General features: G+C 47.7%; 1 protein-coding gene and 1 pseudogene across 1 annotated transcript; both read right to left on the bottom strand.

Moving 5' to 3' along the window:
- Window positions 1-44565: 44565 nt before the first annotated feature.
- On the bottom strand, window positions 44566-49496 carry LOC148774612 (liprin-alpha-1-like; annotated as a pseudogene).
- A 269-nt stretch (window positions 49497-49765) lies between these two features.
- On the bottom strand, window positions 49766-60423 carry LOC148774611 (liprin-alpha-4-like). Its single transcript, XM_088828825.1, has 6 exons — window positions 60307-60423; window positions 58376-58540; window positions 57057-57278; window positions 54988-55134; window positions 51200-51270; window positions 49766-49964 (listed from the first exon to the last, which is right to left on the bottom strand). Exons 1-6 carry the CDS (start codon window positions 60421-60423, stop codon window positions 49766-49768), a joined length of 921 nt encoding a protein of 306 aa, XP_088684951.1.
- Window positions 60424-72089: the final 11666 nt, after the last annotated feature.

Raw genomic sequence — 72089 nt, 5'->3', positions numbered from 1 at the left:
TGCTGCATAATTTCAAGAGAAATTCCACATTCCCTCTTGAAAAGTAAAAGGGTACTTGACTCCCTTTAGCCAACTCAGCTTGTTGCTTAACATCCGTCTTAAGGAGAGGAGAACACACTTTATGCACTGAAATCGAGGAGAGGCAATATTCTCATTTAACGTCTCAAGAGTAATCCGGAGTTGCCCTTCCAACACAAAGTGGACTTGACTTCCCTGAAGCAACCTGAGCGAGTGCCTGAGGTCCCCGTTCTAACCCGAGAAGTACCCCCTGCTTTCAGCCGCAACTCGAGAAACACCACAAAATTATACTGTCAATGGTGGCTGAGGTAATTTTCCCTGCAAAATCTCAAGAGAAATCCCACATTCCCGCTTGAAAAGAAAAAGGTTACTTGACTCCCGTTATGCGACTCAGAATGTTCCCTAACATCCGTACTCAGTGGAGAGGAGAACACACTTTATCGACTTAAATCGAGAAGAGACAATATTCTCATTGAAAGGCTTGAGAGTAATCCGGAAGTTCCCCTTCCAGCAAAAACGGGGACTTGACTTCCCTGAAGCAACCCGAGCTAGTGCCTGAAGTCCTCTTCGCATCTCTAGAAGTACCCCCTGTTTCCGGCCGCAACTGGAGAAACACCACACAATTATCCCCTCAATGCGAAATGAGGTAATTTTGCTCTGCAGAATCTCATGAGAAATCCCACATTCCCGCTTGCAAAGTAAAAGGGTACTTGACACACCTTATGCCACTCACAAAGTTCCCTAACATCTGTCCCCATTGAAGAGGAGAAAACACTTTATGGAATCAACACTTGAAAACGCCCTATTTTAATTAAAGGGTTAGAGAGTAATCCGGAAGTTCCCCTTACACCACAAAAGGGGCCCTGAATTCCCTGAAGTAACTCAAGTGAGTTCCTGAGGTCCCGTCGTAATTCGAGAAGTACCCCCTGCTTTCCGACTCAACTGCAGAAAAACCACAAATTTATCCCCTCAAAGTGAGATGAGGAAATTTTGTGCTGCAGAATCTCAAGAAAAATCCCACATTCCCGCTTGAAAATGTAAAAGGTACTTGACTTCCTTTTGGCGACTCAAAATGTTCCCTAACATTCGTCCTTAAGGAGAGGAGAACACACTTTATGCACTGAAATCAAGAAGAGGCAATATTCTCATTTAATGGCTCGAGAGTAATCTGGAAATTCCCCTTCCAACACAAAAGGGGACTTGACTTCCCTGAAGCAACCCGAGCGAGTGCCTGAGGTCCCCGTCCAAATCGAGAAGTACCCCCTGTTTCCAGCCGCAAATGGAGAAACACCACGAAATTATCCTATCAATGGTGGCTGAGGTAATTTTCGCTGCAGAATCTCAAGAGAAATCAAACATTCCCGCTTGAAAAGAAAAAGGGTACTTGACTCCCTTTATGCGACTCAGAATGTTCCCTAACATCCGTCCTCAGTGGAGAGGAGAACACAATTTATGGACTCAAATCGAGAAGAGGCAATATTCCCATTTATCGGCTCGAGAGTAATTCGGAAATTCCCCTTCCAGCACAAAAGGGGACTTGAGTTTCCTGAAGCAACCTGAGCGAGTGCCTGATGTCCCGTCGCAACTCGAAAAGTAACCCCTGCTTCCCGCCGCAACTCAAGAAACACCACCAAATTATCCCCTCAATGCGAGTTGAGGTAATTTTCCACTGAAAAATCTCAAGAGAAATCCCACATTCCCCTTGAAAGGAAAAATGATACATGACTCCCTTTATGGGACTCAGAAAGTTCCCTAACATCCGTCCTCAGTGGAGAGGGGAACACATTTTATAGACCCAAATCGAGAAGAGGCAATATTCCCATTTAATGGCTCGAGATTAAACCAGAAGTTCCCCTTCCAACACAAAAGGGGACTTGACTTCCCTGAGGCAACCCAGACGAGTTCCTGAAATCCCTGACGCAACTCGAGAAGTATTCCTTGTTTCCCGACGCAAATCGAGAAACACCAAAAAATTATCCCCTCGATGCGAGATGAGGTAATTTTGCACTGCATAATCTCAAGAGAAATCCCACATTCCCACTTGAAATGGAAAAGGGTACTTGACTCACTTTATGCCACTCAGAATGTTCCCTAACCTCCATCCCCATTGGAGAGGAGAACACACTTTATGGACTCAAAACGAGAGGAGGCAATATTCCCATTAATGGCTCCAGAGTAACCCAGAAGTTCCCATTCCAACAAAAAAGGGGACTGGACTTCCCTGAAGTAACCCGAGGGAGTTGCTGAGGTTCCCGTCGCAAAAGGAGAAGTAACCCTGCTTCCCGCCGCAACTGGAGAAATACCACAAAATTATCCCCTCAATGTGAGATGAGGTAATTTTGCATTGCAGAATCTCAAGAGAAATCCCACATTCCCGCTTGAAAGGCAAAAGTGTACTTGACACACTTTATTTCACTCAGAAAGTTCCCTAACATCCGTCCCCATTGGAGAGGAGAACACACTTTATGGATTCAACACGTGAAGACGCCCTATTCCAATTAAAGGGCTAGAGAGTAACGCGGAAGTTCCCCTTCCAGCACAAAAGGGGACCTGACTTTCCTGAAGTAAATTGAGTGAGTTCCTGAGGTCGCATCGCAACTCGAGAATTATCCCCAGCTTCCCGCTGCAATTCGAGAAACACCACAAATTTATCCCCTCAATACGAGATGAGGAAATTTTGTGCTGCAGAATCTCAAGCGAAATCACACATTCCCGCTTGAAAGGCAATAGGGTACTTGACTCCCTTTATGCGACTCAGAATGGTCCCTAACATCCGTCCCCATTGGAGAGGAGAACACATTTTATGGACTCAACACAAAAAGAGGCCCTATTCCCTTAAAAGGCTCCAGAGTATTCCGGAAGTTCCCTTTCCAGCACAAAAGGGGACCTGATTATCTGGAATTAACCCTTGTGAGTTCCTCAGGTCGTCCTCGCACCTCGAGAAGTACCCCCAGGTTCCTGCCGCAATTCGAGAAACACCACAAAATTATCGCCTCAATGCGAAATGAGGAAGTTTGCCCTGCAGAATCTCAAGAAAAAACCCATATTACCGCTTGAAAGGCAAAAGAGTAATTGACTCACTTTATGCGACTCAGAATGTTCCTTAACATCCATCCTCATAGGAGAAGAGAACATTCCTTATGGACTCAAATCGAGAAGAGGCAATATTCCCATTTAACGGCTCCAGAGAAATCCAGACGTTCCCCTTCGAACACAAAAGGGGACCTGACTTCCCTGAAGCAACCCGATCGAGTTCCTGAGGTCCCCGTTGCAACTAGAGAAGCACCCCCTGCTTTCCGCCACAACTCAAGAAACAAAACAAAATTATCCCCGCAATGCGAGATGAGGTAAATTTGCGCTGCAGAATCTCCAGAGAAATCCCACATTCCCGCTTCAAAGACAAAAGGGTACTTGACACACTTTATGGTACTTAGAAAGTTCCCTAACATCCGTCCCCATTGGAGAGGAGAACACACTTTTGGACTCAACTCAGAAGAGGCCCTATTCCCATTAAAGGGCTCGAGAGTAATCCGGATGTTCCCCTTCCAGCACAAAAGGGGACCTGACTTAGCTAAAGTATCTGGAGTGAGTTTGTGAGGTCCCCATCGCAACTGTAGATGTACCCCCAGCTTCCCGCCGCAATAAGAGAAACACCTCAAAATTAACCATTCAGTGCGAGTTGAGGAAAATCTGCGCAGCAGAATCTCAAGAGAAATCCCACATTCCCGCTGGAAAGGCAAAAGGATATTTGACTCCCTTTAGGTGAATGAGAATGGTCCCTAACATCCGTCCTCAGTGGAAAGGAAAACACACTTTATGGACTCAAATCGAGAAGAGGCAATATTACCATTTAACGGCTCGAGAGCAATCCGGAAATTCCCCTTCCAACACAAAATGGGATATGACTTCCCTGAAGCAACCCGAGCGAGTTCCTGAGGTCCCCGTCGCAAGTCGAGAAGTACACCCAGCTTCCCGACACAATTCAAGAAACACCAAAAAATTATTCCCTCAATGCGAGATGAGGAAACTTTTGTGCCTCAGAATCTCAAGAGAAAACCCTAATTCCCGCTTGAAAGGTCAAAGGGTACTTAAAATACTTTATACCACTCTGAAAGTTCCCTAATATCCGTCAAAATTGGAGAGGAGATCACACTTTCTGGACTCAAATCGAGAAGAGGCACTATTCCGATTAAAGGGCTCGAGAGTAATCCGGAAGTTCCCCTTCCAGCACAAAAGGGCACCTGACTTCCCTGAAGTAACTCTAGTGAGTTCCTGAGGTCCCCGTCGCAATTGGAGAATTCCCCCCAGCTTCCCGCCACAATAAGAGAAACACCTCAAAATTATCCATTCAATGCGAGATAAGGAAAATTTGCACTGCAGAATCTCAAGAGATTTCCCACATTCACGGTTGAAAGGCAAAAGGCTACTTGACTCCCATTAGGCGAATCAGAATGGTCTCTAACATCCGTCCTCAGTGGAGAGGAGAACACACTTTATGGACTCAAATTGAGAAGAGTCAATATTCCCATTGAACGGCTCGACAGTAATCTGGAAGCTCCCGTCCCAAAACAAAAGGTGAGTTAACTTCCTGGAAGAAACCAAAGCGAGTTCCTGAGGTCCCCGTGGCAACTCGAGAAGTACCCCCTGCTTTTCGACGCAACACGAGAAACACGACAAAATTATCCCCACAATGCCAGATGAGGTAATTTTGCGCTGCAGAACCTCAAGAGAAATCCCACATCCCTGCTTGAAAATCAGAAGGGTACTTGACACACTTTATGCCACTCAGAAAGTTCCCTAACATCCGTCCCCATTGGAGAGGATTACACACTTTATGAACTCAACTCCGGAAGAGGCCCTATTCCCATAAAGGGCTGGAGAGTAATCCGGAAGTTCCCCATCCAGCACAAAAGGGGACCTGACTTCCCTGAAGTAACTCGAGTGAGTTCCTGAGGTCCCTGTCACAACTCGAGAAGTACCCCCAGCTTCCCGCCGTAATTCGATAAACACTACAAAATTATCCCCTCAATGCAAGATGAGGAAATTTTGCGCTGCAGAATCTCAAGGGAAATCCCACATTTCCGATTGAAAGGCAAAGGGTACTTGACTGCCTTTATGCGACTCAGAATGTTCCCTAACATCCATCCTCAGTAGAGAGCAGAACACACTTTATTGACTCAAATCGAGAAGACCCAATATTCGCATTTAACGGCTCGAGAGTAATCCGGAAGTTCCCCTTCCAACACAAATGGGGACTTGACTTCCCTGAAGCAACCTGAGTGAGTTCCTGATGTCCCCATTGCAACTCGAGAAGTAACCCCCCTCTTTCGGCCGCAACTCGAGAAACACCACAAAATTATTCCCTGAATGCGAGATGAGGAAATTTTGCACTGCAGAATCTGAAGGGAAAATCGACATTACCACTTGAAAGACAAAAGGGTACTTGACTCCCTTTATGTGACCCAGAAACTTCCCTCAAACAGACAACCCCATTGGAGAGGAGAACACATTTATGAACTCAACTCTAGAAGAGGCCCTATTCGCTTAACGGCTCGAGAGTAATCCAGAATATCCCCTTCCAACCAAAAGAGGGACCTGACTTCCCTCAAGCAACCCGAGCGAGTTCCTGAGGTCCCCGTCGCAACAGGAGAAGAACCCCCAGGTTCCCACTGCAAGTCATGAAACACTGCAACATTATCCCCTCAATGCGAGATGAGGAAATTTTGCACTGCACAATTGAAGAGAAATCCCACATTTCCCCTTGAAAGGCAAAAGTTTACTTGACACCATTTATGGGCCTCCGAAAGTTCCCCCAGCTGTCCCCATTGGAGAGGAGAACACACTTTACGGACTCAATTCGAGAAGAGGCCCTTTTCCCTATAACGGCTCGGAAGTAATCCCGAAGTGCCCCTTCCAACACGAAAGGGTTCCTTACTTCCCTGAAGCAACCCGAGCGAGTTCCTTAGGTACCCATGACCACTCGAGAAGCAATCCCCACTTTCCAGTTGCATCTCCAGAAACACCACAAAATTATCCCCTCAAGGCGAAATGAGGATATTTTGCACTGCACAATCAAGAGAAATTCCTCATTCCCGCCTGAAATTCAAAAGGGTACTTGACACACTTTATTCAGTTCAGTTCTGTTCTGTCGCTCAGTCATGTCCTACTCTCCACGACTCCATGAATCACTGTTCGCCAAGCCTCCCTGTCCATCACCAACTCCCGGAGTTCACTCAAACTCATGTCCACAGAGTCGGTGATTCTATCCAGCCATTTCATTCTCTGTCCTCCCCTTCTCCTCCTGCCCCCAACCTTTCCTAGCATCAGAATCTTTTCCAGTGAGTCAACTCATCGCCTGAAGTGGCCAAGTATTGCAGTTTCAGCTTTAGCATCAGTCCTTTCAATGAACACCCAGGATTGATCTCCCTTAGAATGGACTGGTTGGATCTTCCTGCAGTCCAAGGGAATCTCTAGAGTCTTCTCCAACACCACAGTTCGAAAGCATCAATTCTTCGGCGATCAGCTTTCTTCACAGTCCAACTCTCACATCCATACATGACCACGGGAAAAACCATAGCCTTGACTAGACGGACCTTGGTTGGCAAAGTAATGTCTCTGCTTTTTAATATACTATCACGGTTGGTCATAACTTTCCTTCATAGGAATAAGTGCCTTTTAATTTCATGGCTGCAATCAGCATCTGCAGTGATTTTGGAGCCCAGAAAAATAATGTCTGACACTGTTTCCACTGTTTTTCCATCTATTTCCAGTGAAGTGAAAGTGAAAGAGGAGAGTGAAAAGGTTGGCTTGAAGCTCAACATTCAGAAAACAAAGATCATGGCATCTGGTCCCATCACTTCATGGGAAATAGATGGAAAAACAGTGGAAACAGTATCAGACTTTATTTTTTTGGGCTCCAAAATCACTGCAGATGCTGATTGCAGCCATGAAATTAAAACACGTTTGCTCTTTGGAAGGAAAGTTATGACCAACATTGATAGTATATTAAAGAGCAGAGACATTACTTTGCCAACCAAGGTCCGTCTAGTCAAGGCGATGGTTTTTCCCGTGGTCATGTATGGATGTGAGAGTTGGACTGTGAAGAAAGCTCATTGCCGAAGAATCGATGCTTTTGAACTGTGGTGTTGGAGAAGACTCTTGAGAGTCCCTTAGACTGCAAGGAGATCCAACCAGTCCATTCTAAAGGAGATCAATCCTGGATGTTCATTGGAGGGACTGATGCTAAAGCTGAAACTACAGTACTTTGGCCACCTCATGCGACGAGTTGAATCACTGGAAAAGACTCTGATGCTGGCTAAGGTTGGGGGCGGGAGGAGAAGGGGACGACGGAGAATGAGATGGCTGGATGGAATCACGGACTCTGTGGACATGAGTTTGAGTGTACTCCGGGTGTTGGTGATGGACAGGAGGCCTGGCGTGCTGTGATTCATGGGGTCGCGGAGAGTCAGACACGACTGAGCGACTGAACTGAACTGATCGGTCCAGATTCAATGATCTTTGTTTTCTGAATGTTGAGCTTCAAGCCAACATTTTCACTCTCCTCTTTCACTTTCATCAAGAGGCTTTTGAGTTCCTCTTCAATTTCTGCCCTAAGAGTGATGTCATCTGCATATCTGAGGTTATTGACATCTCTCCCAGCAATCTTGATTCCAGCTTGTTCTTCTTCCAGCCCAGCATTTCTCATGATGTACTCTGCATATAAGTTAAATAAGCAAGGTGACAATATACAGCTTTGACGTACTCCTTTTCCTATTTGGAACCAGTCTGTTTTTCCATGTACAATTCTGATTGTTGCTTCCTGACCTGCATACAGGTTTCTCAAGAGGCAGGTCAGGTGGTCTGGAATTCCCATCTCTTTCAGAATCTTCCACAGTTTCTTGTGATCCACACCTTCAAAGGCTTTGACATAGTCAATGAAGCAGAAATAGATGTTTTTCTGGAACTCTCTTGCTCTCTCCATGATCCAGCGGATGTTGGCAATTTGATCTCTGCTGCCTCTGCCTTTTCTAAAACCTGCTTGAACATCTGGGAGTTCACGGATCACATATTGCTGAAGCCTGGCTTGGAGAATTTTGAGCATGACTTTACTAGCGTTTGAGATGAGTGCAATTGTGCGGTAGTTTGAGCATTCTTTGGCATTGCCTTTCTTTGGGATTGGAATGAAGACTGACCTTTTCCAGTCCTGTGGCCACTGCTGAGTTTTCCAAATTTGTTGGCATATTGAGTGCAGCACTTTCACAGCATCATCTTTCAAGATTTGAAAGAGCTCAACTGGAATTCCATCACTTCCACTAGCTTTGTTCGTAGTGTTGCTTTCTAAGGCCCACTTGACTTCACATTCCAAGATGTCTGGCTCTAGGTCAGTGATCACATTTTCGTGACTATCCTGGTCGTGAAGATCTTTTTTGTACAGTTCTTCTGTGTATTCTTGCCACCTCTTCTTAATATCTTCTGCTTCTGTTAGGTCCCTACCATTTCTGTCCTTTATCGAGCCCATCTTTGCATGAAATGTTCCCTTGGAATCTCTAATGTTCTTGAAGAGATCTCTTATTTTTCCTATTCTGTAGTTTCCCTCTATATTTCTTTTTATAGATCCCTGAGGAAGGCTTTCTTATCTCTCTTTGCTATTCTTTGGAACTCTGCATTCTAATGCTTATACCTTTTCCTTTCTCCTTTGCTTTTCGCTTCTCTTCCTTTCACAGCTATCTGTAAGACCACCTCAGACAGCCATTTTGCTATTTTTGCATTTCTTTTCCATGGGGATGCTCTTGGTCCCTGTCTCCTGTACAATGTCATGAACCTCCGTCCAGAGTTCAGCAGGCACTCTATCTATCAGATCTAGTCCCTTAAATCTATTTCTCACTTCCACTGTATAATCATAAGGGATTTGATTGAGGTCATATCTGAATGGTCTAGGGGTTTTCCCTACTTTCTTAAATTTAAGTCTGAATTTGGCAATAAGGAGTTCATGATCTGAGCCACAGTCAGTTCCTGGTCTTGTTTTTGCTAACTGTATACAGCTTCTCTGTCTTTGGCTGCAAAGATTATAATCAATCTAATTTTGGTGTTGACCATCTGGTGATGTCCACGTGTAGAGTCTTCTCTTGTGTTGTTGGAAGAGGGTGTTTGCTACGACCAGTGTGTTCTCTTGACAAAACTCTATTAGCCTTGGCCCTGCTTCATTCCGTGCTCCAAGGCCAAATTTGCCTTTTACTCCAGGTGTTTCTTGGCTTCCTACTTTTGCATTCCAGTCCCCTATAATGAAAAGGACATCTGTTTTCGGTGTTAGTTCCAAAAGGTCTTGTAGGTCTTCATAGAACCGTTCAACTTCGGCTTCTTCAGTGTTACTGGTTGGGGCATAGGCCTGGATTACTGTAATGTTGAATGGGTTGCCTTGGAAACGAACAGAAATCATTCTGTCGTTTTTAAGACTGCATCCAAGTACTGCATTTCGGACTCTTTTGTTGACCATGATGGCCACTCCATGTATTCTAAGGATTCCTGCCCACAGTAGTAGATATAATGGTCATCTGAGTTAAATTCACACATTCCAGTCCATTTTAATTCACTGATTCCTAGAATGTCTATGTTCACTCTTGCCATCTCCTGTTTGACCACTTCCAATTTGCCTTGATTCATGGACCTAACATTCCAGGTTCCTATGCAATATTGCTCTTTACAGCACCGGACCTTGCTTCTATCACCAGTCACATCCACAGCTTGACTGGTTTTGCTTTTGCTCTATCCCTTCATTCCTTCTAGAGTTATTTCTCCACTGATCTTCAGTAGCATACTGGGCACCTACCGACCTGGGGAATTCCTCATTCAGTATCCTGTCATTTTGCCCTAGATACTGTTCATGGGGTTCTCAAGACAAGTATACTGAAGTGGTTTGCCATTCCCTTCTCTAGTGGACCACATTCGGCTGTGGTCCATGTGATCAGATCGACTAGATTCCTGTGATTATGATTTCAGTGTGTCTGCCCTCTGATGCCCCCTGGCAATACCTACCATCTTATTTGAGTTTCTCTTACCTTGGGTGTGAGATATCTCTTCACAGCTGCTCCAAGAAAGCGCAGCTCCTGCACCTTACCGTGGATGAGGGGTATGTCCTCAAGGCTGCCCCTCCTGAGCTTGAACGTGAGTAGCTCCTCTAAGCCCTCCCCCGCACAGCCACCACCTATTGGACGTGGGGTACCTCCTCTTGCCACCTGCCCTGGCCTCAGGCGTGGGGTAAATTCTCATGGCCGTGCATCTTTGCATGGTCGGTTGCGCCAGGGCTGTCTTCTCTCGTTTCTGCGCGGGAGGGCCTGAAGCCTTTTCGGTCTTCGCGGGCAGGGCCGGGTTCTCTCGTGACTGCCCGGGCAGGTCCTGGGTCTCTCGCTTCTCAACAGGTAGGGAAGGCTTCTCTTGCTTCTGCGCAGGAGGGGATGGCATCTCTCGAGTCTGTGCCACCGGGTGAGACTCAAAAAATTCCCTCACACAGTCGTCCCCATTGGAGAGGAGAACACACTTTATGTACTTAACTCGAGAAGAGGCCCTATTATCATTTAACGGCTCGAGAGTAATTCCGAAATTCCCCTTCCAACACAAAAGAGGACCTTACTTCCCTGAAGCAACCAGAGTGAATTTCTGACGTCCTCTTCACTACTGCAGAAGTTCCACCATCTTCCCGCCGCAACTTGAGAAACACAACAAAATTTTCCTCTCAATGCGAGATCAGGAAATTATTCGCTACACAATTCAAGAGAAATCCCACGTTCCGGCTGGAAAGGCAAACTTGTGCTTGACACCGTTTATGCGACTAGGAAACTTCCCTCACACAGGTGTCCCCATTGGAGAGGAGAACAAAATTTATGGACTCAACTTGGGAAGAGGCCCTATTCCCATTTAACGGGTCGAGAATATTCAAATAAATTCCCCTTCCAGCACTAAAGGTTACCTAACTTCCCTGAAGCAACACGAGCGAATTCCTGAGGTCCCCGTCACAAATCGAGAGGTACCCCCAGCTTCCCGCCTCGAGAGGCGAAACACCACAGGATTATCCGCTCAATGCGAGATGAGGAAATTGTGCACTGCACAATTCAGGAGAAATTCCACATTACTGCCAGAAAATCAAAAGGGTACTTGACAACCTTTATGTGACTAATAAATTTCCCTCACAAAGCTGTCCCCATTGGACAGGAGAACACACTTTATGGACTCAATTCGAGATGAGCCCCTATTCCCATTTAATGGCTCGAGATTAATCCGGAAGTTCCCCTTCCAACACCAAAGGGGACCTAATTTCCCTGAAGCAACCCGAGCGTGTTCCTGAGGTCTCCGTCGCAACTCGAGAAGTACTCCCTGTTTCCCGCCGCAACTCGAGAAACACCACAAAATTAACCCCTCAATGCGAGATGAAGTAATTTTGCACTGCAGAATCTCAAGAGAAATCCCACATTCCCACTAGAAAAGTAAAAGGGTACTTGAATCCCTTTAGGCGACTCAGAATGTTCCCTAACTTCTGAAATATGTGGAGAGGGGAACACACTGTATTGACTCAAATAGAGAAGAGGCAATATTCCTATTGAATGGCTCGAGAAAAACCCGGAAGTGCCCCTTCCAACACAAAAGGGGACTTGACTTCCCTGAAGGAACCTAGGGAGTTCCTGACGTTCTCTTTGCAAAACCAGAAGTACTCCACGCTTCCCGGCGCAACTAAAGAAACACCACAATATTATCCCCTCACTGCGAGATGAGGAAATTTTGCGCTGCAGAATATCAAGGGAAATCCCACATTCCGCTTGAAAGGCCAAAGGGTACTTGACACACTTTATGCCACTCAGAAAGTTCCCTAACATACGTCCCCATTGGAGAGAAGAACACACTTTATGGATTCAACACCAGAAGAGGCCCTATTCCAATTAAAGGGCTACAGAGTAACCGGGAAGTTTGCCTTCCAGCACAAAACGTGACCTGACTTCTCTGAAATAACTTAAGTGATTTCTTGAGGTCCCCATCGCAACTTCAGTAGTACCCCCAGCTTCCCGCCACAATTCGAGAAATACCACAGTATTATGCCCTCAATGAGAGATGAGGAAATTTTGTGCTGCAGGATCTCAAGAGAAATCCTGAATTCCCGCTTGAAAGGCAAAAGGGTACTAGATACCCTTGATGCGACTCAGAATTTTCCCTAACATCCGTCCTCAGTGGAATGGAGAACACATTTTATGGACTCAAATCGAGAAGAGGCAATATTCCCATTTAACTGCTAGAGAGTAACCCAGAAGTTCCCCTTCCAACACAAAGGGCGACTTGACATCCTTGAGCAATTGGAGCGAGTTCCTGAGGTTCCGGACGTAAATCGAAAAGTACCCGCTGCTTCCCAACGCAACTGGAGAAACACCACAAAATTATCCCCTCAATGCGAGATGAGGTAATTTTGCACTGCAGAATCTCAAGAGAAATCCCACATTCCCGCCTGAAAGCAAAAGCGTACTTGACTCCCTTTATGCGACTCAGAATGTTCCCTAACATCCGTCCTCAGTGGAGAGGAGAACACACTTTATGGACTCAAACCAGAAGAGGCAATATTCCCATTTAGTGGCTCGAAGGTAATTCGGACATTTCCTTCCAGCACAAAAGGGGACTTGACTTCCACTAAGTAACTCGAGTGAGTTCCTCAGGTCCCTGTCTTATCTCGCGAAGTACCCCCTGCTTTCCACCGCAACTCCAGAAAAACCACAAAATTATCTCCTCAATGCGAGATGAGGTAATTTTGCGCTGCACAATCTCAAGAGAAATCCCCCATTCCCGTTTGAAAGGCAAAAGATTACTTGAGATACTTTATGCCACACAGATATTTCCCTAACATCTGTCCCCTTGGAGAGGAGAACACACTTTATGGACTCAACTCGAGAAGAGGCCCTATTCCCTTTAAAGGGCTCAAAAGTAATCCGGACGTTCCCTTTCCAGCACAAAAGGGGACCTGACTTCCCTGAAGCAACTCGAGTGAGTTCCTGAGGTCCCCGTCACACCTCGAATAGTAACCCAGCTTCCCGCCACAATTCGAGAAACACCACAAAATTATCCCCTCAATGCGGGATGAGGAAATTTTGCGCTGCAGAATCTCAAGAGAAATCCCACATTCCCGCTTGAAAGGCAAAAGGGTACTTGACTCTCTTTATGCGACTGAGAGTGTTCCCTAATATCCATCCTCAGTGGAATGGAGAACACACTTTATGGACTCAAATTTAGAAGAGGCAATATTCCGATTTAACATCTAGAGAATAACCCGGACATTCCCCTTCCAACACAAAAGGGTACTTGTCTTCCCTGAAGCAATTTGAGCAAGTTCCTGAGGTTCCCGACGCAAATCGAAAAGCCCCCGCTGCTTCCCGCCGCAACTCGAGAAACACCACAAAATTATCCCCTCAATGCGAGATGAGGTAATTTTGCGTTGCAGAATCTCAAGAGAATCCCACATTCCCGCTTGAAAGGCAAAAGGGTACTTTACACACTTTATCCTATTCAGAAAGATCCCTATCATCCGTCCCCATTGGAGAGGAGAACACATTTTATGGACTCAAATCGAGAAGAGGTCTATTCCCTTTAAAGGGCTCAAAAGTAATCCGGAAGTTCCCCTTCCAGCACAAAAGGGGACCTGACTTCCCTGAAGCAACTCGAGTGAGTCCCTGAGGTCTCCATCGCACCTCGATTAGTAACCCCAGCTTCCCGCCGCAATTCGAGAACAACCAGAATATTATCCCCTCAATGCGAGATGAGGAAAATTTGCGCTGCAGAATCTCAAGACATTTCCCATATTCCCGCTTGAAAGGGAAAAGGGTACTTGACAACCTTTAGGCGACTCATAATGTTCCCTAACATCCGTCCTCAGTGAAATGGAGAGCACACTTTATGAACACAAATCAAGAAGAGGCAATATTCCCATTTAATGGCTCGAGAGTAACCCGGAAGTTTCACTTCTAACACAAAAGTGGACTTGACTTCCCTGAAGCAACCAGAGAGACTTCGTGAGATCCCGGCGCAACTCCAGAAGTAACCCATGCTTCTCGACGCAACTCGAGAAACACCACAAAATTATCCACTCTATGCGAGACGAGGTAATTTTGCAATGCAGAATCTCAAGAGAAATCCCACCTTCCAGCTTGAAAGGCAAAAGGGTACTTGACACACTTTATGCCACTCACAAAGTTCCCTAACATCCGTCCCCATTGGAGAGGAGAACACACTTTATGTATTCAACACCAGAAGAGGCCCTATTCCAATCAAACGGCTAGAGAGTAACCCGGAAGTTCCCCTTCCAGCAGAAAAGGCGACCAGATTTCTCTGAAATAACTCAAGAGATTTCCTGACGTCCCCGTCGCAACTCAGGTAGTACTCCAAGCTCCCCACCACAATTAGAGAAATACCACAAATTTATACCCTCAATCCGAGATGAGGAAATTATGCGCTGCAGGATCTCAAGAGAAATCCCACATTCCCGCTTGAAAGGCCAAAGGGTACTTGACTCCATTTATGGGACTCAGAATGTTCCCTAACATCCGAACTCTGTGGAGAGGGGAACACACTGTATTGACTCAAATAGAGAAGAGGCAATATTCCCATTTAATGCCTCGAGAAAAACCCGGAAGTTCCCCTTCCAACACAAAGGGCGACTTGACATCCCTGAGCAATTGGAGCGAGTTCCTGAGATTCCCGACACAAATCGAAAAGTACCCGCTGCTTCCCAACGGAACTGAAGTAACACCACAAAATTATCCTCTCAATGTGAGATGAGGTAATTTTGCGCTGCAGAATCTCAAGAGAAATCCCACATTAAAGCTTGAAAGGAAAAAGCGTACTTGACTCCCTTTATGAGACTCAGAATGTTCCCTAACTTCCGTCCTCAGTGGAGAGGAAAACACAGTTTATGGACTGAAACCTAGAAGAGGCATTATAACCATTTAATGGCTCGAAGGTAATTCGGAAGTTTCCTTCCAGCACAAAAGGGGACCTTACTCAAACAAAGTAACTATAGTGAGTTCCTCAGGTCCCTGTCTTAACTGGCGAACTACCCCCTGCTTCCCGCCGCAACTCCAGAAACACCAAAAAATTATCCCCTCAATGCGAGACGAGGTAATTTTGCGCTGCACAATCTCAAGAGAAATCCCCCATTCCCATTTGAAAGGCAAATGGGTACTTGAGACACTTTATGGCACTCAGATATTTCCCTAACATCTGTCCCCTTGGAGAGGAGAACACACTTTGTGGACTCAATTTGAGAAGAGGCACTATTCTCTTTAAAGGGCTCAAAAGTAATCCGGACGTTCCCTTTCCAGCACAAAAGGGGACTTGACTTCCCTGAAGCAACTCGAGTGAGTTCCTGAGGTCCCCGTCGCACCTGGAATAGTACCCCAGCTTCCCGCCACAATTCAAGAAACACCACAAAATTATCCCCTCAATGCGAGATGAGAAAATTTTGCGCTGCAGAATCTCAAGAGAAATCCCACATTCCCGCTTAAAAGGCCAAAGGGTACTTGACTCCCTTTATGCGACTCAGAATGTTCCCTAACATCCGTCCTCAGTAGAGTGGAGAATACACGCTATGGACTCAAATTTAGAAGAGGCAATATTTCGAGTTAACATCCAGAGAGTAACCCGGACGTTACGCTTCCAACACAAAAGGGGACTTGACTTCCCTGGAGCAACCCGAGCAAGTTCCTGACGTTCCCTTCGTAAATCCAAAAGTACCCCCTGCTTCTCGCCGCAACTAAAGAAACATCAAAAAATTACCCCTCAATGCCAGATGAGGTAATTTTGCGCTGTAGAATCTCAAGAGAAATCCCACATTCAGGCTTTAAAGGCAAAAGGGTCGTTGACACACTTTATTCCACTCAGAAAGTTCCCTAACATCCGTCCCCATTGGAGAGGAGAACACAGTTTATGGATTCAACTCGAGAAGAGGCCCTATTCCCATGAAAGTTTTCGAGAGTAATCCGGAAGTTCCCCTTCCAGCACAAAAGCGGACCTGAATTCCTTGAAGTAACTCGAGTGAGATCATGAGGTCCCACTGGCAACTCGAGAAATATCCCCAGCTTCCAGCCACAATTCGAGAAACACCACAAAATTATCCCCTCAATGCGAGATGAGGAAATTTTGCGCTGCAGAATCCAAGAGAAATCCCACATTCCCGCTTGAAAGGCAAAAGGGTACTTGACTCTCTTTATGCTATTCAGAATGTTCCCTAACATCCGTCCTCAGTGGAGAGGAGAACACATTTTATGAACTCAAATCCAGAAGAGGCAATATTCCCATTTAAGGGCTCCAGAGTAATCCGGAAAATGCCCTTCCAACACAAAAGGGGACTTGTCTTCCCTTAAGCAACTCGAGCGAGGTTCTGAGGTCCCCCTCTCAACTCAAGAAGTAAGACCTGCATCCCACCGCAACTTGAGAAATACCACAAAATTACTCCTCAATGCGATATGAGGTAATTTTGCGCTGCAGAATCTCAAGAGAAATCCCACATTCCTGCTTGAAAGGCAAAAGGCTACTTTACACACTATATGCCACTCAGAAAGCTCCCTAACATCCGGCCTCATTGGACAGGAGAACATATGTTATGGACTCAACACGAGAAGAGGCCCTATTCCCATTAAAGGGCTCGAGGGTAATCCGGAAGTTCCCCTTCCAGCACAAAAGGGGACCTGACTTCCCTAAAGTAACTAGAGTGAGTTCCTGAGGTCCCCATCGCACCTCCAGATATACCCCCTGCTTCCCGCCGCAACTCCAGAAACACCACAAAACTATCCCTTCAATGCGAGATGAGGTAATTTTGCACTGCAGAATCTCAAGAGAAATCCCACATTCCCGCTTGAAAGGTAAAAAGGTAATTGACACACTTTATGCCACTCAGAAAGTTCCCTAATATCCATCCCCATTGCTGAGGAGAACAACTGTATGTATTCAACACGAGAAGAGGCCCTATTCCATTTAAAGGGCTCGGGAGTAATCCGGAAGTTAACCTTCCAGCACAAAAGGGGACTTGACTTCCGTGAAGTAACTCGAGTGAGTTTCTGAGATCTCCGTGGCACCTCGGGAAGTACACACAGCTTCCCGCTGCAATTCGTGAAACACCACAAAATTATCCCCTCAATTCGATTGAGGAAATTTTGCGCTGCAGAATCTCAAGAGAAATCCCACATTCCCCCTTGAAAGGCAAAAGGGTTCTTGACGCCCTTTATGCGCCTCAGAATGTTCCCTAACATCCGCCCTCAGTGGAGAGGAGAACACACTTTATGGATTCTAATCAAGAAGAGGCAATATTCCCATTTAACGGCTCGAGAGTAATCTGGAAGTTGTCCTTCAACAAAAAAGGGGATTGACTTCACTGAGGCAACCCGAGCGAGTTCCTGAGGTTCCCGTCATAACTCAAGAAGTACCCCCTGCTTCCCGCCGCAACTCAAGAAACACCACAAAATTAACCCCTCAATGCGATATGAGGTAATTTTGCGCTGCAGAATTTCAAGAGATATCCCACATTAACGCTTAAGAGGCAAAAGGATACTTGACAAACTTTATGCTGCTCAGAAAATTCCCTAACATCTGTCCCCAACGGAGAGGAGAACACACTATATGGACACAACTGGAGTAGAGGCCCTATTCCCATTAAAGGGTTAGAGCATAAGCCGGAAGTTCCCCTTCCAGCACAGAAGGGGACCTAACTCCAGTGAGTTCCTGAGGTCCCCTTCATAAATCGAGATGGACTCCCGGCTTCCCGCTGCAATTCAAGAAACATACAAAATTATTCCCTCAATGTGAGATGAGGTAGTTTTGCTCTGCATATTCTCAAGAGAAATCCCGCATTCTTTCTTGAAAGGCAAAATGGAACCTGACACCCATTACGCGACTCAGAATATTCCCTCACGCAGCCGTCACCAATGGACAGGAGAACACACTCTATGGACTCAATTAGAGATGAGCCCCTATTACATTTAACGGCTCGAAAGTAAACCGGAAGTTCCCCTTCCAACACCAAAGGGGACCTGACTTCCCTGAAGCAACCCGTGCGAGTTCCTGAGGTCCCCGTCGCAACTCAAGAGGGACACACAGCTTCCCGCCGCAACTCGAGAAACATCACAAAATTATCCCCTCAGTGCGAGATGAGGAAATTTTGTGCTGCAGAATCTCAAGAGAAATACCACATTCCTTCTACAAAGGCAAAAGGGTACTTGACTCCCTTTGAGCGACTCAGAAAGTTCCCTCACAAAGCCGTCCCCATTGGACAGGAGAACACACTTTAAGGACTGAAATCGAGCAGAGGCAATATTCCCATTTAAAGGCTCAAGAATAACAGGAAGTTCCCCTTTCAACACCAAAGGGGACCTGACTTGCCCGAAGTAACCCGAGCGAGTTCCTGAGGTCCGCGTCGCAACTTAAGAAGTACCCCCAGCTTCCCGCCGGAACTCGAGAAACACCACAAACTTATCCCCTCAATGCGAGATGAGGAAATTTTGCGGTTCAGAATCTCAAGGTAAATACCACGTTCCCTCTTGAAAGGCAAAAGGATACTTGACATCCTTTATGCGACTCAGAAAATTCACTAACATCAGTCCCCATTGGAAAGGAGAACACACTTTATGCACTCAATCCGAGATGAGCCCTTATTGCCATTTAACGGCTAAAGAGTAAACAGGTCGTTCCCCTTCCAACACCAAAAGGGACCTGACTTCCCTGAAGCAACCCGAGCGAGTTCCTGAGGTACCCGTGCAACTCGAGAAGTACCCCCAGCTTCAGGCCGCAACAAGAGAAACACCACAAAATTATCGCCTCAATGCGAGATGAGATAATTTTATGCTGCAGAATCTCAATAGAAATCCCACATTCCCTGTTGAAAGGCAAAAGGGTCCTTGACACACTTTATGCCACTCAGAAATTTCCCTAACATACGTCCCCATTGGAGAGGAGAACACACTTTATTGACTCAAATCGAGAAGAGGCAATTTTGCCATTTAATGGCTGGAGAGTAACCCGGAAGTTCCCCTTCCAACACAAAAGGGGACTGGACTTCCCTGAAGCAACCCGAGTGAGTTCCTGAGGTTCAGGTCGCAAATGGAAAAGTAGCCCTGCTTCCCGACGCAACTCCAGATCACCACAAAATTATCCCCTCAATGCAAGATGAGGTAATTTCGCCCTGCAGAATCTCAAGAGAAATCCTACATTTCCACTTGATAGGCAGAAGGGTACTTGACACCCTTTTTGCCACTAAGAAAGTTCCCGAATATCCGTCCCCATTATAGAGGAGAACACACTATATGGACTCAAAGCGGGAAGATGCCCTATTCCCATTAAAGGGCTCGAGAGTAATCCGGAAGTTCCCCTTCCAGTACAAAAGGGCAACTGACTTCGATGAAGTAACTCGATTGAGTTCCTTAGGACCCCGTCACCACTCGAAAACTACTCCCAGCTTCCCGCCGCAAGTCTAGAAACACCACCAAATTATCCATTCAATGGGAGATGAGGTAATTTTAGGCTGCAGAATCTCAAGAGAAATCCTACATTCCTTCTTGAAAGGCAAAATAACACTTGACTCCCTTTATGCGATTCAGAATTATTCCTAACATCCGTCCTTAGTGGAGAGGAGAACAAATTTTATGGACACAATTCGAGAAGAGGCAATATTCACATTTAACGGCTCGAGAGAAATCCAGACGTTCCCCATCGAACACAAAAGGGGACCTGACTTCCCTGAAGCAACACGATCGAGTTCCTAAGGTCCCACTTGCAACTCGAGAAGTACCCCCTGCTTTCCGCTGCAACTCAAGGAACAAAACAAAATTATCCCCGCAATGCGAGATGAGGTAAATTTGCGCTGCAGAATCTCCAGAGAAATCCCACATTCCCGCTTCAAAGACAAAAGGGTACTTGACACACTTTATGATACTTAGAAAGTTCCCTAACATCCGTCCCCATTGGAGAGGAGAACACACTTTTGGACTCAACTCAGAAGAGGCCCTATTCCCATTAAAGGGCTCGAGAGTAATCCGGATGTTCCCCTTCCAGCACAAAAGGGGACCTGACTTAGCTAAAGTAACTCGAGTGAGTTTGTGAGGTCCCCGTCGCAACTGTAGAAGAACCCACAGCTTCCCGCCGCAATAAGAGAAACACCTCAAAATAAACCATTCAGTGCATGATGAGGAAAATCTGCGCTGCAGAATCTCAAGAGAAATCTCACATTCCCGCTGGAAAGGCAAAAGGATAGTTGTCTCTCATTAGGCGAATGAGAATGGTCCCTAACATCCGTCCTCAGTGGAAAGGAGAACACACTTTATGGACTCAAATCGAGAAGAGGCAATATTACCATTTAACGGCTCGAGAGCAATCCGGAAGTTCCCCTTCCAACACAAAATGGGATATGACTTACCTGAAGCAACCCGAGCGAGGTCCTGAGGTCCCCGTTGCAAGTCGAGAAGTACACCCAGCTTCCCGACATAATTCAAGAAACACCACAAAATTATTCCATCAATGCGAGATGAGGAAACTTTTGTGCCTCAGAATCTCAAGAGAAAACCCTAATTCCCGCTTGAAAGGCCAAAGGGTACTTGAAATACTTTATACCACTCTGAAAGTTCCCTAATATCCGTCCAAATTGGAGAGGAGAACACACTTTCTGGACGCAAATCGAGAAGAGGCACTATTCCGATTAAAGGGCTCCAGAGTAATCCGGAAGTTCCCCTTCCAGCACAAAAGGGCACCTGACTTCGCTGAAGTAACTCGAGTGAGTTCCTGAAGTCCCCGTCGCAACTGGAGAATTCCCCCCATCTTCCCGCCACAATAAGAGAAACACCTCAAAATTATCCATTCAATGCGAGATAAGAAAAATTTGCACTGCAGAATCTCAAGAGATTTCCCACATTCACGGTTGAAAGGCAAAAGGCTACTTGACTCCCATTAGGCGAATCAGAATGGTCTCTAACATCCGTCCTCAGTGGAGAGGAGAACACACTTTATGGACTCAAATCGAGAAGAGTCAATATTCACATTGAACGGCTCGACAGTAATCTGGAAGCTCCCCTCCCAAAACAAAAGGTGAGTTAACTTCCTGGAAGAAACCAAAGCGAGTTCCTGAGGTCCCGGTGGCAACTCGAGAAGTTTCCCCTGCTTCCCGCCGCAACTCGAGAAACACCACAAAATTATCCCCACAATGCCAGATGAGGTAATTTTGCGCTGCAGAACCTCAAGAGAAATCCCATATCCCTGCTTGAAAATCAGAAGGGTACTTGACACACTTTATGCCACTCAGAAAGTTCCCTAACATCCGTCCCCATTGGAGAGGATTACACACTTTATGGACTCAACTCCAGAAGAGGCCCTATTCCCATTAAAGGGCTGGAGAGTAATCCGGAAGTTCCCCATCCAGCACAAAAGGGGACCTGACTTCCCTGAAGTAACTCGAGTGAGTTCCTGAGGTCCCCGTCGCAACTCGAGAAGTACCCCCAGCTTCCCGCCGTAATTCGATAAACACTACAAAATTATCCCCTCAATGCAAGATGAGGAAATTTTGCGCTGCAGAATCTCAAGGGAAATCCCACATTTCCAATTGAAAGGCAAAGGGTACTTGACTGCCTTTATGCGACTCAGAATGTTCCCTAACATCCGTCCTCAGTAGAGAACAGAACACACTTTATGGACTCAAATCGAGAAGAGGCAATATTCGCATTTAACGGCTCGAGAGTAATCCGGAAGTTCCCCTTCCAACACAAATGGGGACTTGACTTCCCTGAAGCAACCTGAGCGAGTTCCTCATGTCCCCATTGTAACTCGAGAGGTACCCCCCAGCTTTCGGCCGCAATTCGAGAAACACCACAAAATTATTCCCTGAATGCAAGATGAGGACATTTTGCACTGCAGAATCTGAAGGGAAAATCCACATTCCCACTTGAAAGACAAAAGCGTACTTGACTCCCTTTATGCGACACAGAAACTTCCCTCAAAAAGACGACACCATTGGAGAGCAGAACATATTTATGAACTCAACTCAAGAAGAGGCCCAATTCACTTTAACGGCTCGAGAGTAATCCAGGATATCCCCTTCCAAGCAAAAGAGGGACCTGACTTCCCTCAAGCAAACCGAGCGAGTTCCTGAGGTCCCCGTCCCAACAGGAGAAGAACCCCCAGGTTCCCACTGCAAGCTCTGGGCAGTGACAAGATGGGGGCACAGGGATTTAGATCTGGGCTCTGGCCCCAGTTTAGTTCCAGACCTCTTTGTGAGATGTTGGCAGACCTCTGCCATTTGAGGCCCTCCATTTCCTCATCTAGGAAGTGGAGGTTTTACAGTATTGTTCCTGAGGCTGTTCTCGGTTGAAAGATACAAAACTAGAGGATTTGTGGTATTCTGGAGAAGAGTTAGGGGTACGTGTGCCATTGCCCCTAAAATCGATTCACATCACTTCTCCTGCAGCTAAGGCTGAGGGGTTATCTTATCATCTCTCCTTCCTTCCCGTCCAAGGGAAGGGACTCACCAAGGCCCGGGACTCACCTTACTCCCTAGCTCATGAAGTCCTTGTGTGGGCAGTACTGGTCGGTCCTTTCACCTCACTCCCTCTTTCACTCCTTCCTTTTCTCCACCCCTCGCATCCACCCCCCTCCCCCTGCCACCTTTCCATTCATTTCTACGTCTGTGACATGTAAAATTCTTCGGGGCTTCCCTGGTGGCTCAGTGGTTAAGAATCCACCTGCCAATGCAGGAAACACGGGTTCGATCCCTGGTCCAGGAAGATCCCACATGCTGTGTGACTACTAAGCCTTTGTGCCACAACTACTGAGCCTGTGCCCTACAGCCCAGGAGCCACAACTACTGAGCCCACGTGCCACAACTATTGAAGCCTGCGCGCCCTAGAGCCTGTGCTCCACAAGGGAAGCCACCGCAATGAGAAGCCTGTGCACTGCACCTTGAGGGCAGCCCCCGCCTGTGCAACCAGAGAAAAAAAGCCCTCACGGCAATGAAAATCCAGCACAGCCAAATATAAATAAAATAATAAAAAATAGAATTATTTGTTTATTAATGTAGAAAACAACTTAAGCAGGAGGGTATTGTACTGGGGGCCATGCTGAGTAGTTCACAGAGTGGACAGAGCATTGGAGAACCTGACTTGGAAAAAGGGCAAGTGAGAAACCAGGGCATCTGGGCGGCAGTGCTACTGGACGGTCTCATCAGGGTACCACTGTTGAACCAAATATACCCCAGCCATGTTTCCTATCCACGTCTCAATCTATTAAAGATTCATAGTCCTAGAAGAGGGAGGGTAAACAGCCAAGCTGGTGTCACTTGCTTGCTTCTTCGCTGGGAGAGGATAGAACTCTGGGCTTCGCAGTACCCCTGAGACTGTATACCCTGGAGGAGCAATAAGTCTGCAAAAGGATATCAAGATGATATTTGGAAGGGAGAATGGATACTGTGTAAGGAAGTTAAGAAACAAACACAGAAACATATTAAACCCATACTCCACCCAACCATCTACCCATTCATTTCTCCATCTGTCCGTTTATCTATCTATACGTTCGGCCAACCAAGAAACACACTTAAAAAAATAAGCCAAAACCTTTTATTTTGTATTGGGGTATAGCTGATTAACAATATTGTAACAGTTTCTGGTGAATGGTGAAGGGACTAGGCATACATATACATGTATCCCTTCTCCCTCAAACTCCCCTCCCATCCAGGCTGCCGGAAAACAGTGAGCAGTGTTCCCTGTGCTAGATCTGTACGTCCTTGTTGGTTATCTATTTTAAATATAGCAGAAGAAACACACTGAAAAAGCCCCCCCCTTTTTTTTTTTTTTTGGTCTGTGTGGCATGTAGGATCCTAGTTCCCTGACCAGGGATGGAACCCGTGCCCTCTGCATTGGAAGAGTGGAGTCTTAACCACTGGATCACCAGGGAAGTCCCTGAAGAAACATTTCTTATTCAGCACCGCTGGCTCAGTCGGTAAAGCGTCTGCCTGCAATGAGGGAGACCCAGGTTCGATCCCTGGGTTGGGAAGATCCCCTGGAGAAGGAAATGGCAACCCACTCCAGTACTCTTGCCTGGAAAATTCCACGGACTGAGGAGCCTGGCAGGCTATAGTCCATGGGGTCGCAAAGAGTCGGACACGACTGAGAGATTTCACTTTCCCTTTCGTGTTCCAGAGGCCATACCAGGTACTTGATAGAGTGCAAACGTATCCCTCAGAAATATCCCAAGAGTCTTCTTGGATGTACATACAAAGGATGTATTTATGGAACTGAAACAAAGATGAGGACCCAGAGAAAGGAATTCATGTCTATCCACGCACTGGAGGGCCTCTAACAACCTTTCTAGGGACAGAGTGACTCGCTTTGCATGCGGGCAGACAAGGGATGGTTTTTGTGGACGTGTATTGCAGGAGATTGCTCACCACAAGTGCACAACAGGATGTGGCCAGGATTTAACCTCTGAATCCTAGGCTCTGCCTCTAGTCTCTTTACCTCTCTAGCAGTAAGGAAGTCATAGTTCCTTTTTAACAGCTCTCAAACGGGGACTGTGAATATAAGAATCCCTGCCCGGCAGTGTTCTTGCCTGGAGAATCCCAGGGACGGGGGAGCCTGGTGGGCTTCCGTCTATGGGGTCACACAGAGTCGGACATGAAGGAAGTGACTTAGCAGCAGCAGCAGCAGCCCGGTATAACTCAGAGAAGTTCTGTGAAGTGGGGTGAGTTAGTGGGTGTGATGTACTTTCCAAGTACAAAGACAGAGAACTATTTTTGCCGTGCTTATTTCTGTCTCCAGAATGGCTAATGAGAACGAGTGGCTCACGTGTCCCTCTCACTTCTTTCCAGTCGTCACTGCCCTCCACCTAGCGGTCACCACGGAGAGGGTCTGGTGGGATTTTTGGTTCTTTAGGCTGGTGGATGAATGTCCAGGATAATCACTGCTACTCACCTTGTATCTGTGAATGGTCAGGGCTCTGTGGGCCCCATGCTGGTTGGAAACAGTCCCTGGGTGAGTGTGTGTGTGTGTGTGTGTGTGTGTGTGTGTGTGTGTGTATGTGTGTGTGTGAGCAGATCCCGGTTTCTTGTAGTTGTGAATACAGTGACTCAGAAAGCCCTGAAATACGTGGGTGGCTCAGCTTTCAGTTCACAGTAGAAAGGAGCTGGTTCTCCAAGTTTTTGCTAAGTCAGCGCAAGAGATCAGAGCTGAGATCAGAGGGTGAAACAGATATTGTCTGGAAATTGCCCCATGCTAACAGGGACCCAGGCCATGACCCTGGGTGAAGCTTGTCCATTCCCAGTGCCTGTTTTGTCATCTGTAAAACGGGTGGCTTGCCTGTTGGTGGTGTTGCCTAATCTTTGTCACTTTTCCTAGGATGAATGTCTGTCCACGCACAGGCCCCCAGCTCATCTCCTGCAGCTAACGGTCATTCCTCACATGGAAAGCACTCTCTGCGCTGCCTTTCATTGCTGGTGGTCTACACACACTGCCACCTCTCTGGAGGGTTGCTTGGCAAAATTCAGTCGAATTTTTAAAGCGCATATTGTATTTAATAAGCACTAGCAATTCTACTTCTAGGAATTGATCTTACATTCATATGCACAGGTGCACAAACTAATATCTACAAGATAGACATGGTCTGTAACAATGAACGCTGCAGACAGCCTCATTGTCCATCAGGAAGGGGTTGACTGGGGCTTCCCCCATGACTCAGTGGTAAAGAATCTGCCTATTGACATGCAGGAGCTGCAGGAGATGTTTGTTCGATTCCTGGGTCAACAAGAACCCCTGGAAGAGGGCATGGCAATCCACTCTGGTATTCTTGCCTGGAGAATTCCATGGACAGAAGAGCCTGGTGGGCTACAGTCCATAGGGTTGCAAAGAGTTGAAAACAACTGAAGGGCCTGAGCATGCAAGGGGCTGATTAATCTGGTGCTTCCATATAACGGAATTTTAGGCCGCTACTAAAAAGAATGATGTAGTTCTTTATGTGCAGTTATGAAATGATCTCTAAGATACAAGAGGTAAGAAACAGAGTAGCTTTTGAAGTGTGCTTCATGTGTGTGACAAAAGAAAACTCATCCATGCTTGTAAATATACAGATTCTCTTCTGGAGGCTCGTGGGAAACTAGTAATAATTACCTTTCCTTCCCATCAGAAAGGGCAATGCAAAGGAGGCCTGGGGGCATGGGTAAGTGGGGCAGTGCTTTTGTTCTTTTAAGCTTTCAGAAACTTAAAACATGAGTTTAGGGACTTCCCTGGCAGTCCAGTGGTTAAGACTCCAAGCTCTTAATGCAGCGGGTACGGGGTTCAATCCATGATAGGGGAACTAAGACCCTACATACTGCATGGCAGAGCCCAAAAGAAAAAGGTGAGGTTATTTAGGACAAAAGTACACTTTGAAACATTGACATGAGTCCTTCTTTTTTAATTTGTTATTATTATTATTTTTACTTTTTGGCCACGCTGCACAGCATGTGGGCTCTTAACTCCCTGATCAGGGGTTGCACCCAGGTTCCTGGCATTGGAAACACGGAGTATTAACCACTGGAGCACCAGGGAAGCCCCAACATGTATCATTTTAAACAGTTCAGTTCAGTTCAGTTCAGTCGCTTAGTCTTGTCCGACCCTTTGCGACCCCATGAACCACAGCACGCCAGGCCTCCCTGTCCATCACCAACTCCCGGAATTCACTCAACTCATGTCCATCGAGTCGGTGATGCCATCCAGCCATCTCATTCTCTGTCGTCCCCGTCTCCTCCCACCCCCAATCCCTCCTAGCATCAGACTCTTTTCCAGTGAGGCAACTCATCCCATGAGGTGGCCAAAGTACAGTAAAACCATTCAAAATTATTATAGTATTTATTTTCAGTTTCTGGTAAAAAAAAAATAACCTTTTTTACATGACTCCTTCGCCCAACTTGCTTGATCTTTTTTCTAAAATTTTAATTTTATATCGGGGTGCCACTTTGCTGACAAACGTCTGTATATTCAAAGCAATGGTTTCTCCAGTAGTTATTTATGGATTTGAGAGTTGTACCATAAAGAAGGCTGAATGCCTAAGAATTGATACTTTTGAACTGTGGTGTTGGAGAAGACTCTTGAGAGTCCCTTGGATTGCAGGGAAATCAAACTAGTCAACCAAACGAAAAGCAGCCCTGAATATTCACTGGAAGGGCTGACGCTGACGCTGAAGCTCCAATCCTTTGGCCACCTGATGCGAAGAACTGACTCATTGGAAAAGACCCTGATGCTGGGAAAGATTGAAGGCAGGAGGAGAAGGGGATGACAGAGGATGAGACGGTTGGATGGCATCAATGGACATGAGTTTGAGCAAGCTCCAGGAGAGAGTGAAGGACAGGGAAGCCTACTGTGCTGCAGTCGCAAAGAGAAGGACATGACTTAGCGACTGAACGACAACAGTTGATTAACGATGTTGTGTTTCATGTGTTCAAGAAAGTGATTCAGTTAAACATATGCATGTATCTGTTCTTTTCAAAATCTTTTCCCATTTAGGTTATTACAGAATATAGAGCGGAGTTCCCTGTCCTTGTTGATTATCTATTTTAAACGTAATAGTGTTTGTATGTCAATCCTAAACTCCCAACTTATTCCTCCCCACCAGAGGGATGCTGTTTTTGTATCTTCAGAATTTAGTATCATGTGCATTTTCTGTCAGTTTATAAACAGTCATCTGGCAGGAAGTGCCCAGGAGTTCCTTGGCATTTCAGGCTCGGTCTTAGAGTCTCTTTGATCTCTAAGTCCAATGAGGGACCCAGGTCTCACGGGGGTGGGGCAACTCACCCAGAGGCTCATCCTTGCTTCAGTCTTTCACCCAATCCCTCGTCCCACTAGTTGTGTTGGCTTTTGGAATCGTGCTTTGACCCCCAAAACACAGCCTTCTGTGCCTTCCCCTAGAAGAAGAATGATGTCTGAACCCAGGGAAAGGAGGGACGGATTACTATCCCCTCCAATAGAGGGTGTTGTGTAGTGGAAACTGCACCGGCTTTGCAGCTGCACAAGCTTAGTTTCCAATTCCAGCTTCTGCTGCCGAAGCTGTGAAAGTTCAAGAAACTGCCGTGATCTTGCTAGATGGTCTGCTCATCTGTAAAACGGGCTGACTGCTACTGAGTCCTGGGGCTGGAAAGACGAGAGGAGGTCATTGTGTACAGTGCCTGGCACACAGCAGCTGCTCCGCGAATAGCTGCAGCTGCGCCCATGGTCACTGAAGTCGGGGTGGCCTCTTCTCACGAGGGAGGGAAGAAACAGTGGTGGTTGGAATTGAGGGCCCCCTGAGCTTGGCCCCTTGCTGGGTAGAGGTGAAAGGGCATGGTGCCTGCCTGCCAGGAATGCTCGGTGATTAAGTAGTGTGAGAGAGCCTCAAGTCTGCAGACGCCTCTCTGTAGCTCTGACGTCTGGAGATGGTGTGGTCGGCCCCAAGGTGACTGTTTGCAGGACGGGACTTGCCCTGGTGTTCATGGTGGTGACTCTGGTCAAGGAAGAGCCTGACTCAGGAAGAAGCAGGAGTGCTGGAAGCTGCTCTGGGAGGCTGGCATGACCCCGGCATCAGGGGTTCTTATTTCCTGGCTCCACACGTGACTCTGCAACACACTGGCCTTTCCTGCCACTTGGAATTTGTTTTAAAAATGGGATTTTCCTCCGAGCTACAGAAACACCCACGCCTTCAAGGCGGGGGCAGTGGTGGAGGGCACAGAGTTTCGATTAAGTCCCGCCTGGCTTGGAGTTCCTGCTTGGACGTTGATTCACTTATTGTCTGTGTTCTTTAACTTCTCAGAGCCTCAGTTTCCTTGTCTGTGTAATGGGGATAATAATGCTGCCTACTTTTCACTGTGAGGATTCACAGAGATGTGTGAGGCAGTACAAAAATGTTGTCTCAGGAGAGCTGGTTAAAGCTGAGCCGATTGGTCTAAAATGAGGGCAAAAATCTTCTTAGGGAGGGAATTACTTTTGGGTTTGGGGAAAAGGTGCATAGTGGGCATGTCTGATTAAAAAGGGGAGACTCCATGCCTTACCCCACCCTACCTCTGTTGTCTAGAGAGGGCTAATTTTTCTGCAAAAGAAAGAAACAGGTTTGAGAGTTTTCATGGGCAGTGTGAGAGCTGGTGTGGAGTCGTGAGGGAGAAGAAGGGAGATGCCCAAGGGTCCCAGGTCTCGGGAAGAAAGTCAGGCCAGGAAGAGATTAATTATTTTTTCTGTCAGGAAATCGCCAGTGGATTTTTAAAATAAATTTATCTATGTAGCTAGCTAGCTATTTATTTTTGGCTGTGTTGGATCTGTATTGCTGCACCCGGGCTTTCTCTAGGTGAGGTGAGCAGTGGCCACTCTTCATTGTGGTGCGGGGGCTTCAGTAGTTGGGCCTTAGTTGCCCCATGGTGTTTAGTTGCCCGTGGCACGTGACGTCTTCTGGAACCAGGGATCAAACACGTGTTCCCTACATTGGCAGGCAGACTCTTAACCGGTGGACTACCAGAGAAGTCTCTGGCCAGTGGATTTTTAAAGCAGGGATTTTTGTGGCTCATTTTATTATTTATTTATTTTTAAAATTATTTATTTGGCTGTGCTGAGTCTTAGTTACAGCACGCAGGCTCTTCAATCTTTATTGCAGCATATGGAATTTGTAGTTGCTGCAATGAAACTCTCAGTTGCAGCATATGAACTCTTAGTGGTGGCATGTGGAATCTAGTACCCTGACCAGGGATTGAAGCGGTATCAGACACCTTGTACTGGGGGCACAGAGTCCTAGCCACTGGACTACCAGGGAAGTCCCTAATACCTAATTTTAAGTTCTCAACCGAATTATTCTGTGCTACATTCAGAACCTATCTTATGCCCAAATTTCCCGTAAACATCTGTTAACACCCAATAACTCACAGAGGGGTTACTTTGGGGAGATAAGGGCCCTGCGTGTGAAGGAAGAGAGAATTCAGTGGAAGCTGGGAACTAGAGAGGAGAGGTGGCAGGACCCAGCCCCAGCCATCAGTTCTCACGAGGGCATGTGGATGGGCTGAGCTTCCTGACGCTGAGATGCCGGAGAGAACCAGTTTGGGGGATATTTTGGTGAGGCTCTGGATGACCCCAGAGCAGAACCTGCCAGGTGGGAGGCTTCCCTGGTGCTCCAGTGGTTAATACTCCGTGTTTCCAATGCCAGGAACCTGGGTGCAACCCCTGATCAGGGAGTTAAGAGCCCACATGCTGTGCAGCGTGGCCAAAAAGTAAAAATAATAATAATAACAAATTAAAAAAGAAGGACTCATGTCAATGTTTCAAAGTGTACTTTTGTCCTAAATAACCTCACCTTTTTCTTTTGGGCTCTGCCATGCAGTATGTAGGGTCTTAGTTCCCCTATCATGGATTGAACCCCGTACCCGCTGCATTAAGAGCTTGGAGTCTTAACCACTGGACTGCCAGGGAAGTCCCTAAACTCATGTTTTAAGTTTCTGAAAGCTTAAAAGAACAAAAGCACTGCCCCACTTACCCATGCCCCCAGGCCTCCTTTGCATTGCCCTTTCTGATGGGAAGGAAAGGTAATTATTACTAGTTTCCCACGAGCCTCCAGAAGAGAATCTGTATATTTACAAGCATGGATGAGTTTTCTTTTGTCACACACATGAAGCACACTTCAAAAGCTACTCTGTTTCTTACCTCTTGTATCTTAGAGATCATTTCATAACTGCACATAAAGAACTACATCATTCTTTTTAGTAGCGGCCTAAAATTCCGTTATATGGAAGCACCAGATTAATCAGCCCCTTGCATGCTCAGGCCCTTCAGTTGTTTTCAACTCTTTGCAACCCTATGGACTGTAGCCCACCAGGCTCTTCTGTCCATGGAATTCTCCAGGCAAGAATACCAGAGTGGATTGCCATGCCCTCTTCCAGGGGTTCTTGTTGACCCAGGAATCGAACAAACATCTCCTGCAGCTCCTGCATGTCAATAGGCAGATTCTTTACCACTGAGTCATGGGGGAAGCCCCAGTCAACCCCTTCCTGATGGACAATGAGGCTGTCTGCAGCGTTCATTGTTACAGACCATGTCTATCTTGTAGATATTAGTTTGTGCACCTGTGCATATGAATGTAAGATCAATTCCTAGAAGTAGAATTGCTAGTGCTTATTAAATACAATATGCGCTTTAAAAATTCGACTGAATTTTGCCAAGCAACCCTCCAGAGAGGTGGCAGTGTGTGTAGACCACCAGCAATGAAAGGCAGCGCAGAGAGTGCTTTCCATGTGAGGAATGACCGTTAGCTGCAGGAGATGAGCTGGGGGCCTGTGCGTGGACAGACATTCATCCTAGGAAAAGTGACAAAGATTAGGCAACACCACCAACAGGCAAGCCACCCGTTTTACAGATGACAAAACAGGCACTGGGAATGGACAAGCTTCACCCAGGGTCATGGCCTGGGTCCCTGTTAGCATGGGGCAATTTCCAGACAATATCTGTTTCACCCTCTGATCTCAGCTCTGATCTCTTGCGCTGACTTAGCAAAAACTTGGAGAACCAGCTCCTTTCTACTGTGAACTGAAAGCTGAGCCACCCACGTATTTCAGGGCTTTCTGAGTCACTGTATTCACAACTACAAGAAACCGGGATCTGCTCACACACACACATACACACACACACACACACACACACACACACACACACACACACACTCACCCAGGGACTGTTTCCAACCAGCATGGGGCCCACAGAGCCCTGACCATTCACAGATACAAGGTGAGTAGCAGTGATTATCCTGGACATTCATCTACCAGCCTAAAGAACCAAAAATCTCACCAGACCCTCTCCGTGGTGACCGCTAGGTGGAGGGCAGTGAGGACTGGAAAGAAGTGAGAGGGACACGTGAGCCACTCGTTCTCATTAGCCATTCTGGAGACAGAAATAAGCACGGCAAAAATAGTTCTCTGTCTTTGTACTTGGAAAGTACATCACACCCACTAACTCACCCCACTTCACAGAACTTCTCTGAGTTATACCGGGCTGCTGCTGCTGCTGCTAAGTCACTTCCTTCATGTCCGACTCTGTGTGACCCCATAGACGGAAGCCCACCAGGCTCCCCCGTCCCTGGGATTCTCCAGGCAAGAACACTGCCGGGCAGGGATTCTTATATTCACAGTCCCCGTTTGAGAGCTGTTAAAAAGGAACTATGACTTCCTTACTGCTAGAGAGGTAAAGAGACTAGAGGCAGAGCCTAGGATTCAGAGGTTAAATCCTGGCCACATCCTGTTGTGCACTTGTGGTGAGCAATCTCCTGCAATACACGTCCACAAAAACCATCCCTTGTCTGCCCGCATGCAAAGCGAGTCACTCTGTCCCTAGAAAGGTTGTTAGAGGCCCTCCAGTGCGTGGATAGACATGAATTCCTTTCTCTGGGTCCTCATCTTTGTTTCAGTTCCATAAATACATCCTTTGTATGTACATCCAAGAAGACTCTTGGGATATTTCTGAGGGATACGTTTGCACTCTATCAAGTACCTGGTATGGCCTCTGGAACACGAAAGGGAAAGTGAAATCTCTCAGTCGTGTCCGACTCTTTGCGACCCCATGGACTATAGCCTGCCAGGCTCCTCAGTCCGTGGAATTTTCCAGGCAAGAGTACTGGAGTGGGTTGCCATTTCCTTCTCCAGGGGATCTTCCCAACCCAGGGATCGAACCTGGGTCTCCCTCATTGCAGGCAGACGCTTTACCGACTGAGCCAGCGGTGCTGAATAAGAAATGTTTCTTCAGGGACTTCCCTGGTGATCCAGTGGTTAAGACTCCACTCTTCCAATGCAGAGGGCACGGGTTCCATCCCTGGTCAGGGGACTAGGATCCTACATGCCACACAGACCAAAAAAAAAAAAAAGGGGGGGGGCTTTTTCAGTGTGTTTCTTCTGCTATATTTAAAATAGATAACCAACAAGGACGTACAGATCTAGCACAGGGAACACTGCTCACTGTTTTCCGGCAGCCTGGATGGGAGGGGAGTTTGAGGGAGAAGGGATACATGTATATGTATGCCTAGTCCCTTCACCATTCACCAGAAACTGTTACAATATTGTTAATCAGCTATACCCCAATACAAAATAAAAGGTTTTGGCTTATTTTTTTAAGTGTGTTTCTTGGTTGGCCGAACGTATAGATAGATAAACGGACAGATGGAGAAATGAATGGGTAGATGGTTGGGTGGAGTATGGGTTTAATATGTTTCTGTGTTTGTTTCTTAACTTCCTTACACAGTATCCATTCTCCCTTCCAAATATCATCTTGATATCCTTTTGCAGACTTATTGCTCCTCCAGGGTATACAGTCTCAGGGGTACTGCGAAGCCCAGAGTTCTATCCTCTCCCAGCGAAGAAGCAAGCAAGTGACACCAGCTTGGCTGTTTACCCTCCCTCTTCTAGGACTATGAATCTTTAATAGATTGAGACGTGGATAGGAAACATGGCTGGGGTATATTTGGTTCAACAGTGGTACCCTGATGAGACCGTCCAGTAGCACTGCCGCCCAGATGCCCTGGTTTCTCACTTGCCCTTTTTCCAAGTCAGGTTCTCCAATGCTCTGTCCACTCTGTGAACTACTCAGCATGGCCCCCAGTACAATACCCTCCTGCTTAAGTTGTTTTCTACATTAATAAACAAATAATTCTATTTTTTATTATTTTATTTATATTTGGCTGTGCTGGATTTTCATTGCCGTGAGGGCTTTTTTTCTCTGGTTGCACAGGCGGGGGCTGCCCTCAAGGTGCAGTGCACAGGCTTCTCATTGCGGTGGCTTCCCTTGTGGAGCACAGGCTCTAGGGCGCGCAGGCTTCAATAGTTGTGGCACGTGGGCTCAGTAGTTGTGGCTCCTGGGCTGTAGGGCACAGGCTCAGTAGTTGTGGCACAAAGGCTTAGTAGTCACACAGCATGTGGGATCTTCCTGGACCAGGGATCGAACCCGTGTTTCCTGCATTGGCAGGTGGATTCTTAACCACTGAGCCACCAGGGAAGCCCCGAAGAATTTTACATGTCACAGACGTAGAAATGAATGGAAAGGTGGCAGGGGGAGGGGGGTGGATGCGAGGGGTGGAGAAAAGGAAGGAGTGAAAGAGGGAGTGAGGTGAAAGGACCGACCAGTACTGCCCACACAAGGACTTCATGAGCTAGGGAGTAAGGTGAGTCCCGGGCCTTGGTGAGTCCCTTCCCTTGGACGGGAAGGAAGGAGAGATGATAAGATAACCCCTCAGCCTTAGCTGCAGGAGAAGTGATGTGAATCGATTTTAGGGGCAATGGCACACGTACCCCTAACTCTTCTCCAGAATACCACAAATCCTCTAGTTTTGTATCTTTCAACCGAGAACAGCCTCAGGAACAATACTGTAAAACCTCCACTTCCTAGATGAGGAAATGGAGGGCCTCAAATGGCAGAGGTCTGCCAACATCTCACAAAGAGGTCTGGAACTAAACTGGGGCCAGAGCCCAGATCTAAATCCCTGTGCCCCCATCTTGTCACTGCCCAGAGCTGCCTCTGTCAGGAGTGACTAAGGTACAGAATTTCCAAATCCCATTTTGAGAAAATTCCCCAAGGGGATTTCCTCGCGAATGCCTCAGGAGGTCCTAAGGTCCCCCTTTCTGTGGCCTGAACTCTCTGCAGCCAGGGGTGAGTTGGGGGGCAGGTTGGAAAAGAAACAGGAGACTGCAGACCCCCAGCCCCAGGCATGGCTGCAACAGGCAAGAGGTTAAGTGGGTCTCAGAACCAGCTCTTAAAAGGGGACAGAATCCAGACCGCAGTCACAGAACCCTGTGAGATTCTGAAACTTGTGTTACTTCCTTTGTCAGTCTGTCTGTGAAACTTTGAAAAAGGGGTCTGTGTGCTGGCCTGCAGGGCCAGCCAGGAAAGGGGAAGTGGGGACCAGGTCTCACCCAGTGGCCAGGCTCACAGAACGAGAAATCCAGGGCCTGAGTCTCAGAAATCTGCCACACAGAAGGCAGGGAAGTTCAAGGCAGGCCTGAGTCATTACCGTTTTTTGTGTGCTTTCTGCCTAATAACGAAATAACGCCTGAAATATCTAGCAATGCCTAAAATATCCAGCACAGTGCTGAACAGCTAGTGGAAAATCACCGTCAATTTTCCTCGCCTGCCCCCATGTCTCCTGACGCTGAGCTGAGCTGAGCTGAATACCTCTCCTGGGGGGGGTAGGGGCGGGGGCCGAGTATCATAAGGGAGGAAACTCTGGGGCCTGACATTTGGGAGAACAGAGAGAAGGCATTGCTGTCTTTATGTGCCGGTGCCAGGACTGGCGATGGGCGGTCAACTGGTTGCCTCCTTTCATCCTCTGGGATGTCCCAGGAGCTAGGAGTTTCTGGCCTGTTGCTAGAAAGGAAACCGAAGTGTAGACGAGGTAATAACTCGACCAAAGATATACAGAGAGTAAATGATCTGTTTGTCCCTGCCTTCGCCAGGCTTTCTCCTAGGGTCTAGGGACAGTGGAAGGGGGCTCAGAAAGTGCTCACAGAGAAAGGGGAAGCCTGCAACAAACACGCAAAGTAAAACCAAGAACAGACTCCCAAGTGTCAGGAGGAGGAGGCCCTGAAATTGCTCCATCCCCCATCCCCAGCAATTTTGGAAGAACTGATCCTTCTGCCGGGGCCTTGATGCCCCACCTCCAGGGCGCCTTGTGGTGGGCTCCTCCAGTACCCCCCCAAACCTGCCCCAAAGCGAAAGGGGTGAGCACACGAGCAAACACACCACCTGTGGTCTCCAGCCGCAGTAAACAAGCAGGGTGCACACAGCCCCTGTCCTGTGTGGTGAAGGAGCCAGCAGAGGGGAGGCTGAGAAGCTGCAGCCCTTCGACCCTGCTGTGGTTGAACCCGGAGAACGGGTGTCATGGTCAGTGCCCTGACAGTGAAATGTACCAGGGGATGGAAAAGGGAAGAGCGGCCCAGAATAGGATGACAGGATGAGCAAACCGCAGCTGGGCCCCCTGGGGCTCCTGAGCACAGGGCTTTCTGTGTCCCCGTTTCTTTGATTAACGGCCTTCATTCAGCCTCCATGACCTTCCCTGAGTTCCATTGGGCAGATTCAGGCAGTTGTTAATTAGGGAAAGGCGGGGATGAGAGACCAGGGAGAAACAGTGTCAGCTGCTCACGTGGAGTAGCTGTCCCCATGTCGGCGTTTCTGTCATCGAATGTGCCGTTGCTGCTCTAGTGTGACCGCCTGCCCCCGGGTGGCAGGGGTTTTTAGATGGCAGCCGCCAGGCTCGCTCTCCCCGGCTCATCCTCCCTCTAGAACGTCCCCCAGACCCTCAGTAGGAGTGGGCGCTGCTGCGGCTGTGAGTGTGTCCTCGTGCCCCGTGTGACGTTGCATGGCTAGCCGCACTCTGTGTTTGCACGCTTCCTCCCTCGCTCCTGGGATCGGGCAGCATGGCGGGAACGTAGAGACTGGACTCCGCTGCAGTCAGGACTTGCTCCTGCTGAGCTTCAGGGTGAGTACTGGCCGGCCTGGTCCCGCAGGGGCACGGAGGCCACGCCCTGGGAGTGGAGGGTCAGCGGGTCTCCGGAGGTCGGCCCGTTAGAGCCCTCAGCAGCAGAGAACGTGACCTTGGCGCCTGGCTGGCGCCGGACTGGTCAAAGCACGGCCCAAGGCTCTCACGCGTCTGTGCCCAAGGGTGTCCCTCCCACAGCGGCAGTGCTGCTGGCCATGCCCTGCGTGCACGGTCTCGGAGTGAGCAGGGCCCAGGGCGTCAGGGTTCTCGAGGCTGCCCTGCCAGCATTTCTCACGGAGGTGCACCAGCAGCTGGGGCTCGGCCGCCGCTGAGGGGCCACCCTCCCTTGCAGGTGCTGCTCTGGGCGGTCCTCTGGTGGGGCCAGCCCGGGGGCCCAGCTCTGCTCGAGCCGCTCTGAGGGCAGGAGGCTCTCTGCTCTGTCCTGTTCTCCTCTCAGCTAGAAAGCTGGATTGGGTTTTGGGGATTGTTACCAGCAGCTTTTAGCTATACGTCAGAATAAAGTCCGCCACAGAGTTCTCTCCTTCATCTGCTTGGTCCTCCATGTTTCTGTGAATTCTCAAAGCCCCTGAAGCCCTGAATGGGGTGGGGGGTGTGTCTGGAGGGGCAGGGGCTCGGGCACCAGCCGCCGTCCCATGACTGACTCGTCTGTGTGTTTCCAGTTTACCCACACTACTTCTACAGGTGATTAGACAGCGTCCAGGATACGACAGAGACTACATTTTCAACTCGATGCAATCTTTAATCTGTTGATACTTGTTCTATGGACCCGAAGATATTTTATGACAGGGTTTTTAATTAGTGAAAAGCTCATGGATACCATAGAGAAAATATTTTAGAATTTCATGTTTCTTATGTTTATGTAAACTTATGACTTCATTTATATAATTACTTACTTGTATATTCAGGCTATAAATATCCTTTCAGATCAGTTCGTGTTCTGATACCTGATTTTAGTCTTTCAAATGAGTGTACTGTAGTGCTTGTCTGTATCAATCCTATGAACAAATATAGGGCTTTTGTAAATGATGCATCTATTGTAATTATTCTTGTTTAATTTTCACATGTTAAACCATGAGAGAAGGGCTTTTCCTGCGATTGTAAAATCATCATGACACGGTGTGCATTCTCCTTCCAGAATGTAACCGAGCTCTCCAACAATCACTCTGAAATCAGCAAACTTAATTCCAACCAATGGTTGTTGGATTTTAACGACTGACCTAAACAGTACTTTTTCTAGCAAGAAATGCTTTTTGTCTGCAGCGTGAAGCGATTTTAAAGTACTGGGTGTTAAATGTGAGCTTCTGATGAAATTTGGGCTGAAAGGATGACTAGAAGACGGCTATGAAAATCTCTCCGGTAACCTAGTCTCTGGACTCGGATCCCTCCTCTCCGGTGAGACTCTTGGGGACCAATCGTGATGCCCTGCACCTGCTCTGGAGCCATCCAGCTGGACAGCGAAGGTGCCACTTCCCAGACAGACAGTGTAGTGCAGCTCTGACAAAGGCCTTATTTGTATGTAAATCATCTTTTTTACATCTGTTTCTAAACATGTTTAAAGAATTGACCTAGGCGTACCTTTTTAGATTGCAATGACATAGCCATTCTGGATTGTATAAGTAGCAAATGTAACTTTTACTTTTTCAGTGGCACATTAAAAAAGCCAGCAAGAGATGCATTCAGATCACGGTGTGATATTTATTATGCAGCTGGATCTCGGTAGACAGAGACAGCATGTCTCTTTACATGTGGATTCTGCATTCTTACTGTTCTGTTTTCCTATTAATCTTTTGTGAACTTCCTGAATATGTGACAAAGTATGTACAGTCTACTTTTGAACTTTTTTTATTGCAGTATTATTTATTGCTTTCTTTCAATAAAGTACTGAAGCAAAATTTCCCACTGCCAATCTAGAGTGCCGAGGGTAAGCTGTCCTTTCCCTGAGAACAGACCAGAGCTGGTAATGGGAGCCCGTGTCATTACACGGGCATTCTGTTAGGAGTCGATGGATACAATGGAAAGGCCAGAAGGCGAAGACATAGGTGTCCCCAAAGGACGACCAACGGGGTGTTCACGCCCTTGGCTCCGGAGCCAAGAGGCTCCATCACTTGAGCATCTGCCAGGGACAGGTCCTCTCCGAGCATCAGACCCTAGTCCAGCATCAGGCCATCCCCCAGCATCAGGCCCTAGTCCAGCATCTGACATTCCCCCTGCATCAGACCCTCCCCCAGCATCAGATCCTAGTCCAGCATCAGCCCTTAGTCCAACATCATGCCCTCCCCGAGCATCAGATCCTAGTCCAGCATCACGCCCTCCCCCAGCATCAGACCCTAGTCCAGCATCAGAAGCTCCCCCCCAGCATCAGACTCCCTCCCACCCAGCATCAGAACCTAGTCCAGAATCAGACCTTCTGGGGCATTAGACCCTGCCCCAGCGTCAGGCACTCCCCCAGCATCAGACCTTAGTCCAGCATCAGAGGTTACCCAAAATATCAGGCCCTAGTCCAACATAAACCCTCCCCCAGCATCAGGCCCTATTCCAGTATCAGGCCCTCCCCAAGCATCAGACCCTAGTCCAGCATCAGACACTCGCCCAGCAACAGGCCCTCCCCAGCTTCCGACCCTAGTCTTGCATAAGACGTTCCCCCCAGCATCAGAAGTTCCCAAAATCAGGCCCTAGTCCAGCATCAGACCTCCCCCCAGAATCAGACCATCCCACAGTGTCAGGCACCCCCCGTCACAGACTCTCCCCCAGCATGAGACACTAGTCCAGCATCAGGCCCACCCCCACCCTCAGACCCTCCCCAGGCATCAGACGCTTCCCAGTATCAGGCCCTCCACCTCCAGTATGAGGTGTGGCATCCCCACTTTTCTGACACCCCTTAGCACAGTCAGGCAGCCCCAGTGCAGCAGGACAATAGCTCTTGCAGGAGGTGCATTTTTATCACCTGCGGAACAGCAGCAGCTGCTGTTTCTTTCAGGTCAAGGACAGGTGAAGAGGAGGCACTTGTGCAGGAGGCAGTGGTAGCTGAGGGCACGTTCCCCAGCTCTGCTTCCTCCCCGAGGGTTGGAGAGGGCCTGATGCTGGACTAGGGGCTTTGCTTTCCTGCTCTCTCACAGGCCCCAGGGCGGTGTCCTTCCACATTCATGGTCTCCTTGATGTCTCAAGCCCAAGTCCTGATTTGCGTCCCAGTCCTGCATGGCAGAGGGCTGGGAACACCCAAGATCAAGCGCTGAGAAGATCCCGGGGGACAGCCGGGCCCCAGAGGGTGGCAGGGCAGGGGATGAGGGTGGCCGCCCACAGAGGGCCCCGCAGCAGCCCTGGAAGGACAGCAGTGATGTCTTAGCTCACTCGGGGATGCTGCCCGGCCTAGCACTCAAGAGATCTTACCACCGGCAGCTCTGGGGACACAGGAAGCCTGGTGAGTGACACTACTCCACTTGGGCCGTGTGGGTGGGCACTGCTGACCATGGCCTCGGTTTCCGTTCTGGTTCTACGGTCTCTCCGAGGGCTGACGGGCTCCTCTTCCTAATGGCACAGGTATTCTCTTTATGTGGGTGAGCGCATCCCTGCTTGTTTCCGTCAGCACTGCTGTCGCTCATCCTGCATTTCCCTCTTTACAACCTGTGCTTGCTGCTCTTCTGGTTTAACTTAGGAGCAGTCCTTATTTTCTGCATTACCTAGTTGTCAGCGTTCACTGGGGCTTTCCAGGTGGCACTCGTGGTAAAGATCCTGACTGCCAATGCAAGAGATAACAAGAGACGTGGGTTCGATCCCTGGGTCTCGAAGATGCCCTGGAGGAGGGCATGACAACCAACTCCAGTATTCTTGCCTGGAGAATCCCCTGGACAGAGGAGCTACTGGGCTTGCAGAGTGTCGGACACGACTGAAGCAGTTCAGCACACACTCAGGTTTTAGTTCAGTCGCTCAGTTGTGCCCGACTCTTTGCCGCTCCATGGACGGCAGCACTCCAGGCTTTCCTGTCCTTCACTATCTCCTGGAGTTTGCTTAAACGCACGTCCATTGAATCAGTGATGCCATAGAACCATCTCATTCCTGTTGCATCCACCGGAGAGGTGGCTGGGGTTCGGCAAAGTGCCCGGTCCCGCTGCGTGGGTGTGAAGCTGCCTCACCACTCCCTAAGCGTGGGGCCATGTCTCCTCTATAAATCAGGAGGTGGCAGCCCCTGCTTGGTGAGGGGCACGCGCAGCATCTGGTACAGAGTCAATGCAGCATCCCTCGCAGCACTGTATTTCTGAATAACAGGGAGAGATGTAATAACCTGCTCCTTTTCCCCTCTTGTCACTAAACTGTGCTCCAGACCACATCTGCGTTACTTACCCCTGTACATCCCACGCCCAGCACAAACAAGACACTCAGCAAATATCTGGCTGGAGAGGCAGGAACACACCCTGTCCTCCAGGAGATGGCGCCGAGCGAGGTAGAGGCCTGGTGATGACACTGTGTGCTGAGGAGCCTCCAGGAGGACCTGCGCGGCTGTGGGGTGGGACGGGGGCCGTGGGCAGAGCCCCTGACGGGCTCCTGGGGGTGGGGACGGTGGCAGGAAGGAGGGGGCTGTTCCTTGTGGGCTGTCCACAGATTGTACCTCACCCCTCACTGATGAGCACTTAGCCGTTTCCAAACACCTGTCACTGTTCTGGAGGAAACAACCATTGCCCAGCTCCTACTCAAGCAATTTCGGAGAATGTATTTCTAGCATTGGGGTATAAACATCTGCTTTATTCATTCCATGCTCCCTTCATCCACCCATCCAGCCAGCCATCTGTTCATCCACCCATCCATTCACTAATCCATCCACCCATCTACTGATGAATTCATCCATCCATCCACCCAACCACTCATTAACTCATCAGATCATCTCAGACCCACCGAGAAGACAGACGCCTCCTCCGCTCCTGCTCCCAGGAGGACCCCCAGCGTGAGTGACAGGTGCCTCGTGGGGATGACGGGGGAGACGCAGAAGGGACATGCCTGCAGGCCCCCTAACTCTGAACGGTGAAGCACCCACCTGGTCCGAATGCCTCCTTGCCGGGGTGTCCAGGCCGGCCCTTTTACTTCTTTTGAAATATGCGGCTGATGGATTGCCTGATGCTTTTGTTTTTTGCTGCTTTGTACGGCGAGTCCTGGCTGCTGCTGCTGCTGGGGTTGCTCCCGGGGCTGTCCTGGGAGCCTGTCGAGCTTCAGGGAGAGAAAACGACCGTTATCCAGCACCCTCGTGCAAACATACACCCGTCCACAGGACCTACTGATAGAACTGGGAACCCAGCAACCCCCGCACATCAACCTCACAGCAGACCGTGGAGTCCCTGTCACCAAGCACACTCCACACGAGCAATGCAGGCTCCCGGCCACAGACAACCACCCAGGGAAGCTGCGATTCCCTGTCTCTAACTCTCGCCCAAGGAGGGCTTGACTCCAGGCCAGCTGGTGCAGAGGGCGCTCCAACCTTCCCTCAGGGTCGCTGCTCGGCAGGTGACCACACCCCCAGGGAAGGCGTGCTCCCCCGTTCTGGGCAGTCACCCTGCCTCCCGCAAGGTGACTGCCCCTGCAGGGTGACTGTCCCTGGCAGTGGCAGGAGAGCGACGGTCACCGTGCAGGGCTGCTGCTCAGGTGACCACAGGTGCCCTCCATCGAGCGCTGCCTGGCTCAGGACGGCAGTTCAGCAGGTGGTCGTCTGAATGAGGACAGTGTCAGTCACGGGAGTGGACAGAGTCTCCTGAGAGGAGACTCTTGAGGAAAACGGAGGGACCCTCAAGAGTGAACCCGAGAGGCAAGGGGCCGCCACCGTCAGGAACGTGCCCCGGGCCGGGCAGACTTCTAGCAAGAGCAGGAAGAAAGCTCCTACAGGAGTCAATCCGTCGAGACGGACGTTTCCTAAAATCACTGAGGTCACTGAGCTCTCCTCCCCCAGCACCTGAAGCCCACCACTAAACACAGGCACCGAACCCAGTGGGATTCCTGTAAAATCATCCTTGCAACTCTTTCAAGACAAGAGGCGCAGGGCTCCTGAAACTGATGCCAAGGCACGCAGGCCCCTTACTTGCAGGTGTCCCTGATGGCCTCGTGGCTGGCTGTGTGCTGGGCCCCCGTGTGCAGCCGGTCCAGCCGAAGGGACTGCGGCAAGGCAGGGGTCGAGGTTTTGCCTTCGATGCCTCCTACCTCTTCCCGGATAGCTGGCGGCTGAGGGAATGAGGTAAGTGTAAAATTGGGTAACAAAAGACTGTCATAAAAGGCAATCTCACAGGCTTTACATTATAACCAGAAACTTATTTGAAAATCTATTAGCTATGCTTTCCCCCAAGTACAAAATAAACCCTTGTTATAGCTTAATGCCATCTTAAAGAACTGTCTTGTTCAAGAGAGGCAGGGCTGTGGGGCAGCGAGAGCACCCGACTGAGTGCAGAGACCCCGGACCAGAGCCTCCCTGCAGCCGGGCTCTGCCCTCCCTGGAATCCAACAACCAGATGGCCCTGCCAGGCAGGAGGGTAAAGCAATGCCAGCACCGTGAACCCTGCATGGCATGAACTGCCCTGATGAAAGGATTGTGCTCATCGCCAGACGCTGCTCAGAAGCACCAGTTTCGAGAGTAAGAAACCTCTCAGCAAAGCCGTCCAGACCTTTCTGTTTGAAGAAGGAAAGGACACCGCTTGTGCCACCACCCAAGAGCATTTGTAGTGATGATGCAGGTTACTGGAACCCCTCACGACCAGAGAAACACAGAAAAGGTACCTAACCCATCCATGCGAACACCACGGGCCTGGCTTGTATTTCTCGGGAACACACAGACCTGGGGCTACACCCTGAAGTGCTTGCACACAGTTCGAGTGTAATTTGCTCACTGTGGTTTCCATAAAGCACCCCTAGGTCTCACTAAGAGATGATCTTGTATCAACCTAGAGCAGTGGAATGGGGAGGGAGATTTGGGTTAGGTTCAAAAGGGAGAGGACATATGGGTGCCTACGGCTGATCCATGTTAAGGTTTGACAGAGCGGCACACCCAGGCCACCAACCCCAGGGTGACGGCGCTGCCCTGCTGTGCCTAGCAGGAGGGCTCCCGGGCACTGAGCTGCCTGAACCAGAGTGCGGCTGCCCGAGTCCTGCAGGAAGGCCCCAGGAGTGCTCAGTCAGAGGGCTGGGAGCGGGAGAGGGACAAGGAAGGCCGGCCCTCGGGGCACTGGACTCCAACAACAGGGGCTCATCCAAGTGACCCGAGGGGAGCGGCACCGAGCTCCCTCCTGATGCTCCTTACATCAGGGATTCCGTGATGGACACGAGAGCCTCAGGAGGAAAGCGGGCTGTACGGCACCACGGGTATGCAGCCAGGCTCTGATCAGACCAGTCCGCACCACACTGCTGTGTGTGCGAGCCTGGGCACAGTGCCCAGCCTCTCTCAGCCTCAGTGTCCATGTCTGCTGAATAGGGATAACAGCAGCCTGGACCTCACCTGGGTGTCTGCGGGATGAGATGACAGACTCGCAAAGCACTCGACATAGTGCCCAGCACACAGAGTCTCCTGCACACTGCTACCCACCGTCAGTAAACTGGCTTCCCGCAAATCTAACATCTATGCCTTTTAAGAAAATCTAACAGTCATGTCTTTTAAGAAAACACTGAGCATAAATTCCACGGTGGCCCAGAGGTTAGGACTTGGCGCTTTCACTGCCGGGACACTGGTCTGATACCTAGTTGCGGAACTAAGATCCCATAAGCTGTGCAGCATGGCCAAAAAAATAAGTAAAGAAAATTTAAAAAATAACCAATGATACTTTGTCTATTATAAATAAGCATGAGATGATTAGAAGGCAAACAAGTGGGAGAAAGGCAAACTGTTACAACTGTCCCAACGAATGACCTATTTCCAACAGAACCATCAGCATGTTTTACGTGGTGGGTGAGTTTCATTACTTCCATTAAAACATCAATTATTCACCAGTACATAACCACATAGTGTTCATTCACGTTAAACAATAAGGACTATTTAACACTTCACAGAGAAACAAAGGCATGCTAAAGTTCTAAGTAGTTTACCTTTCAACGATGCTTCCTTAAATCACTAGGCTGATAGATGCATGCAAAGAAATGAAGAGAAACCAGATTTATTGCGACTCTGAAGCTAAAAATTCAAGAATCAGTATAGGCAAAGACAGTAAAGCGAAAAAGACTGCAAACATATAAGTGAGATGAAGATTTAGAGAACATGTAACTGGAAACAGAACATTTTTTTTTTTACCACAGAAATTAAATAAGCTATTGAAGATTTACTAGAGAAACACTATCAATTATTACTCAGAAGATACAATTCCACTACAACATCATGATTTAATAAAGCACAGCATTCTGTACAATAAAGGGCCTTAACAGTTGTCTATTCTCAGCCAAACTTCTCTATAAGTTAGTTTCTCTCAACAAAAAACATGTTCAACGTTAAATCAGTAATTTAACTGATGAGGAAGTTACCATAATACCTATTTCAACATTGAACAAATCTAACCACCTACTGGACATTAATGTAAAATCCTTACATAGAATTTGATTTAAAACTTCTCAAAATAAATTCATTAAAGCTGGTTCCCTGTGAAAATATGTAAGAATGAAAACTAGCATAATAGCAGGTGCAGTCTTTACATTTTATTAGCCATAGAAGATACATTTTTAAAGTCTAAGAGAAACATTAACTGTGCAAAAGCTAATGAGATTGAGAGTCTTAAATACAAGCACCAACACAGAAAGGATATTGTGTCAAAAGTCCATTAAATCTACACTTAAGAGGGTCATTTCTTTATGCAATGATCATCTCATTTATGAATTACACGTGTTATGTAGTTTAGGATCCATCTACATTAGGCTTATAACTGCATGCTGCTGCTGCTGCTGCTGCTAAATCGCTTCAGTCGTGTCCCCTCTGTGCGACCCCATAGATGGCAGCCCACCAGGCTCCCCCGTCCCTGGGATTCTCCAGGCAAGAACACGGGAGTGGGTTGCCATTTCCTTCTCCAATGCATGGAAGTGAAAACGGAAAGTGAAGTCGCTCAGTCGTGTCCGACTCTTCGCGACCCCATGGACTGAAGCCTACCAGGCTCCTCCGTCCATGGGATTTTCCAGGCGAGAGTACTGGAGTGGGGTGCCACTGCCTTCTCCTGTAAGTGCTTAGTGATACGCTAATTCAAACTTACTGCTATGGGGGAAACACACCATTTAATGAGACATGAAGACAAAGCACAAACCCGACTAAGGGGACACACCCTGTGGACCACAGCACCGCTATGACCAGAGCAAGTGGGAGGACGGGGGAGGGGAGACGGATGGGCAAACGACAGCTGATTGACAACAACTGATTGACCGTTGCCTGACTGACAACGACTAAGCAGACAGCAGGATGAGACAGGAAGTCAAAACCAATGACGAAAGCAGACACACCGTCAGAGAACTCCAACAGCAAGGAAAACATATACAGAGCTGTTCTTTTACAAATATTCGGAAAGAAATCAAGCATGAAACCACAGAGAAATCATCAAAGAATTTTAAATATCAACTACTTAGCCAATGATGCAAATTATAAAAACAGCGTGTCAAAAGACCACAACATGGACTAGTTACCACTTCACATGCTGCTAAAATGATTCACAGTGAATTTAATTATATGCTGACTAACAATATAGCTAACATGAAATGGGTGGTAACGGAAACAGTGATAATGCAAGTGCAGTTACAAAGCAGAGTGTTGTACACGTGATTTCATGGGGTAAACAGCAATGTACTCACAAAACCTAAGCTAAACATGGAAGCAAGGTGGGACATGTGCTTTAGAGCCACACACTCTGTCACCAAAAGCCCTAGGATGTCATCCTGTTTTTAGACTCGGAAGAGTGAGGAAGCCCGACTTCTTCCCTGGGGCCCCCGGCTTTTAACCTGGTTTCACACGTAGAGCTGGCCTGAGCGCATGGCCAGGCCCATCAGCAAGCAGACCAGTTGAGATTCTTGGGTTTTCTTCCCACCGCATGCCCTGCACCCTGCAGCCAGGCATCCCCAGTGGAAAATGTGCGGCACGGTTTTCACACGTCATGAGAGCTGCCAATGGTAACTTTCACGAAGCTGTCTGCTCCCTGAGAACAGAAACTTCCCTGCAGCTGTTGTGCCCAGCACAGGCCAGGCCCAATGTTACAGAGGCAGGCTCTGGCTGAGTTCACGATGACGTGCTAAGCCAGTGGTCCAGAACTGAACTGAACTGACTTTGTCACTGTGCCATTATGGAATGATTAAAGACTAGGAAGTTTTAAAAATCTTAGACCTCTGAGCATAGCAAATGTACCTGATTTTCTTCTGGGTAAAAAGAGAAAAAACAAACAAACAAAAGAAAACCAGTGTGCTGGGGGAGGGATGCGGCAGGGAGGAGGCAGACACATACCCCAGTCATGATGCCCAGCTTGTCTACTTCCTGCACTGGGCTGTGCCGCCTCCTTTGGGGCTTGGAGCGCCCACTGCTGGGCGAGCTGGAGCCGAGATATAGGCTGAGGGAGCTCACTGTTTTACAACAACGGAGGTTGCCTAAGCTCCCCGTGTCCACCCTGCTCTCAGTCTCCTCGGCCGGCTGCTCCGTGTTCTTCTCTTCAATCAACCTGAAATAGAATAAAACCCGTCACCCGCCTTTGTCAGCAGAGGAGTGTGTCTGCACAACACATTTGGGCTGGCATTCTGTGTCACGATTAGCAAATTCCAGGAACAGTTGCTCAATTAACATCTCAGCAAAAAGGTTCAACTTTCCCTCTTTTGAATATTCTCAAACTTAGAATAACTTAGCACTGAGTCTTAAAAAGTGGCCCCTGATCATTCACATTTGATTGCACTTATTTACTCTAACATTCTGATGGGGCCTGGGTGGCGACTCTCTCCCTGTGAGGAGATACCTGAAGTTGACAACCTCTACCTTTTCCCTGCTCTCAGGGCAGAGATGCACGTCAGTGCCTCAAGTCTTTTCCACTGGGAGTTGGGAACTCTGTACAATCAAAACAGCGATTCACGAACAAGCTGGAGTTTCTAAACACAAGTCTCCAGGCCAGATGAAGTGCTGAGTTGATCTTTCTTTTTTTTTGAGGGCTTCCCTGGTGGCTCAGAGGTTAAAGCATCTGCCTCCAATGCGGGAGACCCGGGTTCGATCCCTGGGTCGGGAAGATCCCCTGGAGAAGGAAATGGTAACCCACTCCAGTATTCTTGCCTGGAGAATCCCATGGACGGAGAAGCCTGGTAGGCTACAGTCCACGGGGTCGCAAAGAGTCGGACACGACTGAGCGACTGAACGGAACGGAACGGAACGGATGTACAAACGCATCACTTGATGAGGTTCTCCCCCAGCTTTGTGTGAGTTTCTGGATTCATGTCAATGGGCCGCATTAACCTAGAATTCATGGTTACTGCTCTTCTCCCCTACTGTGTCACGGAGGATGTTATACAGCAGTTTAAATACTCGATTATGCAAATAAAATGATTTTCAAATTAAAATACAAGATTCTTACAGGAACTAAACTCTCTAGTTTCACTTCTACTTATACATCTTGAAAGTTTTTCACTGTTGATAAGTTGATGGAAAGAATTTACCATTTACATCAAGACAACTTGTTGCATAAGGAAAAATCACTTTTACCTGACAACTTGCTATAAAAATAAGAATATATAACCGTTCCATATTTCCTGCGGGGACGGGGAAAGACAATCTTTCTGAGCTCGTCTGTGCTCAAACACGGCCTACAAAGCAGTCTGTCTATGGTGTCAAATGTGCAGGCGGCACCACCTGCGTTTGCTGGCTGTGCCGCTCACCCCTGCCTTTTCCCCGGGACCCCCACACTCGGCCGACAGGAACGGGCACCTCGGCCTCAGCTGACGTGACGAGAACAATCTGAGCAGCAGCTCTGCCAGGTACTGTGCAGGGTCGTCAGCCTGCGGCCACTCTGAACGTGGACTTGGGACAGGGGAACCGCTGTGCGAGTGTGGCACCAGGCAGGCCTCGGGGCCCCCAGCCACCCGGCTGTACCCAGACCCAAGGCCCCCTGCTCACCACGAGGTGGGCCTTTGGATTCTATCCCCTTTTGTAAATTTTTATAACTGCCAAGACGATGTCTAAAGAAAACATCTTAAATATACTGATGAGATGACAAAAACTCAAACACATGTCCTCGGACCACTGTCTTCCCACAAGCCAATCTTCACACTGTATTAAGTTAAAAAGGAAAATGCAGATCTGAGTGGGAATTTGCCAACCCCAAAACCCCAGCTTTTCTGATCCAGGCGGCTTTTCACCAGAACGTGGGAGGCTCTGAGTGACACATGAGGGTGCGCCCTCAGTGCTGCAAGGTGCACGGGCCACAGGGGACACCGCCTCGGCACCTCATTCAACTTGGGGCTCAGAGCTGAGGGGGGGACACCCCACAACACCGCCCCCAGAGTGTTGACACCACAAGGTGGACAGAACGCCCTGGCTGACTGAGCTCTAGAATCAAGGGCAATCTTGGAACTGAAAATTCTTGAGGCAGACCTGAAGTCAGTTTTCTTACTATGGAACACTCAGACTTCTCTAAGGAGAAGACAGCTCCCCAGAGGAACCGAGTTTCCGGGGAGCTGGGATCAGGCGCACCCACCAGATCTCTTTGTTGATGGCGTCCAGCTACTCCTGAAGCGTCACAGTCAGAGGCTCGGCATCGTCCTGCCCTCTCGGTGACAGCTGAGTGGCCGAGCTGAAGAGGGTGACCCCATCGCCCTCGCTGTCAGACACGCCCTCGTCACTCTCGAACGCCTGGGCCATGTTAGCTAGCACACTGGCTTGCTGTGCGCTCTCAAAGCCCTGTTCCTTCAGGGTCTGCACCTGGGCACGAGAGGACCACGTCTCACCAGCGACATTCAGGGCAGCTCAAGTCTATCAGGAACTGAACACAATTTTACATGGAAGGCCTGACTGAGGATAAATGGGCCATGCTTAGGAGACACTGCCATCTCTTAAGCGAGCAGGACTGAAGAAACGGGCAGGAGGAGAATTCAGTTCTCATATGGCCTGGTAACACTCAGCTCTTAGCGTGGACAGACGGCAATCCTATGAGGTTATTCACAAGGGAGGGCTGATGGAGTCAGGGACAAAGAGCAAACATTAAAAAAAATACATCCATGCCCCCATCAGCCAGGCTGAAGGAAAATAAGGAAAAGCAATCCTTCAGCTCCACAGCCGCTGGGTCCACCTCAGCTGTCATCACTTGTACTGGTTCACCGAGGAGGGCCGTCCTTGCAGGTTCCCAGCCCTCCGTTTTCCAGGCTGGTCTGAACACCCACAGACAGGAGAGAGCAGGGGCAGCCAGCGGACAGGAGGGCCAGCCTCGCCACAGCTCTCCTCTAGGGGCACAGGCCCTCGGCTGTTCTGGGTGGCAGCCCCTCGCACTGCAAGGGCGGCTCTGTTATCAGAGACGCACGGGAGCGTGCCTGCGGGGCCCCGTGCCGCCCTCCAGCTCTCACACCTCACACCTTTCTCTCCGCAAATGTGCCCCCTGCCCCACTGTCACCCAGGTCCTGCCTTCTTTTCCCAGACATGACCTCAAAGCAACTGAGAGGCAGCCTCGAGATGCTGGCTAGCCGGCTCCCTGTCCCCCGGGGCCAGTGCCCTCGCCCCCTGTCTTCATCACGACCCCTCCCCAGGGCAGGGCCACCCCCTTCGCTGGCTCCAGGACCACCTGCCATCATTCCTGCTCTGCTTCAGCAAACCAACTGCCTATGGGTTCACCCCCATTCACCCCCGCGCCTTCAAATCGCACAACGGGAACCAGCAGATTCCTCCTCCAAGGCTCCCTGCAGCGCCGCTGCGGGTCTCAGAAAGTTCCCTGGGAGCGGCCTCTACTGTCCCCCTCCCTGCCTGGTCTCCAGCTCTCTGCAAGCAGGCGGAGTGCCCCGCCCCGCAGGGCAGCTCCCCGGAGGCTCTCAACCCCTGGACTGCCAGCAAAGCCCCAGAAATAAACTTCTAAGAAAGAAACGAAGGGGTGAGTGTGGACCAAGAACAAAGTTCGAGCACGGCGGTTGCTAACACTGGGGCCATCGGGGGATCCGGCTCACTGATGCTTTCTGTAAGGGTTGTGGGCACACATCTACGTCTGTTCCTTTACACACTGCCTGTGGATGCTGTCACGCTTATTGACTAGCATGAAATGCTGCTACTCAATTATTCGTAACCAGTAAAGACATTCACTCTGACGGCCTCTTGGGAACAGTTTTCCAACTCCTGTCCTGGAGTCTTTCCCCACACACAGACCAGGCCGGGATAGGCCCTGCCAGATGTGCCTCTTTGTAAAGGGGCCCTGGGGCTGGCTCACCTTATCCTCCAGAGCAGCCATTCTCTCCTTCAGATGAAGCTGAAGCCTCTCATCTGATTCAGACACAGGCTTATCCACGGTATCTGATAAGGGTTTATTGTGTTCTTCCTTCACGTCTTCTCCCTGCCTTGCCTAAAACAGGAAAAACAAAAACTCATAAACTTCAAGAGCAAAGTACGGTCCTTCTTTTAAAAGCACCGGGGAGCCGTGACGTGAGCAGCCTGTGCCCTGGTTCTCGAGGCGGTCCCCTCCCACGGCCACCTCTGGTGGGCTCTTGAGCATCACCAGAGCAGACGGACAGGTGCAGAGGGAGGCAGAGACTTCACCTTTCAAAAGTCACTCCCAACGTTTCTCTTTGGCTGAGCACCTGGGGGACCTTAATGTCACCAGCCATTACCTGTCAGAGGAGCTCGGAGAGCAAGCAGATTTACACTCAGAAACAAGCAGACTTTAAAGGGGATCGGCTTACACACACGTTGGTAGAGGAAATTCCCAGTATATAAACAGAAGCTTGAGTCTGCTTTAGGGGGTAAAATGATTTCAATTTATAAAGTAAAAGGTGAGAAAATTCATTTTGGGAAAAAAGCCAGTGGAGATAGACGTTCACATATTTTTCTTGACATGCAACATCACTTAAATTCTTTGTAATGATTGCTGTTGTTCAGTCGTGTCTGACTCTTTGTGACACTATGGACTGCAGCATGCCAGGCTTCCCTGTCCTTCACTATCTCCCAGAAGTTGCTCAAACTCACGTCCATCGGGTCAGTGATGCCATCCAACCGTCTCGTCCTCTGTCGCACCTTCTCTTCCTGCCTTCGATCTTTCCTAGCATCAGGGTCTTTTCCAATCTGTCAGTTCTTCGCATCAGGTGGCCAAAGTATTGAAACTTCAGCCTCAGCATCAGTCCTTCCAATGCATATTCAGGACTGATTTCCTTTAGGATTGATCGGTTTGATCTCCATGCAGTCCAGGGGACTCTCAAGAGTCTTCTCCAACACCTCATTTCAAAAGCATTGATTCTTTGGTGCTCAGCCTTCTTTACGGTCCAACTCTCACATCCATACATGACTACTGGAAAAACCATAGCTGCAAAGTAATGTCTCTGCTTTTTAATATGCTGTCTAGGTTGGTCATAGCTTTTCTCCCAATGATAATTCACATTCAGTTCAGTTCACTTGCTCAGTCGTGTCTGACTGTGCAACCCCATGGACTGGAGCATGCCAGGTTTCCTTGTCCATCACCAACTCCCAGAACTTGCTCAAACTCATGTCCATTGAGTTGGTGATGCCGTCCAATCATCTCATCCTCTGTCACCCACTCTCTTCCTGCCTTCAATCTTTCCCGGCATCAGGGTCTTTTCCAATATGAAAATTCATATTAAAAAACTGGAAATAATTTTCTCAAGCAATTTTTAAATGTAATAACAAAGTTGGCAAGTCTGTGTTTTATAAAATGAGCATCAACCTCATGGTTTAAAAAGCTATTTTAGGACCTACTGTATAAAAAAAAAAGTGGAGAGAAGATAAAAGAATGATTTATTTGAGACTGGCCCTGTGTTAGAAATTGCTGAGGCTAATTGCTGGGTCATGGGTATTTTCATACTATATTATAGAAGTGGTATACGATTATACCACTTTTGTGCATGTTTGAAATTTTCCACCTTAAAAAATTAAAAAAACAGGTTATTTTCTGTTAAAACACAGTCGTCTCCAGCAACACAGTTCGAAAGCATCAATTCTTCAGTGCTCAGCCTTCTTTATGGTCCAATTCTCACACCCATACGTAACTACTGGAAAAACGACAGCTTTGACTATATGGACCTTTGTCGCAAAGTGATATCTCTACTTCTCAATATGCTGTCTAGGTTTGTCATAGCTTTCCAAAGAGCAAGCATTTTTAAATCTCATGGCTGTAGTCACCGTCTTCAGTGATTTTTGAGCCCAAGGAAACAAAACCTCTCACAGCTTTCACAGTAAGGCATCGGCATTCAAATATTTTTAAAGCAAAACAAAAGTTTACTTTGAACTGGCTTAGTCATAAACAGCATCCCGAGCTCAACAGCCTCTGAGCAGCTGTTCTGCAAGTAAGGAAGTGCACCCCTGAACGGGAGACATTGAACTCTCTGCCTAAGAGGGGAGGGGGCCTCACCGTGGGTCTCACCATGGGAGACAGAACCAATGCCCCCTGGGAGCCCACATCTGAGGCTCTGCAGTTCAGGCCCAAGAACACAGGCATGCTGGGGACAGTACTGACACGTGAGGCTTTAAAACCCTCAGAAAACAATAACATATGGTACGTAGTATTTTCTGATCTGCCTTTGGCAGCCACTATTTTGTATATCGTAATGCGTTCCACCTCATGCATTTCAATGACTTTCTACTGCTTTATTTTTGTGGTGGGGCCAATGCCAAAGCCTTTGACTGTGTGGATCACAATAAACTGTGGAAAATTCTGAAAGAGATGGGAATACCAGACCACCTGACCTGCCTCTTGAGAAACCTGTATGCAGATCAGGAAGCAACAGTTAGAACTGGACATGGAACAACAGACTGGTTCCAAGTAGGAAAAGGAGTACGTCAAGGTTGTATATTGTCACCCTGCTTATTTAACTTATATGCAGAGTACATCATGAGGAACGCTGGGCTGGGAGAAGCACAAGCTGGAATCAAGATTGCCAGGAGAAATATCAATAACCTCAGATATGCAGATGACACCACCATTATGGCAGAAAGTGAAGAGGAACTAAAAGGCCTCTTGATGAAAGTGAAAGAGGAGAGTAAAAAGGTTGGCTTGAAACTCAACATTCAGAAAACAACGATTGTGGCATCTGGTCCCATCACTTCATGGGAAATAGATGGGGAAACAGTGGAAACAGTGTCAGACTATATTTTTTTGGGCTCCAAAATCACTGCAGATGCTGATTGCAGCCAGGAAATTAAAAGACGCTTACTCCTTGGAAGGAGAGTTATGACCAACCTAGATAGCACATTAAAAAGCGGAGACATTACTTTGCCAACCAAGGTCCGTCTAGTCAAGGCTATGGTTTTTCCCGTGGTCATGTATGGATGTGAGAGTTGGACTGTGAAGAAAGCTGATCGCCGAAGATTTGATGCTTTTGAACTGTGGTGCTGGAGAAAACTCTTGAGAGTCCCTTGGACTGCAAGAAGATCCAACCAGTCCATTCTAAAGGAGATCAGTCCTGGTGTTCATTGGAAGGACTGATGCTAAAGCTGAAATTCCAATACTTTGGCCACCTCATGCAACAAACTGACTCACTGGAAAAGAGTCTGATGCTGGGAGCTATTGGGGGTGGGAGGAGACGGGGACGACAGAGAATGAGATGGCTGGATGGCATCACCGACTCGATGGACATGAGTTTGAGTGAACTCCGGGAGTTGGTGATGGACAGGGAGGCCTGGCGTGCTGTGATTCATGGGGTCGCAAAGAGTCGGACACGACTGAGCAACTGAACTGAACTGAATGCGTTCCACCTCATACATTTCAATGACTTTCTAGTGCTTTATTTTTGTGGTGGGGCCAATGTTACACTTTGGCACACACCGGCCCAACTCACTTTTTTTGAGAGAAGCCAGATTTGGTTTTCCTGGTTAAGTCCTGATTATCTGAGACCACACGGGAACAGGAGAGAGTAAGGTTCACCAAACCATAGGAAGGACAATCCCTAACCAGACCGGAGCTCTAACCCTGCCTCTTATCACAGTGACCCAGTTCTCAACAGGCAGCCCGCTGCCCTGAATTTCCCTGCTGCTCTCTGCTCTTTCAGTAAAAACGCTAACAAGCCAACAGGGTCACGCTCAAGTAAAACAAGGGAGTCAAGAGAGGAATTCCACAAAATGGTTAAACCAAGTCCCAAATAATTCAAACATGGAAGTTGCAGTCACCCCCAAATTTTAAAAAATGTATTTCCTTCCAGTACAGCTGATTTACCATGATGTACATCCACACTTTTGAACGCAATGTTTTAGGGTCATAAGAACTTTACGTGGGGACTTGATTTTCAACATGGGAGTCACATGAAAAGGTCTTTCTTTACCTTCCCTCCTCAGTAATGCAATACTATAAAAGTCAGACACAGTTCAATAAAGGCCATTACCTGTCGATGCATAGAATCCTCATTTGCGATTTCATTTTCAAGTTTATCATTGAAGTCATGCACATAGGCAGCTTCACGCTGTGTGGCGAGGGAGCGTTTCCCTAGGGTAGTGATTCTCTTTTCCATGTCCTCCGTCTGGGCCATGGCCTACACCGGGCATTGCAGAGGAGAAAAGGTAAGCCGTTATCATGGAACACTCTGATACGCTTAAGAGTAACAAAACTGGACTAAATCCTAAGTTTCAAATCAAACATAAAGTTAGCGTCCTCAAAATTAAACTAGATGTGGCAGTTTTCTCGGACGTGAGCAAAAACGCACCTACCTCAAAGGTCACATTTGCCACGATGGGCAGCCATCTGTCTGAATGTTCTGTCTGGCCACTAGTTTTACCAAGCTTCTTTGCTATATAATAAATCCAAACAGCAAACAAAAAGTATACTAAACTACCCTGTTATTGCAAGAATTCCAGGAGGGAAGGTATCTGGCATGAAGTCAGGACCTCTGTCTGCTATTCCATACAGGCGGACTTGACCCAGAACAGGGAGGGACCTACAACAGACCCAAAAGGGAGCTCTGAGGCTCGTTTCCTCGGGTAAAAGTTGGAAAAATCTCATGCAATTTCCTCAAAATTAAAGTAAGACTATTAACGAGTGGAAACAGAAGTCAAAGTGTAACACAACTGGAAGCAGCCTTCTCAAGCAGAGTTCAACCACATGTATGAAATGCTCAAACCAGGACCAGAACTTGCTGCTGGTGCGACTCCTGTCTGCCAGCTCAAAATCCGTTTCGGGTCCCTCCGCGGTCACTAAGTAACCAATGTGGGCCAAGTCCTAATATTAAAAGTGAAAGGTCTTAAAAATGCTTTTTCCAGAATTCTCAGCGTATTAAACTCTGCCACCTAATCTCCTCCTGTTGCCAAAGAATAGTGTGAAAAGGTTGTACAAACATTTGCAAATATTTCTGTTTTGAGTTCTCACACAGAATTCCTCACACCAAGCTACTAAACAAGTACACCTTCTGGAACACATGCTGGAGGGGCTCTGTCTGAGACGGTGTCACGGGGGTGGGGTGGGGCAGGGTGGGCGCTGTCTGTCTGCGTACAGAGGAGAGGTGAGGCTCACAGGAGGAGGCCTGAACCCCCAGCACTCTTCTGTTTTCACAGTGACCGTTAGGTAGTTTCTCATAAATCATGACACCCGCAGACACGACCGCCAGAAACTTCAGGATTCTACACGGTTACACAGCTTGGGCATGAGGACCTGAGGGTGAGCAAACGCCACTCGACTGGTCTGACCGCCGGGATCACCGTCACACATCCCTGTCAAGGAGTGGAACCTCAGCAAACCAGAGAAGACGGCCAGGCAAGCTGCCTCAGCAGAGCCCAAACAGCATGCTCCCATCTCTCCGAGAGAACGGCCTCCAAAGACGTCACCAGACTCGCCTGAGCGAATCAGAAGGAAACCTCAGCATCGTCAGGAATACATTCGACAGGCAGGTGTGGGGGATGAACTGGGAGACTGGGACTGGCATATATACCCTGCTGATACTACGCATCAAGTCAACAGCGAGTAAGGACCTAGTGTACAGCACAGGGAAGGCTCCTCAGTGCTCTGTGGTAAAGGAAATGGGTAGGAAATCTAAACAACAGGGATATATGTAGAGATACATATATATACAATATATACACATATACATGACTGATTCAGTTTGCTGCACAGCAGAAATTGACCCAGCAGTGTAAAGCAACTACATGCTACGAAATGAATGAACGGATAAATGAATGTTTTAAAAGGAACACACTGGGCCCCCTAGAACTTGTAGAAATGAGGAGTCCACACCCAGGGTGCAGCACAGCACAAAGGCTACCCTCATGTTGGTCCACTGCCAACGGACCGCCTGGATCAGGCCTCTTCTACCCCAGAGACCTCGATACAGAGGCAGGGAGACAGCCTGTCGTGTCTCGCCAGAGCTCTGCTCTTACTCGCGCAGCCATCCCGAGGCTGAGATCACCGGGAGAACAAGGGACCCACAACCACCTCAGGGCCACAGACACGGCCGCCGTCACTCACTTCGCGGACATCCCGCTCCAGTTTCTTGTTCACTTCCTTGGACTTGAGGAGTTTCTTCCTGGCCGTGTCCAGGTCCTCCTCCAGCTCTCTCATGTGGGCAGAGAGGGCTGCCAGGTGCTCTTCCATCTGGCTCTGCTCCCGCAACTGCTTGTCTATGACTTCCTGGAGCTCGCTCATCTTAGCCAGGTTTTGCTCGTGGCTTAGAGAGCCGTCGGACGATCTCTAAGGGGGAAAGGAAGTCTTAGACAGCCTTGTTTTGGGAGGGAGGTAACACAGCACTTCCGGGAAATTGGTGAGGTCAAAACTGCCTTCTGCACTCTGGGAGTTCACAGGACCCTCACGGCTGCTCAGACCTACATGGTGCATTGGTGATGCTGTCCATCCCGATTAGAACCGGGTGATTAGAGTCAGACTTTGTCTTCTCCTGGACAAAGGGGTGCTTAAGAGATCCTGCAGCTCTGAGCCACAAGTCTAGTTTGCTAGTCATTAAAATACCCCAGGTGGGCGGGTCCTCAATCAGAAAGATAAATAGCATGTGATGCCCACCACTACAGCCTTCATACTTTTTTTAAAATGAAAGGGTACAAATGACAAACACTTAACTGAAATTACACGATGACTGATCAAACTTACCTCTTTATGTGTAGCACCTAATTCTTCTTCTAACAAACGACACCTTTCGTGTGGTAGACGTAATCGCTCTCTCAACTCAAATAAAAGGGGTCGAGTCACTGTGTGTTGATGTGTGTATACACGTTAGTGCACTCCTCATTCTATGCTCACCCTAATACATGGCTACTGTAACAGAGTATCTTTAATGGCTCTTATTGATCTTAACATCAAGAAAATCGGCTTGTTAACAGCTTTCAATTCTAAGTTTGAGAGAACAAAATGTTATCCTAAATTAATTCTAGTACCCAGTTTTTAACTGCAAATTGATACACAGAATGTAATAAATCTTGAGACATTTATGCCAACTAATACTTTTTAACTGGGGGCTTCCCAGGTGGCTCAGTGGTAAAAAATCTGCCTGCCAATGCAAGAGGGAAGGTTCAATCCCTGGGTCACGAAGATCCCCTAGAGGAGAAGATGGCCACCCACTCCAGTATTCTTGCCTGGGAAGCCCCATGAAGAGAGGAGCGTGGTGGGCTACAGTCCACAGGGTCGCAAAGATACGTATAAAACTCTGACTTCTTACAGAAAAAATGTATTTACAAGAATTCAAGAAGCTCAAAAGTCAACTAGTTACATAAATACATGCATCATCCACCTAACAAGGCAGCAAGTGTACAAATCCAGGAGGTTTGGGTGGCTGGTACCTTCTCATCCAGGGCCTTGTGGTGGTCAAAAAGAAATTTCAGCGCCCTGAGCACCTCCACCTCGCTGGTCATGCTGGCTGGGGGCTGCTCCTGCTGCTTGCCCGCCGTCATTTGGAGGGACGGCATGTTCTGGGAAACCAGGAACTCCAGGTGCTCCAGCAGCAGCTGCAGGGCGGGGACAACGGAGCACCTTCAACCTCACACTTGCATTCAGGCTCGGTAACTCCTCTCAGCCTCACGCTAAAGCCGAAACCATGCTAAGGCATATCGGAATCCTGCCAGTTCTGTCTAAAGTTAGAGTGGACTTCCCAGGTGGCCCAGTAGTTAAGACTCCACACTTCTGCAGGGTCATGGGTTTTAATCCCTGGTCGGGGAACTAAGATCCCACAAAAAGTGTAGCGTAGACAAAAATGTAAGTGAAGAGAACTCCCCCTCGAATGTACGAAAATTACATTAGCTCTCATCATAAATTTGAAGCAAGGTATGAGAACCCCGAACTGATCCACCCCAGTCTGCTCAGTGGGAAGATGTGAAAAATGACTTTAAAATCAGACTGAGTTTAAAGTCACTAACACGGAGCCCAGTGGTGACCCCCATGGGGCAAATCTCAACACGTGAGAATCCCCCTACTGACCCTGGTGTTGTTTCTTTCGGCTCTGAGCTCGGCGAGTTCTTCTTCCCTTTCGAGGAGCTGCTTCTTGTATACATTTACCTCCTCGTTAGAAGCTGGAGACTTCTAGAAAGCAATTAAATGAGTCACTAAATGCAAACACAAGTTAAAAAGAGAGCGAGACAATGAAGACTGACCCTGTCAAGTCTCTCCATGCTCCACACAAAGGATCTCCCTGGCCCCCAAAGAAGAGGGGGTCTGCCGACCCCAAGACCACACACACCACCACAACTCAGACCGGCCATCAGCCTCCACCACGACCTGGCCGGCATGCAGCAAGGGAGAACCCAGAATCCAAGCCTGCCTTCTCAACACCCAGGGACGTCTGAGAAACGTTCCTAAACTTAAACCTAACAACAAAGTGGATGAAGAGATTCTTAAACGACACACAGACAAGTGACCTAGAACCACTGGGGAGAGTGAAGAAGAAAGGTAAGGTCTACAAGGCCACCAGGCTTTGGAGTGTTCCTCTGGGAAAAAGGCTGATGGCACCCCAAGGCCATCTGTTAGCTTGACTCCACTGAAGTCACACAGTCATTCAATAAACTGGTTAAAATGTTAAACTCATGTTATATGTATTTTACCACAATTTGTGTGCACGTGGGGCCGTCCATGTGGTGAACTTGCTCAAATTGAACCACATGGCGTCATTCATTCTTCTGTTTTTTTTGGCACAGATACAAAAATCCTGGGCTACGTATCCCCTATTCCATACTGAGTATGCAGCACCCAGAATAGTGCCCTACACTTGTAAGAGGCATGTAGTAGACATGTGAAGCCATGAGGGTGTATGTTATACATGTAAGCAGTAGGTACCCGTCATTAAAATCCTGGAAACACTGCTCTGTGCTTTGTAAGACAGGGGATGTTAAGGGGCTTAGCCTTTCTGCTTCAAGGACTGACTCTCTAGCTCGATCCACACACTCCAGAGACTCCTCCACCCAGTGTTTCCCTTCTTTGTAAGAAGGGAGACGTTAAGGGGCTTAGCCTTTTTGCTTCAAGGACTGGCTCTCTAGCTCAGTCCACGTGCCCCAGAGACTCCCCCAGCAAGTATTTCCCTTCTTGTGGGGCCCCCGCCCATCCTCCGCGCAGCACCTGCACAACCTCTTACAAGGTCAACCTGCTGGGGTCGATCCTGCCCACTAAGGTCAAAACGCGCTGCCCGGCAGGGCCCACAACCAAGCTAACAAAAGGAAACACAGCCCCAACGCTTTGCCGGGTGAGGGCCAATCTGACGGCCCCAGCCCCCGGCTGCTCTCACCTCAGGGCACTCTGCTTCCAGGACTCGGTCCGAGGCCAAGCTCCTCCTTGTCTTGGCCTTTGCTTTGGGGTTGCAGCACTGGAATAATACCCACAGGCGGGCCCTTCTGCGACCCATCCTCGTGGATGGGGGCAGCCCCCCCCTCGGGGCAACTGCTGTTTCATGGTAGGATACCTCAGCTTCTGAGCTATCACCACCGATCTCACACTGCGACCACCGCTCTCACACACACACCGCTCTCACACACACCACTCTCACACACACCGCTCTCACACACACCGCTCTCACACTATGACCACCAGCGCCACTGTCTCAAGGAGAAATTGCATGAAGGCACTGCCCCCAGCACGTCTCCCAGGAGCCGGGAACCAGAACCCACTCAGTCACAAGGGGCTCCACGGTAACAGGGGCTCTGGGCTCAGGCCCACCATCAAGGGTGCAGGGCGGGGGGAGGGGCTGCCAAAAAGAAGGCAGGCGAGTGTGGGGTGCGGGTGAAGGAAGGCCGTGCCCACAGCTCAGGCCCACCACCAAACATGACCTTGCAAGGTACTGGTCACAGTCGGACCGAACAGTTTAAACTGCTTCAGAAACCACCACTGCTAGGAATGAGCATGTCTTCTAAGTGGGCTTCTGCCCTCTCTACCCCGCAAACAAGCCTTCAGTGAGGCTACTGAAAGGGTACCCCTGAACTCAAGGGCATCCCCAGAACCCACCCAGCTGAGGAGGACTCACCGCGCCAGCCGCCCCTCACTCTCACCCTGAGCTCAGTCCTCCCTGACTGACTCCCTCACTCGAGCTCAGCAAGGGCTTGACCAACCTCGCTCCAGGCACTTAAAATGAACCCACAGTGGGTACAGGGGTGCATTCAACCTGCTGCGAACTCGCCCTCTTAACTTCGACCCTGGGCTACCAGATGACTCTGCCCCGTGGGGGCTGCACGGTGGAGGTCCGGGGTGTCCCTGACTCGAGCCGCGGCAGCCAGCGCCTCCCAGACCCTGCCAGGTGCTGCCTCTCCCTCCGCCCCCAAGTCTCCCACCCCCTCTCCTGGCCCCAGTCCCACCCAGAGTGGCGGCTCTCCACTCGCCAGGGCACAGGCCACACTGCTCCTGGCTCAGCCCGGACCTCTGCTGTCACTTGAGGACCTCAGGCCCTGGGGTGCTTGGGGTCCTATATCCACCCATCACAGCAATTACAGACTCTGGGAGAGACAGAGGACAGTTTGGGGTCCCGCCCGCAGTTCACCCTGAACACGTTCTCTTTTTTTGGCTTTATCTACTGGAGTTCTCTGAGATGTCTTTTTGATACCTCAACTACTGCTTTCAAAAAGACTGTAAAATCACTGTACTCAACTTTAAGAATAAAATCTTCATTTTCAACATTAAAGTGAAACTGGAGGCAAGACTAAACGCAGTCAATTTTTCAAACTGAAAAAGAAAACCCACATGTGACCATGTCACAGAATACAGGTCATGTAACCCCTCCCTCAGCCTTCTCCACCCCCAGCAGCCCGTCATCACAAGGCCCGCCCTGGGCGGTCAGGGACAGGGGAAGTGACCTGGCCGGCTCCTCTGTCCCCAGGCCGCATGGGCCGCTTGTTCCACCTTCTTCACAAGGTCACGTGGCACTGAAACAACCCAGGCAAGCTGGGGATTCTGATCAGAAACACAACCGTGGGTACTAGGCAAGGACCCCTGATTCTTGTTTACCCCGGTAGCAAATAGAGATGATCAATACAATTACTGTGACTGTTACATGTGGCTTCAGATAAGAGAAGACACCCAGGGCGTCCCCACTTCCAGTTGCAGACACAAGCAGCTTGTAGGGCAGCCCACCGAAAGCTAGAAAAGCTAAATACAGTTTAAAGGAGGTCCTTGAAAGTGAGCGTGAAATCGCTCTGTCGTGTCCGACTCTTTGCGACCCTTTAGACTGTAGCCTACCAGGCTCCTCTGTCCATGGGATTTTCCAGGCAACAGTACTGGAATGGATTGCATTTCCTTCTCAAGGGGATCTTCCCAACCCAGGGCTCAAACCCGGGTGTCCCGCATTGCAGACAGATGCTTTACAGTATGAGCCAGAGGTCCTTAGGCAGCCACAATCCAAGATTTCGAACAGAAAGGAAGCCCAGTGAGGGAGCTGGAGAATGAGAGGGCTGCTCCTTTCCTTGGGGCATCTGAACAAAGCTGACTCTGTGAAGAAAAGGCAGGGAAAAAGTCAAGCAGAGGGGACTGGCTAACACAGCTCTGGACAGTTCCTTGGGCTGGTCAGACAAAAATTTGAGTGGAGGCCTCACAAGTCAGGCCGGATGACAGAGACCAAGCTCCCCAAGAAAAGGGAGGCACAGAAAATGCACACAACACTCAGCCCAAACCTGCTGAGTGCTGATTATCAGTCGCCTCGTAGTGCTCAGCAGACAGAAGGTGGGCTTCAGGACCTGCCAAGAAGGGGAGGCCCTGGGAGGCACCCCTGGCTTCCAGATGGAGACGCTGGAGGGCTCCTCCCTGGGGTCGGGGGAACGGTGGGGGAAGGCTGCTGAGACTGAGCTTACAAGGACCCCCCAGCCTCAAGTCACTCAAACCCTGAGTGAACAGAGAGCTCTGTGTCCACTAGAGGTATGTGTCAGAGGAAACTCTGGAGAAGAGCGCATCACCAGAACCTCCAGGGTTTTCCGTACAGAATGTCCAACATGCAACCAAAAAAGCAAAAAAGGGTGTAACAACAAATACGAGCAAGGGAAAAAGAACCGAAACAGATCCAGAGGTATCAGTGTATGTCAGCATATCAGAGGTGTGCTAGCGGGATCAGATGCAAACGTCACCAGTTCAAAAATACACTTGAAAAAGAACAACTTCTGAGAATCAAAAGCGATTCTAGAGCTTTAAAATAACAGTGAACTGAATTTAAGAACTCAGTCTCTGGGCTTAACATCACATTAGATGTAGTTGAAGAGAGGATCAGTGAACTGAAGGATGGATCAGTTAAAAAACATATATATGTGGGGAAAAAAGTATAGCATATATCTAAGGAGCCCGTTGTTAAACTACATTGTTAAAAACTATAAATGGAGACTCTCATGGTGGAGAAAAGACAGAAAGGGGAATAAGAAATGCCTACAGGGGTTGAAACATAAGAGTCTCTTAATGAAAGTGAAAGAGGAGAGTGAAAAAGCTGGCATAAAACTCAACATTCAAAAAATGAAGATCATGGCATACGGCCCCGTCACTTCATGGCAAATAAATGGGGAAACAATGGAAACAGTGACAGACTTTATTTTCTTGGGCTCCAAAATTACTGCAGATGGTGAAATTAAAAGATGCTTGCTCCTTGGAAGGAAAGCTATGACAAACCTACACAGCATATTAAAAAGCAGAGACATTACTTTGCTGAGAAAGGTTCATTTAGCCAAAGCTATGTAGGAGTTCATTTAGTACTAGTTCATTTGGTCAAAGCCAGCAGTCATGTATGGATGTGAGAGTTGACCCATGAAGAAGGCTGAATGCCAAAGAACCAATGCTTCTGAACTATGGTGTTGGAGAAGACTGTTGAGAGCCCCGTGGACTGCAAGGAGATCCAACCTGTCAATCCTAAAGCAAATCAGTCCTGAATATTCATTGGAAAGACTGGTGCTGAAGCTCCAATACTTTGGCCTCCTGATGCGAAGAACTGACTCATTGGAAAAGAACCTGATGCTGGGGAAGACTGAAGTCAGGAGAAGGGGATGACAGAGGATGAGATGGTTGGATGGTATCACCGACTCAATGGACATGAGGTTGAGCAGGCTCCGGGAGTCGGTGATGGACAAAGAAGCCTGGCATGCTGCAGTCCATGGTGTCTCCACATGTCAGACACTGAGCGACTGAACTGAATGACAGGGACAGTGGCAAGACTTGGTTCAAGAATCAGACCACTGACTCAGAAATGAAAACCACACATTTGTTTTGGCAGCTCCGCGGGTGCCTAAGGCAAGAAGAAAATGTTCAAGTGCTCAGAGGGAAAAAGGTGTTGCTTTGAATGGCACAGCAACACTGAGAGCTGACTTTTCAAGAACAAGGAAGTCAGAAGATAATGGACTGGCATCTGTAAAATGCTGAGAAACAACCACCCACCTACCTGGAATTCTATACCCCACAGAAACACTCTTCCGAAGTGAAAGCAAAATAAAACTTTTAGGGCAAATGGAAATGAGACAACTCATAACCCACAGACATGAACTAAAAAAATATTAAGGCAGTGCTTTGGGAAAAAGAAAAGAGGTCTCTGACAGAAATATAAAAAACAAGTAAAGACCAACAATGAGGTAACTGTGAGGGTAAATATTAAATCTACAAAACAATGATGTTAACGCCAAAAATATATCTAACAATTTAAAGTATAACAGCGACAAGGAGGAAACAGTCGTGTCAGGGAGGCAGTAAAAGTACTAAGTTAGACATGAATGTAAAACACACGCTCTATCTGTGAATGGACACCCAACAATCTGACAGAGGAGTAGAGAACTAGAAAAAGACTTCACACTTCTACAAGAAGCAAGAGAAAAGAACGCAGAATAGGTGAGACAGACAGAAAACAAACAGTAACACGGTATCTACGCACTGAAATATCAATATTATAAATAGAGCAAATACTCTCATTAAAAGATAAAAAGTGTTGAACTGATGACAATGAAAACTATACACTAGTCACAGAGGTTCCTGTTAAGATGGAAGATCTTTTAGACAGGTGAAGGTAAAAGATACCCAGGCAAACAAGGACAGAAAACTGATGTGGCAATATCACTGTCAAAAAGTGTCTAAAGTAGGAAGCATCACTAGCCTTAAAAAGGAGCTTCTCATACTGATACAAGTTCAGTCTAGCAAGAACATGAGGATTCCACATTTGAATGTACCGAATAACATAACCTCAAAATATCAATACATAAAACTGACAGAAATAGAAAAGGAGTTCATAATCACAGTGGGAGACGTTAAAGACACATCTCTCAGGGAACTGGGCTCCCTGGTACGTAGTCACCTGCAGCCATGAAGTACCTGAATTGTGACTGGCTCTACGATGAGATGTGCTGCAAGCATGAAACACACACTGGATTTTAAAGACTTAGCGTGAACAAAAGAACGTGAAATATTTCATTAGGTTGTATCATGCTGATTACACACTGAAATGATAATATTTTGGGTGTGTTAAAATAAAATATATTGCAAGTAATTTCACCTACTTCTGCTTTACAAAACGTGGCTACCGGAATCTGAATTACATGATTCACAAACCTGATCTAACTGATACACACGGAATATTGCTTTCTCACTGATACATATAATTTTCAAGGGCCCAAGGAACATATAACAAAATGAATATATAGGGCCATTAGGAAAGCTCAAACAATTTCAAAGGACTGAAATAATGTGGGGTACCCTTAGGGACTGCAATGGGCTGACGGTCTATGTGCCTCAAACTGCACCCCGCACATGGTGATGAGCCCAGGAGGCAGGCACTCTGGGAGGGCTCAGGGCAGGAGGGAACGGGCGCCTGTGCTGCGAGGAGAGGGAGAAGCAGCAGGCAGTCTAGGAACAAGGAGACAGGCCTCACCAGACGTGGCACTCGCTGGTGATCTTGGGACTTCCCAGCCTCCAGTACTATAAGAAACAATTTTCTGTTGTTTTTCAGCTAGTCTATGGTATTTATAACAGTAACCCCAAAAGACTAAGACGGGACTCTTCATGGAACTAAGCTAGAAATCAAAAAAAGGTCACTAGGAAAACATCCCCAAACATTGTTAAATGACATACTGCTTGAAGAATTTCATGAATAATCATTTTAAAAAACACAATGAAAATTAGAAAATACTTTTCCATAAAAAAATCTGGCCTACTCAAACTGTGGGACGCAGCAAACTGTGTTTAGAGGGTAACTTAAAGCCTTATACACATATACTGGGAAAGAAGGAAGGCTAAAAATCAATTAAGCCTCTATCCGTGCTGCTGCTGCTGCTAAGTCACTTCAGTCATGTCCGACTCTGTGCGACCGCATAGACGGCAGCCCACCAGGCTCCCCCGTCCCTGGGATTCTCCAGGCAAGAATACTGGAGTGGGTTGCCATTTCCTTCTCCAATGCATGAAGTGAAAAGTCAAAAATGAAGTTGCTCAGTCATGTCCGACCCTTAGTGACACCATGGGCTGCAGAAACCAGAAAAAAAGCAAAGCAAACGAAACACAAGGCAGATGGGAAAAAAGGGAGCAAAAATAAGGAAACTGAAGGCAAATACGGAATTTTTTCTAAACAAAGCCAAAAGTGGGCTCTTTGAAAGGACTGCCAAAACTGATAAACCCCTAGAGAGACTGATTAAGAAAAACAGACAAAGCACCAATCACCAGTATCAAGGATTTTTCAAAGGAGACAACACATCTTGCAGATAAGAAAGATATGATGAACCACAGTTCACTTACTAATTGGAGAGTCTGCTGCCCTCAATAAATTTCTAGCAGAGGGGAAAGGCTTTACATAACTAGATCCAAGAAGACACACAAAATCAGGAAATTTTATTTGCATGAAAAACATTACATCTGAAATTAAAAGCCTCCCCACAATGAAACCAACTGGTTTTGCCAATCAATTCTTCCAAAAATCGAGGGAAGGAAACATTAATCTCACAGGAACTCTGGGGATAAACAAGGAACACTCTCCAACCTTGTTTTATATGACTAGCATAACCTTGATACTAAAACCAACAAGGAAGAAGTACAAGAAAGTAACACTACAGACTCTGAATATAGATGAAATAATCCTAAATAAAACACTAATAAATAAAATCCAAGAAAAGGAGAATACACCGAGATCAGGTTGGGGTTCTAGAATCAGAAAATTTTTTAAAAGTTAAATCACCACATAAAAGAAAAGTCACCTGTTTCAAAATCTACAGAAAATAAACTTAAGAAAACTTAATGTAATAATTTTAGTGCATGACTAAGAAAAAACTCTTAGTAAGCCAACAGATAAGAATTTACATATTTTGATAAAATATCTATTAGAAAACTAATATCAGTAGAGAGACAGGAAGATGGTGGAGAAACAGGACGGGGTGACCACTTTCTCCCCCACAAATTCAGCAAAAGAACATTTGACCGCTGAGTAAATCCCACAAAACAACCTCTGAATGCCGGCAGAGGACATCAGGCATCCAGAAAAGCAGCCCATTATCTTCGAAAGGAGGTAGGAAATAGTATAAAAGATAAAAAGAGAGACTAAAGAGGGAGAGACGGAGCTCTGTCCCGGGAAGGGAGGCTTGAAAAAGGAGAGAAGTTTCCAAACACCAGGAAACACTCACTGGCGAGTCTGTGGTGAGCCTTGGAACTTCAGAGGGCAACATAACCAGGAGAAAAAAAAATAAATAATTAAAACCCACAGACTAAGTGCCCAGAGGAAACTCAGCGGAGAAGCAGCACAACCGCCCGCACCCGCCACTAGCAAGCAGGGGCTGGGCAGGGAGGCGCGGGTGGCATTGCTTAGAGCAAGGACCGGGCCTGTACCCGGAGGGCAATCTGAGGGCACTAACTTAAGACAGCCAAGCAGACTGTGGGATAGCGACCCCGCGAAAAGGCGGAAAACCCCAACCTAAGACAGCACCAGACCCGCTCACAGAACAAAGGACTGAGCAGAGCTAGCTGGCTGCATTCGGACCACCCCCCATCCCCCACCGATACAGGCAGGGGAGCGCAGCCAGAGACGGAAGGGGGCAACTGCGGCCCCAGAGAGGCTTCCCCTACCAAGCTGCAGGCAGGCTTCATTGCTAACCAAGACTTCTTGGGTTCGGGCCAGTCAACATCCACCTGAGAAGGTGCGCCATTTGTACACCCAGAAAACTGAGCGGCAGGGACCAGGGAGGCGATAAGTCGCAGCAACCGCGTTGGCGAAATGCCTGGTCACCTGAGCTGCTCAGACTGGGGAAGGCACAAAATGCAGGCCCAACCAAGTCTGCGCTTTTGTGGAGTACCCGAGTACCCGAACCTGAGCTGCTCAGACCTGGGAAGTGCATGCAACCCAGCGACGGCCATGGACAGTTCCCGGCAGAGCAACCAAGAGCCTGAGCAGCATAAACAGGGAAAGCACACACGCCGTAGGCGGGGGCAATCCCAGTGTGGCCGAGACACTGTGAGCACTCCCCACAGACGCCAGTGATATTTGTTAGCAGCGTTCCTCCCTCCCAACAGCAAGACTGAACAGGTGAGCCTATAAAAGTGTCCAGAACCGCCCCATTGTGTCAGAACAGGAATTAGGCACTGAAGAAACCAGCAAACAGGAGAGCTTAAACAGAAGGAACTGCCTTGGAAGTGACAGATGGAGAAGTCTTGAGCTTACTGCAAGAATAAGACTGAAAACCAGAGGCAGAGGCTTAAGTCCAAATCCTGAAAACACCAGAGACCTCCTATTCCAGGGAACATTAATTGATAGGAGCTCATCAAATGCCTCCATACATATACTGAAACTAGGCACCACCCAAGGGTCAACAAGTTTCAGAGAAAGACATACCACGCAAATTCACCAGCAACACAGGAGAATAGCCCTGAACTTCAATATGCAGGCTGCCCAAAGCCACTCCATACCCACTGACATCTCAAAATCATTACTGGACACTTCATTTCATTCCAGAGAGAAGAAATCCAGCTCCACCCACCAGAACACCAACACAAGATTCCCTAACCAGGGAACCTTGACAAGCCGCCCATCCAAACCCACACACAGCAAAGAAACAACATAATAAAGAGAACTCCACAAACTGCCAGAAGACGGAAAGGCCACCCAAAGCACAGCAATATAAGCAAGATGAGGAGGCAGAGAAATACTCAGCAAGTAAAGGAACAGGATAAATGCCCACCAACACAAACAAAAGAGGAAGATATAAGGAATCTACCTGATAAAGAATTTCAAATTTTGATAGTGAACATGATTCAAAATCTTGAAAGCAAAATGGAGGTACAGATAAATAACCTGGAGAAAAGGATTGAGAAGATGCAAGAAAGGTTTAATAAGGATTCAGAGGAAATAAAAAAAGAGTCAATAAACAATGAATAATGCAATAGATGAGATCAGAAACACTCTGGAGGGAACAAACAGTAGAATAACGGAGGGAGAAGACAGGATAAGTGAGCTAGAAAATAGAATTGTAGAAATAAATGAAACAGAGAGGAAAAATGAATCAAAAGAAATGAGGACAATATTAGAGACCTCTGGAACAATGTTAAATGACCCCCAACATTCGAATCATAGGAGTCTCAGAAGAAGAGGACAAAAGACCATGAGAGAATACTTGAGGAGATAATAGTTGAAAACTTCCCTAAAATGGGGAAAGAAATAATCACCCAAGTCCAAGAAACCCAGAGAGTCCCTAACAGGATAAACCCAAGGCGAAATACTCCAAGAAACATATTAATCAAATTAACAAAGATCAAACACAAAGAACAAATATTAAAAGCAACAAGGGAAAAGCAACAAATAACACACACGGGGAATCCCATAAGGTTAACAGCTGATCTTTCAACAGAAACTCTTCAGGCCAGGAGGGAATGGGAAGACATACTTAAAGTGATGAAAGAAAATAACCTACAGCCCAGATTACTGTACCCGGCAAGGATCTCATTCAAATATGAAGGAGAAATCAAAAGCTTTACAGACAAGCAAAAGCTGAGAGAATTCAGCATCACCAAACCAGCTCGCCAACAAATGCCAAAGGATCTTCTCTAGACAGGAAACACAGAAAGGGTGTATAAACTCGAACCCAAAACAATAAAGAAAATGGCAATGAGGCCATACTTATCAATAATTACCTTAAACGTAAATGGGTTGAATGCCCCAACCAAAAGACACAGGCCGGCGGAATGGATACAAAAACAAGACCCCCATATATGTTGTCTACAAGAGACCCACCTCAAAACGAGGGACACATACAGACTGAAAGTGAAGGGCTGGAAAAAGATATGCCACGCAAAGAGAGACCAAAAGAAAGCAGGAGTAGCAATACTCATATCAGATAAAATAGACTTTAAAACAAAGGCTGCGAAAAGAGACAAAGAAGGAAACTACATAATGGTTAAAGGATCAGTCCAAAAAGAAGATATAAGAATTATAAGTATTTATGCACACAACATAGGAGCACCGCAATATGTAAGACAATTACTAACAAGTATGAAACGGGAAATTAACAACAATGCAATAATAGTGGGAGACTTTAATACCCCACTCACACCTATGGATAGATCAACTAAACAGAAAATTAACAAGGAAACACAAACTTTAAGTGATACAATAGACCAGTTAGACCTAATAGATCTCTATAGGACATTTCACCCCAACACAATGAACTTCACCTTTTTCTCAAGCTCACATGGAACCTTTTCCAGGATACATCACATCCTGGGCCATAAATCTAGCCTTGGTAAATTCAAAAAATTGAAGTCATTCCAAGCATCTTTTCTTACCACAATGCAGTAAGATTAGATCTCAATTACAGGAGAAAAACTATTAAAAATGCCAACATATGGAGACCGAACAACACACTGCTGAATAACGAACAATCATAGAAGAAATCAAAAGAGAAATCAAAATATGCATAGAAATGAATGAAAATGAAAACACAGCAACCCAAAACCTGTGGGACACTGTAAAAGCAGTGCTAAGGGGAAGACTCATAGCCATACAGGCAAACCTCAAGAAACAAGAAAAAAGTCAACTAAATAACCTAACTCTACACCTAAAGCAACTAGAAAAGGAAGAAATGAAGAACCCCAGGGTTAGTAGAAGGAAAGAAATCTTATAAATTAGGGCAGAAATAAATGCAAAAGTAACAAAAGAGACCATAGCAAAAATCAACAAAGCCAAAAGCTGGTTCTTTGAGAGGGTAAATAAAATTGACAAACCATGAGCCAGACTCATCAAGAAACAAAGGGAGAAGAAACAAATCAATAAAATTAGAAGTGAAAATGGAGAGATCACAACCAACAACACAGAAATACAAAGGAACATTAGAGAATACTATCAGCAATTATATGGCAATAAAATGAACAACTTGGAAGAAATGGACAAATTCTTAGAAAAGTACAACTTTCCAAAACTGAACCAGGAAGAAATAGAAAATCTTAACAGACCCATCACAAGCACGGAAATAGAAGCTGTAATCAGAAATCTTCCAGCAAACAGAAGCCCAGGTCCAGATGACTTCACAGCTGAATTCTACAAAATTTAGAGAATAGATAACACCTATTCTACTCAAACTCTTCTTCCAGAAAATTGCTGAGGAAGGAAAACTTCCAAACTCATTCTATGAGGCCACCATCACCCTAATCCCAAAACCTGGTAAAGATCCCACAAAAAAGAAAACTACAGGCCAATATCACTGATGAACATAGATGCAAAAATCCTTAACAAAATTCTAGCAATCAGAATCCAACAACATATTAAGAAGATCATACATCAAAAGGATTCTTCAATATCCGCAAATCAATCAACGTAATACACCACATTGACAAACTGAAAAGTAAAAGTCATATGATTATCTCGATAGATACAGAGAAAGCCTTTGACAAAATTCAACATCCATTTATGATAAAAACCCTCCAGAAGGTGGGAATAGAAGGAGCATACCTCAACATAATAAAAGCTATATATGACAAACCCACAGCAAACATTATCCTCAATGGTGAAAAGCCGAAAGCATTTCCACTAAAGTCAGGAACAAGACAAGGGTGCCCACTTTCTCCACTACTATTCAACATAGTTCTGGAAGTTTTGGCCACAGCAAT

Source organism: Moschus berezovskii, chromosome 20 (assembly GCF_049115385.1).
Source record: "Moschus berezovskii isolate FMDL1 chromosome 20, NW_MosBer_1.0, whole genome shotgun sequence".
Lineage (NCBI taxonomy): Eukaryota > Metazoa > Chordata > Mammalia > Artiodactyla > Moschidae > Moschus > Moschus berezovskii.
Note: the sequence above shows the minus strand (reverse complement) of the source record. Positions and strands in the feature narration are given on the sequence as shown.

What these genes read in the sequence shown, in the direction of transcription:
- LOC148774611 (XM_088828825.1), bottom strand. Translation starts at nt 60,423, where the DNA reads ATGGGTCGCAGAAGGGCCCGCCTGTGGGTATTATTCCAGTGCTGCAAC. An exon ending in ACAAGGCCCTGGATGAGAAG is followed by an intron (nt 57,279 to 58,375) that starts GTACCAGCCACC and finishes TTTCCCCCTTAG; the next exon opens with AGATCGTCCGACGGCTCTCT. An exon ending in AGGATTCTATGCATCGACAG is followed by an intron (nt 51,271 to 54,987) that starts GTAATGGCCTTT and finishes CTCCTCTGACAG; the next exon opens with GTAATGGCTGGTGACATTAA.